The sequence below is a fragment of the Pezoporus occidentalis genome, unplaced genomic scaffold (genome assembly GCF_034315485.1).
Source record: "Pezoporus occidentalis ecotype Australia unplaced genomic scaffold, CSIRO_AGI_Poc_V1 ctg101, whole genome shotgun sequence".
In the NCBI taxonomy this organism is placed as follows: Eukaryota; Metazoa; Chordata; class Aves; order Psittaciformes; family Psittacidae; genus Pezoporus; species Pezoporus occidentalis.
In genome coordinates, this window is record NW_026912791.1 from 2,070,926 (window position 1) to 2,130,007 (window position 59,082).

General features: G+C 38.8%; 1 long non-coding RNA gene across 1 annotated transcript; it reads left to right on the plus strand.

Moving 5' to 3' along the window:
• Positions 1-8,499: 8,499 nt before the first annotated feature.
• LOC134161066 (uncharacterized) lies at positions 8,500-24,201 on the plus strand. Its single transcript, XR_009963816.1, has 2 exons — positions 8,500-8,549; positions 23,809-24,201. It is a non-coding gene; the product is annotated as an uncharacterized LOC134161066 (long non-coding RNA).
• Positions 24,202-59,082: the final 34,881 nt, after the last annotated feature.

The following is a 59,082-nucleotide window of genomic DNA, read 5'->3' on the forward strand; positions in this document are numbered from 1 at the left end:
GGCTTCTTAGCACAAAAGCTCTCTACTGAATAGGTTTGTAGATTTTGTGAACGTTTAGCATTTCAGGATTTTCTTAATTAATCTCGTTCTGTGTACTGATACTGAAATTCTAATGCATCCATCTTTGCTCTATGATATTAGGCTGAAGCCTGACTGAAATGAATTTGTCAGTAACTTCCTCCCCCGCCATGAGGCTGGGCTGAGGGCGTGTGAATATAAAAACATGATTTATGCTTTAATGATTCAAGATTCTCTGCTGAATAGACAACCTCTGCCTTCAGAGATTTACAACAAGGCTGTTGGCTTTCTTTTTTTTGCCCCACTGAGTGGTGCCGGGTTGTTTCTTCTGTCATACTGTGCTAGGCTAGGTCTAATCTAAACCATCAAGGAAGTGTTCCTATTAATCCTTTTATGCTGTTGTGAGCAAACTTCCATCTCATGCTGTTGTTTGTGTCTTCCTTGTGTTCTTGTGTGACAAATAGTTGTAGATTTACAGTGCTGTGGGAAAGGCCACTGCAATTCCTTTGCTCCAGCAGGAGGGGAGCGCTGCAATACATGTAGGTTGAATTTGTTGATGTATTTGTCTGAAAATGTGTGCTACAGCTTTTGTATAGCTGGGTTTGATGTTAATAGTGCATGTAAGGAGAGCTACCTGACCCCTGGTAACAAAGGTATTTCTGTTGTCCAGAAAGACTAAATAAACCTTTGGTTTTAGTAGCAACAGTGGCCTGTAATAGTGCTTTTGGCCTGTTTTTAACATTGAATGGTTCAGGTTTGCTCTCTGGGATAAGAAGGGGCAGTAACCCCCAAAAATTACTTAAACCACTGGGCCAGGCATGCAGCTTCACTCCCCTTCCATCTGATCCTTGGGTAGAGAGGAGGCCAAAGCCTGCAGGCTGCGTCCCTCACTGCATCCATCATGTAAAGCCGCCTGCTCGGAAAACAAAACCAATATTGACTCCTCCTCCTCAGCTGCAAAAAAAATCCTGAGTTATCAAAGGGAATTGCTGGCAACCTTCTTGCACTGGCAGGTGGTGGAACAAGGGGTTGAACTGTTCTTATCTTGGATAAACCTAGTCAGTGCTGCGGGAGGTACACATAATTAGCAGTCTCGCTTGTGATTAAGCCGTAGGCAAACATGAAAACCTGTAACAAAGGCAAAGTCTGCTGTCAAATGTTTTCAGTGTTAAAGGGAAAAAAAGAAGTAATCTGCTGGTAGAAGGCACCATACAGGTCTTCCAGTAGGGGTAATGCAAAGTGAACTGTACCCTGAAGTATTTCACTTAGAAGAGGATGCTAATTGCCTGTGAGCAAGGGGCTTTCAACAACAGTGGTTCAGCCTGCAAGGCTGCAGAAATGTAACTTAGGATAGAAACTGAAATTGCAAAGAAACAGGCCATCTGTGGCTTTGAATCAGAACTTAAAATAGATCAGATAAGAGGTGGTGATGGGGTGTGGACAAGAGGGCAGCTGTGTTGCTGATGGGGATCTGTTACCCACAAAGCTATCCGTGCAAATGGTTAGCAAAGGCTAATGCCAGGTAAAAGCAGCTGGGAGCTGGCTTTTTAAACAAAGCCTTTGCTGGGAAGCATAAAGCTAGATGAGGAATACATTCTACTTTGGATTAATTACCTAGATTCATTTTGCAAGGATTAGACTTTAGTCCTCCTAATTCTTAGTGTTACTTCAGTATGATTTCAGGCTGAAATTGGTGATACATGTACTAGAGCAGGTGCAGTCTCATGCCTTGTCCTAGAAGCTGGGTTTGGGGGTGAGCTATTTGGTGGCAAATACCCCTCCAGTAGTGTGCAAAGTGTCTTTTGGGGTGTCCCCATTCCCTGACTCCAGTTGCGCATTGTATGTTTGAGACTTCGCCCCTTATGTCATCAGATGACATCCTCTCTGACTGGCTTAAGAGGTGTTATGAATTGCATATGAAGGTAGCTGGCTGTACCGTCATATGGAATCATACCAGGGCTAGCTAGCTTTGAGAGAATTATTTTATGTAATTCCCTATTTTAAAAGGGAATTACATCTCTGTAATGGTTTTCAAATAAAATTTTGATTCACATTGTATTTCAAGCTAAGTTAATGTGAAATTGTGGCATAGTTACTGGATTCAATTGATAAAGTAACTATGTTAGACTGTCAAAATACTTATGTGCTGTGTGTAACGCTCAGTGTCGCTTGCATATAAAAAGGTAAGGCCAGTCTTGACTTTAGCGGTCAAACTAGGTTGTGTCTGTGCTAGGTGATGCAGCTAAATACAGAGCTCCTGGGTTTTTTCACAGCCGCTATGGTCCCACAGCTCTGAGTGAATTCATTGACATCTGCACATGTCCATTGCCGCTTCACATCAAGACTGTTATCTGTTCCTGGTCACCCACAGACTGTTTGCAAAGAATCTCGGGGTGCTGTAGCCTTCCTTGATGCAAACTAATGCAATTAGACATATTAGACATTGGTTTCTCTGCAATCAATTTTAAACACCATCGTTGCCATAGATTTAAAGGTCACTGTTGATGGAGCCTCACATTCGCAAACACCAAGCTTAATTTGTTGTCTATTTTAATGTATTGTCCTGAAGTTATTAGGTTTTGAGAACATAGAGTCTATTAAGAAGCTTAATAGAGCAGCTTATTCCAATTATAAGAAATGTATTGGTCGAGAAAATGGAAATGCACGGAAGATCAATGTATTAAGCAGTTGCCTGAATGGAGGAAACAGAGGAAACAAATAGATTAAAATTAATTTTTTTTAGTACAAAAAAGATATTTCCTTCTATACAGTACCAAAAAATACTGGGTTGCTTATATTGTAGGGGTTGATAAAGCAGTTCTATACTGATTGTACAAAATTAGATAAAGAGCTAGCCACAAATTTTTCCTTCGTTCTTTTCTTTTTCCCCAGGATATTGCTGGGTATAGTTAGATTTGTTTTGTCTTTACATTTTTATCCCACTCACTCCATCCCCAGGTAATTTTCCTATTTGGAGGTTCTTAAATTTCTGCTCTGGAAAACTGTTGCACTGAAAACTTACTTGGCCCAAGAAAACCTAGCAGTGAACCTGAGATGGGTCATCTGTGAAGATGTGGTCTGGAGCCACAGGCTGTTTGGCTTTGAATTTCTGTTGATAAATGCCAGGTTCCCCAAGTACAAAATCAGGGTTTCAGACTACAGCCTAAGGACATGGGCATTTGCGTAGTAGTCGCACGTGAATGTTGCCAGTGTCATTTATCAGAGGTGTCTAAGGGAAAAAACAGGGGAGGTACTTTTGACTCGGATCAGTTCCCTGCTCCAGTTTGCCGTGTGGCACAACTCAGTGTGTCATCTGCTTTGGCAGGAACTCACAGGGAAGCAGGAGAGGGCGAATTCATTGAGCCAGATTTTACTTTTACTATCTCATTAAACCATGGCTGCAGCCGCTCATGCTCAGTGCAATCACCATCTAAACACAGATGTTTGAAGAACACTATCATGATTTTTTTTTTTATTATTATTAAGGGCAGGTTTCATGGGAACTATGAAACAAACTTGTGATCAGTAGAAATTAAATATTAAAAGCTGGTTGAATTATTTACATCCATTTACTATTTTCACCTTTTGTGGTATAAACAGGTTGCCATTTAAGCCTCATTTTAAATTATCTGTGGATAATATCTGTGAAGGAGCTCCCAAGATTTTTTAATGTAGGAGAAGATTATAGCCTGAATGTAAGCAAACCAAGGTAAATGCTGGCTAATTCAGAAGATAACTAAGACAAATTGCCTCTTTTCAGTAGTTTTTTACTTTGAATTGTCTGAATGAATGTTTTTCTTGTTTCCTCATGAGAAGAGCTGTTGGTAGGATAGTTCAGCTTGAGACTGAAGTCCCACCACCATGTTGTCAGGAAGAGATAAAAGAGTGATCATGAACCTGTTACTCTATGTTGCTGTGTGAGAGATGAAGCAGATTGGTAAAGTGGACATATCATAGTTAGCACTGAACTGAAGCGTGCACATATTGTCCCTCTGGGATTTGCACCCAACCTGGCATTTCAGTGCATGAGGAAGAACATGGCTTTTGTGCCACAACAGGGTTAAGTAATACAAAATAGGTTAAAATAACATTAGCTATATCTAAAAACCACTTCAGTCTCATCAAGCCTGCTAAGTAAGATTATCTCAGGTCTTGTCTTCTTCTGGTTTGGCTGTAAGGTCCTAAGTTCCTTGTTTTGTTGTTTAATTTTTTTGTTTGGTTTTTTTTTTTTTCTTTTATATTTATATATATATGTATATATCTGATGCCAGACAAAAGTTCAGCTATGCTACAGGAATTCTCCTTTAAGTGCAAGTTTTCTGCATAGGCTTATAGTGTCATATGCTTTTTGGAAAATTATCAAGAGAAGCTGCAAATCTTACAAGGCTGCAGACTGTTAAAGACTCAAAGGTCTTCGGATCATGCAATAGCTTCTAGGGCACATTGTTCATTACAGACAGTAATCAACACAGGGATTATTGAGGATCTTGATAAATGATTCTGTGATCTGACATTGGGCATAGCTTGAAGAGAAAGATTGAGATCTTTATTCCTGAAAATATTAAACCCCTGACTTTGATGGGATTGCTTGTATGATTTAAATTAAAAACACTTTTTTGGAAGAGAATTAATTTCCAGCCTACTGGAATGTGCATATTTTTAATTATTTTAACCAAATTTTCTTGCATGTTCATCTGTTTCCAACATTCATTGTTTAAGTAATTTAAAAAAATCTAATTGTCAATAAGTTGTTTATCCCAGCACTATATAAAGCAATTTAATTCACTTGGATTTACAAAAAGGCTTTTTACAAAGTTCATTACAAAAGGCTCTTCAGGAAACAAACAGATCGTGAGTTCAGTCGTCCTCTCCCCATGACGCTCCATCTGTCTAGACTATATCTATTCTAGACACATAATAACCTTTGCACGCATCCATGAAGGAACAGACTCTCAAAAATTACTCCCAGAGTTCAGCTGCATATGTTTTCGTATGTTTTTGGGTAGTTTTATATTCTATAAGGTGTCCGTTCTGGCAGTAGTGTGGTGAAAACATATGTAGATGTGTCAGGAAGATTCCCATAACAATTTTGCTTTGCAGAATCCATTTACAAATGTTGGACATAGTGCTACTATTGACATTACTTGTATTTTGTAGCTCTTGGTTAATGGGGGGTGGTCCCTGAGGACAGGGGATCACATGTGTTTTGAGAGCAGTAACATCTGCTAGGTCTTTTCTGTCTCTTGAGAGGTGGTTTCTGCAAACTCCACAAAAATCAGAGCTTGGCTTAAAAAACGTCTTTCCAGAGTGGAAAACTGATTTGTACAGCTTCAGCATTAGTGTTTAGGGAGGAACAGCAAACTGCTGAGACTTCCAGGGCTGAGTTTTGCCATGCTCTGACTGGGAGAGAGTAGAAGTGTTTTCCACTGTTCAGCTATTTGGCTGTCCACACAGATGAAAGCCCTCCTCCTGCCTGACCTGCAGAGGTGGTGGTTGGCATGAGCATGTTCTGGTTAAGACCATAAATTACCTGATACCTCCCAAAGCCTCAGCCCTGCTCTGACTCCAGCACTTTGTCTTGTACTTGTGTGGTTATGAGCCAGTTATAACCTGAGGGCTGTAAAGCAGATGCTGTAATAGCCCTGAGTGTGCCATAGGCTTCACCACAGACAACCAGCATTCAGGCCACTGTCTCACAGGGCTATGACTCAAAGATAAAAATATAGGGGATATGCTCATTGTGCTGTATATGAAATTGAGGTGCTTGGGATTTCATTTTAATCTTTCTGTTGGAGAACTGAAGTTTTGCTCTTCCTGTTTATACCAGCAGTATGATTTACTTACGATTCTAGCTGTTCCCAAAATAAGGGAAATAACTCTGTGAAGAGTTCAGCAGTAAATTAATTGCTTCCCCACCTCTAGAAGTCTGCAGGTGCCTGTCTCAGGCCATCATTCCTGAACGTTGTTATTAGTTCTGCCTGTGATAACTCTGCTATAAAATACTATTTTGCAGAGACACTAGTGGGTCCTATAGGGTTTTTATGCTGCAGAAAACTGCTGTACTGCATAAGGGAAAGCCTTGATTTAGGATATGTGCCCCTGGGGGGTAGAGCGAAGTGAGGCAGCCTAAAGGCCAAACCTTGGAGAATCATTGCTGCTTGGGACAGAAAGCCAAAGGGCCCACTTTTCTGCTGAGAGTCAGGCTTTAATTCTGTCATTTGCATCTTTGCTGGTGGTTCAGTTTTCCTTTCCGTACGCCTGATGTTGGTGTACATCTGCGTGCACCAATCTGCATTGTTACAACTCCACCTTGCCTGGCTCACAGTTTCATAATGCAGAGCTGCAGGGCAGGAAGTGCTGTTCAGCTCTGTCACTGCAGGCAGATGGTAACGAGGACAAGGCGCTGATATGCACTGTGGTACTTGCCTGCCTCCACATCTGTTGTGAAGCTTCACGCATCTTCACAAAGTGCTGTAGGAGCTGTGGACAAAAGCCGGTCACTGTTGGAGGGACCATCACTGACCCACAAGTGGCATTGCCAAACTATAGCTGCAGAGGCAGAAAGCATAAATCCTTGGGTAGTGCAGACAAGCCTTCTCCTAAGCTGAAGTAATTCTTAATTCTAAATTCAGATATTTGGAAGGTCCCATGGTGCTCTCTAAGCCCCGTACGGCACTCTCCAAAATCTGGAAGCTCCGTCTTCTCTTGCTTTGAAGCCAAGAACACTTAGAGCTAATTCTCTCTTCTTTGCCCTTGCCATTGACCTCATTTATGGAGATGAAAGAAGTAAAAACAATTAGCTCACCGGGAAATTCTATTATGTAGAAGGGAGGTGGACGTTTGATCAATGCTCATGGGTTATGGTCTCAGCTGGAAGGGCAGATTTTTGTCTCCCAGATGGAGCGATGCCCATTAATCCCAGAGGCTTTGCAAGCGGGAAAGATAGTGATCCAATCTTTCACTTCTGTAAAACTAAAAGATGCCATTTTAATCTTCTCAAGTAGTGAACTGGAATATACATTGGACATAACTCATCCTGTTGTTTAGGATGAGTAAAGGTGCTCATTAGTGAAATGAAAAACTTTGTTTAACTATGCCTAGCCATGTAAAAGGAACCCATCCCAGCCTCTTGCTCCACCAGATCAGAAGTGATTTCTCTTTAACTGTTTCACAGTATCATCTTACTCCATTCAAAACATAACAAGTTGTCTGGGAGTCCCCTGTGCTCCTTCACCTCGCTGGCACGAGTGGGGCTCCTGAACACAACACATCCATGCTATGGGCTGCAGCACATACTGGTCACAAACGCATAGTGTGTCCCACTGAGGGCAGCCTGTGCGACTGGAGCTTCAGCTGTGACTCCAAAGCAGCATCTCTGGTAAATTGGAGCAGGTGAAATAGATCTGGTTGCTCTTGAATGTTAATGTCCTCATTGAAGCAAATGAGCACATATTAGCAGCTTCTGTTGCATGATTTGAATCAGTGTTTTTTCCTAACCACTACAGAAAAAGTATTAGTTAATCACGTTTCAGGCTTGTTATTGTGAACAAGCAGATATGCCAGTATTTTAGGGTTCAAGGTTTAATTTCTAGTGAGAGAAGTATTTATTAGCTTTATAAAAGTATGGCTTTTTTTCTGTAAACTTTAAAGCATAAACTAGCACTGTTTATGGTAGGGTATTCTTGCACCTCAGCTAATGTCCCCTAATATTCACTTACTATTTTCATGGCATTAGTTGCCTTTTGGAATGGATAATTTACCACACGGAGTAAAGCAAAAAGTCTGCTGAGCCTCCTCTTTTACTTCCAGCTATAACTAATGTAAGAGTTAATGTATGTTGTGTATTTACCTCCAATTTAAGAGTCTTGTCAGTTTTTACTCATGTTAGTGTAAGAAGCCTCTAAGCTATTCTGATAGCAGGGAGATCATAAATTACCTCCTTTTGCCAAGGTGGGAAACAGAGCAATGTCATGACAATGTGCCTTAGTGTTCCTGGCACTGGATTTAGAGCATCATAGCTGTGAGACACAAAGCACTAATTCCATATATTTTTAGCCTAACAGTTAAAATGTGTGGGGGTTTTGTTGGTGGTGGTGGTGGTTGGGTTTTTTAAAGTACAGTGATTTAGCTTCATTTGGGCAGGGTTTTTTTCAGATTCATGCACATTTTTTGTTTTCCAGTATACAACCAGCCCTTCCACCAGTCTAGTTACTAGTCCCTTTTTGCCATCATGTACTTGTTTTTCACCAGGAGCTCAGCTGGTGCACCAGACCACACCTCATGCAGGTAAGCACTGTGTGTCTCCGGTAGCCCTTTGGCTCCCCATCCTGCTTTTTTTTTGCTAGCTAGACCCCAGAAGATCTGCTAGGGTTCTGTGGCCGAACAGATGAGAGACAGGTGTTTCTGATTAAGGCGAGTGGGTAACTGATCTGCTGCACCTTTTTCAGCATCAAAGCTCTTCACTGTTGGCTGGTTGAAGGTTGTGCATGGCCATGAAAACTGCTGTGCTTAGAGGATGCTGTTGAATCCAGGTAAGAAGGCTTCTTTGTACTACTGATTCCCTCGTGCTGCTGGAAGTCTCCTTCGGAGCTGCTGGCTAATGTAAGAAAAGTGTTTTCTGCTGAATTTTGCTTCAGTCCTGGTACTTGCTACATGCACCGCCATGGGGTGGTTGGGCTGATTTTGTTGATGGTGCTGCTTGCTGAACAGTGTGTTCTAGTGTGAAGTCCAGCTGGCTGGGTGTCCCTGGGGGGTGCCAGGGGATGGAGCACCAGGTACTGTGTGCTGTGCCCTGTGAGCACTCCTGGCGGTGCTCTGGACAAGGCTTGCAGCTTCTGTTCACTTTTCTTCAGCCTTCCTCCCTGAAGCTTTTAGCTGTCAATTTTTAAGAAGATAAACAGCAATGCAGAGCTGCCTGTGTGCCACAATAGTGATGATTTGCTCCTGCTAAAAGTGAGGCTTCTGTGGGGAAGCTGGGCTGGACCCTTGTATGGTTCCTCTTTGTTCAAGAAGAGGCAATTTACAGCTCATGTATCTTCATTATATGCATATTCATTATAATTCCACTAAATGCTCACCCAGTTCTCGTTACTCATGCACATGGTAATTTGGTCAGATAAGGCCCTGGTGCAGGCACTGTGAATTTTGAGGAGTGGTCTCTGGAGGTTGTGGTGGTCATTTGCAGAGAAATACCCTACTCCTTTTGCCCTTCTGTGGAAATCCCTTAGTTAAGGACACTAGAATGTGTTTAGTCTTGTTTGGGCTCATTTATGACCCTGAGAGGTTCCTCAAGCTGTTTTCTTCAGCAGCTGTTTACCTATTTCTCAGGCCTTATCAACAGGAAGAAGGCCTGCACTGATTTGAGAGAAGACATCTCCTTCTCTTGTTGCATGCGTTCCTTATTTCTGCCTTCTGTACACAGTAAAATTCTAGTTTAAGAATCCTTGTAGCCTATCTAAGTCTCTATATTCAGTGAAATACTAATTTAATTTGGTATCAGTTATACAGTGAAATATTAATTTAATTCAGTGTCACCCTTAACTTGGCAAACAGCAGGGCTTCCTAAGGTGTGTGCTGGGCATGTCTGGGCATGCTTTAGTTCTCAGCCTGGCTCCAGCTGTGACCAGGGAACAGGGACAAGCTGTGTGAACTGGCAAGAAAAGGAGATGGTCTGTAAGGTGGTCTATTGAGCTGTGCAGGCACAGCAGCCACTTTTGCTTCTCTTGTGGACAATTGATGCTTGATACTGTATGCAGTGAAGTTATGGTAGCACTGAAGCAGCAAGGAGAAGCCGATTTGGGCAGGAGCATGCATGCTGTTTTGATATGGGGGTGTTTGATGTGGATTGTCTCCAAGAGGAGTATAGCTGCTCTCAACAAGCAGGATGGGCATGAGAATGAGTTTGTTGTCAGTAGCACTGGTCATTCAGCAAGCTAGAATGGGGTACAGCTCTTGCAGTGCTGAGATGCAAATAAAGGTCTGATCCAGCCATGCAGCCTTTCTACAAGGCTGTTTCTTGGGAGTGTGGGTGACCTTGGGGACAGAAGGGCTGTCCTTCCAAGAGGGCTGCTCAGAAAGCCTTGCAGTATTGCAGAAGAGGCACTTTTGCAATGCACCAGGTGGTGGGGATCCGCACAGGCTGGGATCAGTGCAATCTGGAGTACCAGGTGGCATGCTGAAGCCTGGTGCCAGCACAGACTTGCTATCGTTCTCATCATATAATTCATTGGTGATCTTGCTAATTTGAAATCCAATCTATGTTTTGTATTGGCTTAAATATGTTCTGCCAAATGAGTGGTAGTGTGAAAATCTAGCATTAATTGTTTGTCAAGACACAGTAGAAGCTACAGTCAAAAGTGAGTATGACTCACAGAAGAAGTATTTTTCACCTTTATTTCTCCTTCTCCTCCTTTCCTTGCTCACTCCATCACCCTTATCTCTGTAGAGTGATGCTTTAGGTAAGCACTAGGACTTTGGCCTTGAGAACTGTGCAAAGGTACTGTTTCAGGTGCTAGAGCTGCTGAAATACTCTTGAGTAGCAGATGACAGGTTTGTGTATCACCACTGCATTTCTGGTGCTCTGTATCTTTTCCTGGGTGTATGTAGTGGCATTTTGCAGCAGGGACAGGTTCAGCAACCTTTTGATGGGTCATCAGCATGTGGTTTATTCTCACTTCTTACACAGTTGTGAAGGAAAAGCTGCTGGCACAGTTTGCAGGTAAGACTGCACTGCAGATTAATCTGATGTGATAGGACTGCTGCAGTCTGGACGGATGAATGTATGGCAGTCTCTAAAGCAGGGTGACTTCTCAAGTCTGGCTTGCGATATGGCAAAACAAGGTGAGATATTTTTGAGTATTTAGTTTAAATAGGTGGAGTATTTTGCCTTCTCCTTGCTACAGCATTTTGTATGTATTTTTTTGGAAAATAACTAGCTTTAAAAATGTGGGTGTATCTGTGGCAGAAGTAGTGCTGAATAGAAACAGTGTGAAGCAAACAGTGGTGTTTGCAAGCTGTCGGAGATGCTTGCCTCCTTATTGATCTTCTGGGTTAGCAGAATGTGACAACCTATAGCAACAGAAGTGAACAAGCATCGAAGACTATAAAGGGTCTGATTAAAAATGTATTAAGTTGAACTCTGAAGCCTCAGAAGGATATTTGTGTTGTGATTTTTTTTTTTTTTTTTTTTTCTTCTTAGCAGTGTTTCTAAATAATCTGGGGTGAATTAGGGCCCTACAATTGGAAATTTAATTTGGGGTCATCTTTAAATGAACTCTAAAAGCATTAAACTCTGTTTGGCCATGATTTCTGCTTTGGGCCTCAGCCCAACATGTCATCTCCAAATCAATTCCAGGGTCCCTTTCCAGGCTAAGCTACTATTGATTATTTCTCTTCCTTTTAACAAAAAGTCATCTCTATGGTGATCACATTATATATCTTCTTCAGGAAATCAGTAAAGTCCTTTTGAGACTGAAGGAAGCTGCCGCATGAGGAAGTGCTGCGTCTTGTGTTTGGCATCAGTGCAGCAACCAGCATGTGTGCCCACGTTCACAGGTGTCCTCCCGGCAAGGCCACATCTTGGGTTTACAAGGCTGCAACTGCTTGGAAGTCATGCAAAAGGGAGCATGTATCTTGGGCATGTGCCCTTCCTGGTCTTGAGTTTTGGAGACAGGCTGGATTACTTCTTGATGCACTTTGGAAGCGAGTACAGTCCTGGAGAAAGGGCACTGCAGTTCAAGTGGGTTTTGCTTCTGATGGTGCGTATCAGAGGCACTGGGGTGTGTTGTCACCTGTGTAGTGACAGGCTGTGACATACACACAGGAGGTCTCATTCTTGGCCTAGCTGTGGTTGTTCCTCTGTTCTGTTTTGACAGAAGTCTCGTTTGACTCATTTGCAAGTGGTTTTGTCAGCAGGAGTAAATGTGAGATGACAAAGAGCATTTTAATACTATGCTGAAGGTAGTAGTGCGCATAAAGTATTCCCTTTTGACAACTGCCATTCGTACTAAAAAACGTCCATACAAAGGAACACACAGTCACAGTGTTTTGTTGGTTTTTAATCACATTTAAGCCTGTCTTACTCAAGTCATAGTTTTGTGCTTGGATCATATCTTAAGTTGTTGTTGAATAGAATTAATTTATTTCCACTAAAAACTGGGTCCTACACATGCTGTTTTAACGACATTAAGGTCATTAAACTGGTGCTACCATGCATGCAGGTGATCTCAAAGTTTCTTCTAAAGGACTGAAATTTAGCAAGCACGTTGCATCATGGCATAATGGCATGTGGATTACACTGCCAATAATGCTTTCTCTCCAATAAGCTAAAAGAATATAAGGCAGATGATACTAGTGCGGCAATTTTTCCATCAGTGTCTTGATACAATGTTTCGAGACTATGCTGTGGTGCCTTGATAAGGTTGGAAGTTTAAAGGTGTTTGTGTAGTATGAGTTTTTATAGGATTAATTAAAACTTATAAAGCAACAGCTTCTTTTTTTTTTTTTTTTTTCCCCAGGCAAAAAGTGCTACTTTTTACTGTAAATTCTCATGGAAGTCCAGTGGAAAATAAGGGACTGATATGAATATAGTTTGAGGTGTATGAAATTATAATAAATCCCTTAAAATAAAGGCCAGGTGGCAATACAAGACAGAGCAATGTTGCCCTGTGTGCTACTAACTTAGTTAGTGTAGTTACCAATAATTACCACATCCTTAAATGACCATATTGTATTCAGTAGTGTCAGTAAGGTCAATTCACAGTCATAGGATGAAAGGAGACACTCCAGTAGCTCTTAATGTGCGTCAAAATGAGAAGATTGATATTGACAAGGTGACCTTAGCTCTGAAGGGGCAGTTTGTTTTGAATGCCTGTAGTTTTTCTTGCTTATGATTGATAACCTCAATGGTATGAATATTTTCTTTCTTTCATTCTGTTTTTGTGTGCTTATTGTTTTTTACCCCTCACTCCCTAAAAGAGCACCACATTTCATGCTAGGTATTTCAAGTAACACAGCAGTAGTACAAGTAAGTAAAGACTAGTACGGTTTTCTGTAGAAAGTTGCTGCACCCCAGTGCCCAATGTCCCCCAAGTGCCCTTTGATCGTTCTCTGAATGACCCCAGCTCTGTGTTAATGTCTGGCATGCAGTTCCGCAATTAAAATGTGTAGCCTGACATCAGTTCCGAATTTGTCTTTCCTTCAATTTTTCATGTCCACCCAATTCATTCTTTTGTCCTCTTAACCCTCTCTGTGTGAGATAACTGTCTTGTATTCTTCAGTGGCTACGAGCGAAAAGTTCACATGTAATTTCCTTTTTGTGTCTCGTATTTCTCTTTTTCTACATTCAGTTTTGTGCTGAAAAGCATTTGGGTTAATAATTTGTAAAATTTGGAACCATCCACACTCTTCTACTCCATAACTTTTTTTTTTTTTCCTCCTAAGTGAACTGATTGGAATGATATGTATTGAAAAACTTTGGAGGAGGAACTGTATAGTGGTTGGTTTTGTCTGAAGAATACCTGGGTGCATGCAGATTTGCAAGTTTAGTTAATTAAATGTAGGCCTTGGAGATTGTACTCTGATTATATTGGGTGATTAAGAGTTCAGGCTTGCTAAATACTGTTACTGCAAGCAGAAAGAGAAACCATTTTTAATAAAACCAGTGAATATCTCTAGGATTTGACTGTGTGACAGTATTAGCAATGGAGGGAGGTTATGATATTATGGCTTGAACAATCAGTGCAACTAAGATGTGGAGAGGAGGGAAAGTTATAAAGTATAGCAGATTTGTGAGAAAACACATGGCTTTGTAGAGGACTGTTTAACCTAAGTTTCCTTAGAGGTTAAGAATACTTGTACTGCATTTTTTTACTGCAGAATATGGTGCTGCAACTGCAGAAAATGCTATGCAGTGCATAAAATTAATTGTACAAAAAGAATGGCACCTTCCCCCTCCTCTGCCCATCACTTTCTAAGCCTGTTGGTTTGGAATAATACAGTGTAAGATAAACTGTAAGAGTCAAGAATGAGTATTTCTGTATTTTTTTGTTCCTCCTGAATGTTTGTTTTACAAATATGATGTGGCTCTGAAGCAATTTCTGGTGCAGAAGTTGCTACATTTATTTTAGATGAATGGATGGCAAATGGATGCCTGTTAGGAGGAAGATCTAGAAATATGGTTGCAGGGGCAGTGACTGCTCAGAGATGGGAAAAATGAGGTGTCTTGGCAGACTTGGAGATGGGAGAGCAGGCCGGCAGACCTCGGACCTTCATGTCCTTCTCCTTTCTTCTTTCTCTGGTTAAGGTCCTCTTCCCCAAACCAAGTATGTAGTGATTTCCGAGCAACAGCACAGGGTGGCTGGCGTCTCTAAATATTATAAGTAGTAAATAGCAGGCACATGTAACTCTCTTGTGTTTGTTTTTTTTTTTTTTTTTTGTGTTTGGGTGGTTGGGTTTTGGTTGTTTGGTTGGTGTTTTTTTTTTTTTAATATTCAGGAAATACTTTATTTTACTACAGCTTTTACATTGGGAAGGAGGTACTCTTTCAACTAACTTTTTACTGTCTTCTCTGATTTCCTGTTAGTCAAATCACTAGCATATTTGGCACAAAAAAAAGGAAACAAAACTTAACCAAGAAAAAAACCCTGGTACTTTGACAACTTCTAAAACAAGTTCATAAATCATGCATTTGTAAGAAGTTTACATTGATTATTTTTTTTTTTTTTTTTTAGATATTAAGATTTATACTCCCTAGAGAGTAATAAATCTGAGGTGGAAACAGGCCAGTGTACGCTCATCTGTTGCTGCTGGGGAAACGGTGTTTGCAGAGTGATGGCTGGCCTGGAGACTCTCACCATCAGCCCAAACCTCTCCTTCAAGAGAAGTTTAAGGTTAATTGTAATGGCTACATTTCCTGGCTTTAGACAAGTATACCCATCTGGCATTTTGTTGAAGTTCAGCCCCATTCAGTGAGAGAAGGTGTAGTACTTACAAAGCTGCACATCCTAACTGGCAAGAAGCACGCCTTCTTTCCATGTATGTACATATACATGTCTCACTGTGACCAGGGTCTGCAACCAAACAGCTCCAGAGCGGGTTAAGAAGCATGAGAACAGAGCCACAAATGAAATGAGGTCAGGGACTCTATAAAGTGAGCTGCCCGCTCAATGGAGTGGAAGAGAGATGTGTTTGCCAAATAGCTTGAGAAATAGCTCTGACTTCAGTGATGGGTTTTGGCTGAGTGGGTTGATGTTGCTGAGCCCAGTCATGCTATCCCTGTTTGAAGGAATATCTTTATGTATTCACTTGGGCAATACAGGTTTCTAAAAAAATTCTTTAACATATCTCTGTTAAAAAGCATTGTTATAACCTCAGCATCCTTCACTGCCTCTATTGCTACTTTATAATTTGGACATTGAAGCAGTCTGCTTCCATTTGTCCCAGGCTTTGGTGAACTCCTGTTCTGCCCTCTAGCTTTTGAGAAAAGCTCTGGGAAGGTGCCTGCTGGGCTTGCCTGTGAAGGCTATTTTCTGCATAACAGGCTGAAAGGCTTGATCAGTTTTGCACATTCCTTAAAAACAGCTTGAATGCTGGATTGCAGCTGGTTTATTAAGTTCATTATTTTGCTAGATTTTTATGTGAACTCTTTCAAATAGTCTCCGTCTTTCTAAATTATTTCCATTACAAGTATTCATTACAAATAAATGTCATGCAGCTAAAATTCATTCCTTTTTACAAAACACATTATTAGACATTGTATCTGATAGTCATGCTGGTGATAACACGTAATTTCTGTTAAAGGTGTTTACCCTTAGCAGTATTTAATTAATGAAAACAACTGAAGATGTTTGGTCTCCTGTCCTGTTAGGAAGTCTCCTATTGGAAGCACAGGAAAAGGGCCACAAGAGGCAAAGGCCTTGTATTTTTCAGAGCAGTGGTTAAGCAATTGCTACAGTCCTACTGTAATCCCAGGCTGCTTTCTTAAACTGTCATATGAGGACAGAGGAGTGCTATGAGAAGGCAAGTGTGCTACTTCAGTTAAGTCACTTCCTCCCTTCTGTGTTAAGAAAAGGGGAAATTATGTTGATATATTTCAATTTTTTGACTTTGTCTTGAATTGGTAGCTGAAGTCCCGAATGCCTGCTACCCTGCAAGTGGGAGCAGTAGGCTGGCTGGTTACTGGAGCAGTGTTTTGTTTGTTACTGCACCCAACCTCTAATATACTGTCAACACAGGTTGAATTTTAGAAGTCAATAACAAATGCTGGTTTAAGCTCATACCCAGAAAAATTTAAGCTAATTCCTCTTGTGTTGAACAAGCTGCTCTTTGCCAAGTAACAGTAAAGAGGTGCCTTATTGAAAGGAGAGGACATCAGGAAGAAAATTGGGTTCATACACACTTAAACAGGCTTTTTTCCCCCCAGCTGCTGTTGTTGTGTGACATTCCCCTCTCTGGTGCTTGTGGGTGTCTGGCAGTTGCTGCCCATCCTGCAGCAGGAGCTACTGGCAGCCCACGATGCCTGGAGACTCCTCGAACTCTGCCGCACATGAGGCAGTTCCAAGAGAGCTTACCTTCTGCTCTGCAGTCCACAGCGTGTGTGAGCTCTTTCTGTGAGATGAAAGTGTCCTGTGACCTGCTGGGCACTGAGAAATAGATCTAGAAATGCTCTTTGCAGAGGGTATATATACTAGTAATTTATATTTGGGCTAATACTGGGTTTTCTTAAGCAGATATGAGAACCGAGTGTTTTTATTCTGTGATGTGCAACTTTACACATTGATCTTGTTGATGCTCTTGGTTTTGCTTACTTCTGAAGTGTGAAACCAGAGCATCTACCTGCTGACGTGTGTCCCTGGTCAGCTGAATTGAAGTGCAAAGGTGGCTGACTGAAGTAATCTTTTCATTCTGTGCTTTGGGAAGGAAACTTGTGGTACAGAAGAACATGTGGTAGATGTGAAGAATGGCCAAAGGCAGGAATTGCAGCTGAGCAAGCCCCTCTGGTGCGGGGTTCTCCTGGCTGTGCCTGGCTTCCACCTTGTGACATTTGCTCTTGCTAGCTTCCATCTCTGTACCAGGGTGCTATGTTTTTTACTGATTATGGGGTGTGATTCATATTTATCATGTTACTGGTGAAGTGGCAGAGATTGACTTAATTCTTGCAAATACTACTAAAGTAAAATAGGACTGGAGAATTTACGTTGTCAGAAATACGCTTACATGGCTTACATGTGCTTACACTGAAGATAGTAGAAAGCACACATGGCCCTTAATTTGTTTCTTTCCTTATTGAGACAGGAGATCAATAAAATAACCTTTCCGGTTTGTCAGAAAAGTAGAGACTGATTTCTTTCAACAAAGTTCATGCAAACATAGGCAAGAAGGGCAGGAAAAGTATAAAGCACTAGAAACTTATTCCCACAAAAAAAAAGAAGTATTTCATTCTCTAGAAACTCCATTGTATTTTTATTTCTGCAATCGAGTAGCAAGTGTATCTTCTAAATGCGTTCTTTGTTCTCACTGTTTTTCAGTAGTTTTGCATGGAGCATAGTTGTATGTTGGTGATGAATGTTATAAAAGGGATGGAAGAAAGATGTGTTTTATACTGTCAACTAAATAAAAGGTTCCTACAAATCCATATTTTGAATACATGATAGACATCATTGTTCCTCAATGGTAAGAAAAATAAAAAGGCTTGTTATTTAGTTGAGCAGTCCGGTTTTACCGGGCTGAAGCTGAAAAGCCCTTTACAAAGGTACTCTTCACATGCTGCTGGATTTAAATAAATGTTTTGTCGGTGCTGAAGCTGATGATGTATTTCTAGGGAAAAGGGCTTCAGACCACAAATTTTTTGCCTTTGATCTTAGGGTGCACAGAGCTAATCTATACTGAGTGTGCTTTTTGTCACAGTGCTGAGACACCCTGCTTTGAGTTGTACTTGCCATGTCATCACAGCTTATCACTGTCTCAGGCTACTCCTGTCCACTGAGAATGTGCTATATGCCTCTGTTACACCACAACAGGACATTTCACCTTTTTGTCCATAGCAAAGTTATAGCTGAAGAATGCTGTGTGGGTTTTTTGTTTTGTCTTTTTATTTTCACTATAGTGAACTGGATGGACACTGCAGACATGGTAAGCACAGGCTAATTCATCTATATGTCAGGCACAACACAGGATGCTGGCATCAGGTAGTTTTGATGAAGAATTTATGCTGCAACAGACTTTTTGATTATTGAGTTCTTAACCCCATAAATATACGTAGAAGGAGGAAGAAGATAGCAGAGATATCTAGCCTGCCAACTTGCAAACTCATTGGAAAGAAAAACTTCTAGTCAGTTGAATTCTCCATGACGGAGATTATTGCAGATATCCTACAGTTCTTACTCTGATTCTGGTTCCATGATGCAGCACAGGAAGTACCTGGTCATTGGTTTCTCCTGATTTCCACCCCCAACCCCTCACACCCCTCCCTTTGCAGAAAATGAAGCTAATATAATCTAATGCTTGGGGACAGCTTTCTGAAAAATATTAGATACAATAATTTTTGAACTGTAATTATAGGTAGATACTAAAAGTTTTAGTCATTGTCTAAAGTTCACAGGTGGGATATTTTTCTCCCATTTTCAAAAGACACCTGAGATTTTCTTTTTGAGTTTATGTTTCAAAACCGATAAAACTCAGAGGGCTTTTTCTTGCTGCAGTATTAATTTAATTTATGATGAAAGCTAAGGTATCAAATATTGACCTGACCTAGAGAAAATATTGACATTAGAACTATAAACTTTACTGGTTAATGTGCAGGATGAGAACAGAAATCTCTCACCTAGGGTGCACTGAGAGCTTACAGGCAGCTTGACGCTAATGCAAAGAGACGAGTTGTCTGGGTTAATACCTGGCTGGGGAAAGACTGCAAAACCAGAAGGGAAGAGGATGCAGAATATTTTTCTGAATTTTATTAGGCTTTAGGGATTTAATCTCTCATTTATAATGTATATCAAAGTGATTGATAGTCTGATAGTGAGAGAGTAATCTAGAGGATTAATTAACCTTTCCCCTTGTAAACTTGAAGCAATCCATGTTGCTTTCGGAAGGCAAGATATGACCTGTTGCATGTACAATTTGCTGTACTTCACTAGTTTCTTTACATATGCTTGACGTTGTGTCTAGCAAAGTCCTAGACAATTCTGTCTTATTGGACTTGTGTTAAAATGCTTGATGACTTCTAGGTTCTTTTAAAATTTTAAATTTATTTTTTTAAAAGACACTTTAAGTTTCTTCTGCAGTTCTGACCATTGGATGTTTTGTGTTGCTTTGATCTTAACAGGGTTGCAAAGAGGCATCTCGGGTCTTTTGAAAAGACTGAGTAGAAGATGATGGTAGTTGCTGCTTGTCATTGCTCTTTGTAAAGGATTTAACAAAGCAAGCAACCTCAGGCATCAGCCATGAGGCCAGTGGGACTGCCTCATGGTGAAGAAGTCTTTGGAGCCAAATGAAAGGGGAAATGCCTCAAAATAAGATGATCTGGATGCTATTCCTTGCTTGGTCAGTATGACAGGGCAATTCTGCTTCTTGGATTTCTTTCTCGCTTGTTTGTTTGCTTTCTGCTCGTTGCTATGCACATGTTGCACCCAGTGAACCAGGTCCTGTATGTTGTCTTCTCTTTCTATCTTTCAGAAGGGCTGAGACATGTTCTGTCTTGTTTGCTTGTTTACCAATTTTATGAAAGCAACATAAAATGGGTAACAGTACTATGTGTGTATTGCATTATGAGACCTTTGGCCACCAATTACTTCTAATGCAGTAATTATTAAGTAAAATTGATCTGCCTGAGGTTACGAAATCAGAAATGGAGCACATCTGTCCTGACTCCTGGTCCAGTGACACAGCTGTTAATTCACTCAATTTCTACTTGAGTTCATTAAAAATCTTTTCCTACAGCTCTGCCTTCCTCAGCAGCCAAAAATTCTCCTTTTAATAGAAGAAAGGAGCCTCCTTTGGGACTGTAATTCTCCCCCAGTAAAAGAACTTACCCAGCTGAGACTATGTGCTACCTTTTGAAGTACTGTTAGCTCTTTCTGACCTGAGAAATGAGAGGGGAACTGAACTCTTATATCTAAGCTTGGAAAGCGTGCCTAATACAGTGTGCTAGACATTTTTCATGTCTGAATGCTGCAGATGTGTTTTAAAAGTTCTTGGAGATGAGAACTTGATTTATCATAACAAGGGAGATGCCCAGTCCTCTCCTAAGCCAACCAAACTCTTAAATGGAACTACAGAATGGGAAAATGAGTCAGGTGGGGTTGGGGTGCTGGTGGTGTGTTTTTTGTGGTGGTATTGGTGTTGTATTTTTTCCATTTAATAGATTTTGTAGTCAGCAGAGACCACCGTAGTCTAATCTGTTGCAGCAGTCAGTGATACAGAATTTCATACTGTGATTTCTTCATTGAGCCTATAATGTGTGGTTGAGTGTACTTTTTGGGTACATATCCATTCTTAATCTGTTTAAATTAGACCCATATGAGGGCTAGCCTTTTCACATGCTTAGTTTTAATGGTAATGACTAAGAAGTGGAGATGTACATACCTTCAGAAGAGAGCAGACATGCTTCACTACAACCAGGATGCTCAGAATGTGAGCTAACATGCCATTTGGTAACAAACTGGATTATACGTACTTCTCACTTCAGAACTATTTGAGTTTCATGATGTTAATTTAATTCTATGCTTGCAATGGTTCAAAAGTCATTTTGGGGGAGGGTTGGGGCTACTAAGGAGGTGTTTCAGTGTGCGTTGTTAGTCGCAAAATATTAATCCTATATGTTTCTTGATGAAGCCCTACATGTTTTAAAAAAAGTGGTTTCAGACCTCTTCCTGGTGTAACATATTAGCTATGCAACTCCAGAAAAGACTCTGTTAGTGTTTTTAATTATACAGAACAAAACTTAAAATGGAAATTGGTGTTGAATATATTCACATATTTAGCCTGACTCTGGTTCATCTTAAACCACTTTGGAACCATGGCTTAGGCTTTATATTCTGTAGCCTTCTCCAAAGCTTTAATTTCAGCTCTGAAAAAAGGCCAGTCTTATGTGGATGCTTTCTTTGTTCCTTGGGGTCAAATAGTTTAAATTGGTTGTGGTGTTTGTGGTGTTTTGTTTTGGTGGTGGTGGGTTTTTTTTGTTTTGTTTTTTTTTTTTTTTTTGGCTTGAGGAGGGTTTTGTTTGTTTTTTAAAGTATTTAAATGTTTTGTTTTCTATGAGTTATCAGTGCAATGCTTTGAAAAACTGCTGCAGAAACTTAAGTGTTATGAGCTAAAACTAAAGTAATAACAGGCTTTCTGCTGTCAAGTTTTAATCAGTATTGCAGTAGGGCATATACAAAATGTCACAAGTGCTTGTAGTTGAAAGTGGCCAAGAAGTGGGAGAAAGGAAAGAGGAAAGAAGAGTAAATCCCCTCATTCCTGCAGATGTTTGAGCTATGGAGACAATAGTACTTTAACAGACTGTTCTTCCCCTCTGTTCCAGGAGCAATGCCAATGCTCACAGGAACAGGGAACTTGGCAGTCACAGATGTCTCTCTTCATTAGTGTGCTGTGTCTCTTAAACTTTGTCTCATCTACCTCAGAGAGCAGCAGAATGGAGGCCTTTCTCAGAACTGAGGGACTCTGGGTAAGCTAGAAATTGGATTGTTAGAGCAACGTGTATTTGTGCACTTGCTGCTGCTTCTCTTCCTTAAGGCATTCCCTATTATATGATGTAAAATGCCAATGGTTAATGATGTAAAAGGCCAGCTAAAGGTAATGATCAAAAGCTTAAAGCCTGTCTTATCTGGGTGCCTTTAACTTGGACACTGAGATGCATAGAAAATGGTACACAAGTCGCCAGTGATACTCATGTCTTTTATCTCTCCTTTTCCCCCTTTCCTGCTGTGTGCCCTTGCTAGTTTTGTTTTGTTGTTTGTTTTTTTTTCTAATTATAACTTCATGTCTTGTACCCAATTTTTAAGGGGGTATCAGAGTTCACAGTGTGTGATGGGCTCTGTATAGAACCTGCAGAAATCCAGGCCAAATCAGGATCAAGCAAAACTCTTATTTCTCCTCAGTAGTTACTTAAACTGCCTAGATGAAGGGCACAAACCCCTGTTTAACTTCAAAGCATAGGATTTAAATAAAGTATGTGCTTTGTGCTTATGTTGAACTGGAATCATACAAGAATGATGCTAATTTCTTATGAGCACACGCATGTATAAATGTATACAAAACTGTCAGTTCACTGATTGCAATGTAACATGAAGATCGTATGTTGCCTTCCTGGAACAATGTTAGTCAAAGGAATCGATAAGGGGAGGGATATACATGTAGGATGCTTGTTATATTGTTGCACTGACTATAATTTCTGATGATGGACAGATTTCCTTTTCTTGTGCATCCATTGTACTAATTTGTTTTAAGATGTCAGTGATCAAATTTAGTAATGATAGTACCGAGTGAATGGGAGTCCTGAGATGTCCTGCTCTGGACTTCTAAACATGCATTTTTCTCTACGTATGTGTATATATACTCTGTGTATGAGAATATGGGTATATGTATCAGAACATTTTATATATATGTTTTCATTTCTACATTAACTGTTATTTTTATAGTAACTGCTTCATTATTTTTCCTTTAAAATTTGTCTCATAAAGCAGAGATTTGGCATTTTTATTTTACAAAATAATATTCTTTTTAAAGGTCATCTTCATGTAGGCTGCCAAGATATATACTGCTGCTGTGTTTTGCTTATGTGAGATTTTTTTTTTTTGTATACATCTATATCTACTTAGATACAGATATATATCAAACAATACCTATATAATTAGTTGCAGAGAGACAAATTTATATAGCAGTGTAGCACAGTATTGTTAGTGAAAAGGAGCAAGTGAGATGATCCTGCCTCCAGCCATGGCTCTGATCATCTTATGAAAGAACTGTCAGTCACTCTTTGATTCCTCCTGTCTTGTTGTGTCAGAGTTGGTATCCTATTTAATTTCTGTCAATGAAAAAATGCAAACTATTAGCTTTTCTATAAATACATATGAATTAAAAAAAGAAACAGGTTGACTTACAGGGATTCTTTTTTTTCTTATTCTTCTTCCTTGAAATATTTAGAGGCCCCTATCAATCTGAATTTGGAGTTGTAAAATACTGAATATCAGGAAATACAGAATACTCTAAACTTTGAAATTGCTCAAAAATGACTATATGGACAATGTAATTATTCTCATTTTATAGATAAGAAAGCTGTAGCTGAAGGATTATGAATCTTGGCTGAGTCTGGAACAAAGTGCAGGTTTTGTGTGTCCTGTGCTAATGTCTTAACAATGAATCTATGCTTATTTTAACTCATTATTCACCTACAGATACAATTTATTGTTGCTCAAGTAAGATCTTGTGTGTGCATGGTTTTTAACATTGTTTGGTACATAGGTTGGGAGTGGTGCGTCAGAAAATGTGGGTGAGGAGAGGAGAAGATAGGCATATCCATCTATTGCAATGATACAGCATCTAGGATAATGTGCATTGTTTGGAAGAAGAATCCATTAAGAGCAGCAAGCTTGAGAGCCAGGACAAATGACAGGATATGTGAAGAATTAGTTGGATGGAGCATCTGTTATTAATACTGAACAGTGCTTTTTGAAAACAAATGTGAAGCATTAGCGTGGTAGTGAGAATTAATGCTTTTTTGTGAAAAAGAGTGTAAGAGTCATGGTTTTCTTTATTTAGAAGTAATGTTGTCATTTCTTGCTTTATCTGAAGTCTGAACACAAATTCAGTTCACAGTGGAGAAGCAATGCCTGGAATGCTGGCTCTTTCTGATCCCCTAGAGGAAAGCATGCCTGGTCCGGCATAGCCGATCACCTCTCTTAGCGGGAGTTGAACTGCAAGCTTGATCAAGGCAAGGCAGGCTGGCTAATGCTCATCTACAGAGTGGTAAGCAATGGAAAATTAGCAGAAACTGTGGCACATGTGAGGGCTTTATTGATCTGATTTCCCTGCAGAACTGGTTTCTCCATGAAAGCAATCTACCTGCTCTCAGGACCAAAGGCATATACTCTGAAGTTTCATTGAGTCTGGCAATTGTGATAACTACAGATTGTTCTCAGGAGTCTTTCTCAGGTGGCACCAAAGAATAAATGCACCATAATCTCCTGTGTGTGCTGCCTCTCTCTCTCTCTCTCTCTCTCTCCACTTTTCTCTCCCCCTAAAATTTAATTTTTTTTTTTTTGTTACTACTGCTTTTCTGTAGCAGACTGGGATTTGAAGGATTTAGAATACTTTCTTTCAAAATCTGCAGTAACAATCCATTCTTCTTTTTTGTTAGGACTTACTTGACAGTTGACAGTGACAGCTGTGAATGTTGCTGTTTATAACACTAAAGGTTGAGTACATTTTATACTGAGGTCTGTGTAGTTTTCCCTCTGCTATAAACACAAGTTTATCAGCACAGATCATGCACAGAAAGGTTCAAGCTCAGCTCTTCACTGCAGAGATGTTAGTTGTTACAGCCTGTATGCAGATGGTGCTTTATGCAACTTTATAATGGCAGCTTTCATGGAAGGATCATAGACCACAATGATTAAGCATATTTTATAAGTATACTTGAGTATGGGTGTTATTTATAAACTCTATGTATTGAATACATTGCAGCACCTCTAGCATTTGTATCTGTTTTGGACATGCAGTGAGGGAGAAAGGGTACATCTCAGCGTACGCTACAGACTAGCTTCCGTCTCTTACTGTGTCAAGAAACTTTTGTGCCTCCCTTCCTCAGTTCTGTTTAGACTGTAAACTGGCACTGAGGAGGAAAGCTACCTCTCTGTGTACTAATACAAAGGAAGAAGAGGCAGGGATTTATCTGGCTTACAACATAAGAAGTCTTTGCTAAAAAGACAACTAATGAAGATTGGATTAATTTAATTAATTGTAATTTAATTTAATTTATTTAGATTGGATGTAAGGAAGAAATTTGTTACTGTGAGGGTGGTGAGGCACTGGAATGGGTTGCCCAGGGAGGTTGTGAATGCTCCATCCCTGGCATTGTTCAAGGCCAGGTTGGACAAAGCCTTGAGTGGTATGGTTTAGTGTGGGGTGTTCCTGCCCATGGCAGGGGGGTTGGAACTAGATGATCTTAAGGTCCTTTCCAACCCTAATTATTCTATGATTCTAATGAAAAAGCACCTTCCTGCTTGACTTTATGCCCTGCATTACTGAAATGCATTTGTAGAGCATGCATTCTGCTCAAGTTTCCGGCTGTCCATCTGTGAAGTGAGCAGCAGTTCTAACTTGTTAACTTACAAGTGGAAAAGTAACCTCTCTGTTTCTGATTAGATGTCAGGTAAGTGGGAAAGATGGACTGTTGATGTGTGACAGGGGAGACCAAGCAGAACATCATAGCTGTTTGTAGGCAGGCAGCTGTATATACAGAGCTACTGGCTAGATTGCCTGGGTTTAGGTGTATTGCTTCTGATGCTTGCAACACAGTAAATTCTTAGTTACATTGAAGTCCCCGGCTATATGAACCTAAGTGAATTTGAGACTTTACTGAAAATTCATGCAAATAAATTTAAGCCATAAATAATAACTGCATTCACAGTCTGAAAATTGTTATCTGAATACAAAAATGCTAGCCTAAAGGACTAAATTTAAAAGATTGTCAGCAGCTTCTAAGGTTCTATCTATCCAGTGCTTAATTCCAACTAGTATCTGGCAATTATTCTGTTATTTGGAACTCTAGTGGATCAATTATTTTGTAAAAATCTATCACCATTTACATTTTCATTTCCAAACAGGTAAATGATGGAAGAACTTTGGGCTTTGTCCATTTGAATCTGTTAGTTTGCGTGGCTAGATGTTGCATGGAAACATGCTTACCTGTGCTGTCAAATTTTCTGCTGATAACCTATTTCAGTCTATGTAACATAGCGCTAGGTGGCCAGAGTACAGGGATGCGCAGCATTTCCAAATAAACTGGCGCTGAAATAAATGGCACGAGCTGCAGATTCTTCTCCTCCATTAATTATTTGGCTTTAATACCATCATGTTAGAAAGTACTTTCCCCCCTCCCCCTGAAAGTTTCTGAGCTTCAATTATAAAAAATTATAAAATAATACTGGAATATGTACAATGATTTTTTTTTTTTTTCTCTCTGAAGGGCACAGAATCCTCGTCCATGAGACAATCTGTAGTAATTTCTGACAGGAAATTGTAGAGTTTTGGAGTAATCTCGGGCAGGACCCGCCAGCTGCTGCTGCTGGGCTTTCTGGTGTGGCGTGCGCCAGCAGGGGCCACCATCCTCCTCTGGGAAGCGCTTGGGCGGGGGCCGGGTAGCTGTGGTGGGAAAAGCACCTGACTCCTCGGGTTTCCGAAGTGCATTTCTGAGGTGGACAGTTCCCGGGGGACTGGGCTTTTCTCTCCAGGCTATGGAGGGTAAAGGACTTTGTGGCAGGAATGGATTTCTTACAGATTTTCATAGTCATTGGCTGTCTTGTAGCAGGGTGTGCTGCTCAGGTTACCCTAGTGCTGGAGGTCCAGAGTTAGGCTTTTCATGAGCCTCACTCAGAAGTTCATAAATGGGTTTTTGGGAATTGATTCCAAGAAAACAATCCCCTCTTCTCTTAGTTGGTGTACATGTGTGCTAAACCTCCCCCCAGAACTGTGCATGAGTTTCAGGGGTTTTGATTAGGAGTAGACTTTTATCTTCATACTAAGCCATCTATGCCCAGAAACACCATTTGCTTGTCTGTAGCAATGCTCTTGACTCTGAGGTTGCTCTCCCTTCCAGCAGCTCTTTGTTCCTAAGATCTGGATCGCTTCACAATCCTGGAGTAGTATCTCTGATCTACCCAGTCACAAATTCAGCATCAAGTGGCCATGCAGCCAGGGATCCAGCACATTTAATATGTTGTTTCACATGGCTTTTTAGTCTTCGATTTCTAACATTGCTAGATTAATGGGATGGTGAGGAAGGTTTGTCTGTTAATTGTCCACATTGCTGCTTAGGTGAGTTATTTGGGGATATTACTTGATTGACTTTATATGGAGGTATTTATGAGTGCTCTATTAGTTAAAACCTATTGGCTCAGGTCTAGATATGTGTATTGCACCCATGAATAGATCTTCTTATGCGAAAGCCCAAATGTTTTCTGGTGTTCTGTAGAGCAGAGGAACAAGCAGTAGGAAAAAAAACAGAGGCTGTTTTCTGGAACAATTGTGTTACGCTTGATGGTTTTGAAGGGGAGACTGTATAACTAATCTTTTACAGTGAAAGTCACCACTGCTGTTTCCTAATGTCACATTTTTCCCAGCCACTCCCTCCCTTCCCCCACCCTCCCCTTGGGTTGTTTGGGGATTTTTTTTACCCTGTTTACAGGGATTGTTCCTGTAAATCTTTGTGTTTCCACTGACTTCACTAGGGTATCTGTGTGGGAACTTTGCAGAATTGCACCCTTTGTATCTGTTGAATTATAAATGAAGGAAATTGAAAATAGCATTCTTGCTTTTAAGCATTTCTCACACACTAATTTTCCCTTTGGCTACCTGTGGTTAATCTGCCACCAATTAAAAAATAAATGCGGACAGCTACTATCAGATCACTTATACAAAGAGGCATGTAAAAGCGGATTATTTCAGGATACATATAACAATTCAGCTAGTATGCTCTTGTTGTTTTATATTGCAATGACTAGAACAAAGTTATTATAAAGATATGTGAAGGAAAGACTAATTTCCTGCCTCAAAGACCTCTTTATGTAAGGGTGTGTGTGTGTGTGTGTGTGTGTGTGTGTTACTTTCCTGACTTCTCCCCATTGTTCTGTTGTCCAGTGTTTACAGTCTTAATCTTCAGAAGTGTTTCTTTGTGAATTCAACTTTGCCTCTTTCTGAATATGTTTGAGTAAACTGGGTTTATCTGGCCCTCGTCTTTTGACACATATGCTTTACAGCCCACATAGACCAGGCAAGATATTTTTAGTACTGAGTCAATTGTGATTGAATGTTGAAGGAGTAAGGATTTGTTGCTTGTTAGGTGAATAAGTATTTTGAATCAGCAGGACAGTGTCCATTTTGAATCAATCTAAGCCAGTTTACTGTTCCTTATTATTTTCAAGCAAAAACCTAAAAGCTTCTTTAACACATGGAGAAAGCAGTTAAGTGTGCTTATGCAAGATTTTTGTGAGGCAGACCCACTACTTTCCAGCTGGGATCCGCTTTCAAAATATAAATTTATCAGAGAGACACAAAAAAGCGCTTTTCGTTTGACAGCAGTAGCAAGCAGGGGGTCTCAGACCATTTGCTGGTGAACAAGATTACATATCATAAAGCTGTCATGAGTTGGCACTAATTTGACAGTTTGTTGGCTCAAGAGACTCCAGCACTGTGAATGCAGGAGATAGAAATTTCTCTGTGATGCCATGAGGTTCATGTGGAGGGCATTGATGAATGGCAGACAAATTGGATTCTTGAGTAAAGTTGTCTCGTGCTGGGGATGGGGTGAGCATGTTAAACTTGACAAGTTTTGGTTGTAAAATGTGTAATGGAAGACAATGGGAGGATGAAGAATCCTTGAAAGTTGAAAAATCTGGATTTTTGTTATTCTGTATCTCTTTGGTGGGCCAACTTTAAGTATTTTTAACCTTGAACTAATCATCAGACTCTCTCCTACTCTACAGAATGGTTTACATTGAAATCTTTTATACCAGTCAGAATTTATTAGCTGTAAGATAATAATCCCTGGGCAATATGAAGGCTACTTTTCGTGTCTCAGACAATGGAGAGAGCAAGCGTGTCTGGGAAAGAATGTACATGAATAGAAATTAGGGAGACTATCCTGGAGGGAAAAATGAATGAGCATACAACAAGGGGGGTAAATAGCATGTATGCATGAGAGAGGAACGCTCATGGGTAAACCTTTGGTTGGATCCATGTTTACAAGGAATATCAATGCAACATTTCAAAAGCCATGTTTTCCTGGACATTAGTAAAATTATTGCTAAAACACTGGCTAATGTTTGTTGCACTTTACCTCAAAGTGCCACGATCATGCTGCACTTCAGCTAATTCTTAGCCTTGTTCATTAATCCATATGGAATACTAGGAACATTCAACATGAATTTGTCTTTTTTGTCCATTACTTTTTTTCCCACCCTCCCCAGGTACATACAGAATTGGAATTTATTTGGGAAAAAACAAAATCAAAACACCACCTCACCTCCCCCAAGCCCCAAACTGGCTCAGTAATATTCTATATCTTCTGTGTACCTTAACTGAAGTTGTTCAGATGATATTTTCACAGAGAATATTTTGATCTCCACACACTTCAAATTGGATGTAATACAAGTTAGCATGTCTGGAGACATGTTTATCAAGGAATGGAGATATGTCACAATTTGCTCATTTTTCTTAGCATTTATTGATTATTTTTTTTTTTGTTAACTTAGATGAGCAAGAAATTTAACTATATATTTTTAAAGAGCTGATATTCACGTTTTTATTTCTCACTGTCCTCATGCTGTGCTCTCTTGTATGTAATTTGCCTACAACTACTGGGGAAATAATCAGTCTGCTCTGCTTTGTTGTCTGCTCTATGTTAAATCTTGACCAGATGTGCTTGTTTAACAGTATAAACTTGCTCTGAGAACAAGACAAATTCATTTACACACTAGAAGTCACTTTCACATAGATTAAGGCACCTGTATAAAGTGTGATAATAAGTAGGAACTAATTTTAGGCGCAAGTCTTCAATGTAAACCATAAGTAAAGTTGGCGTGCAGCGTAACTCTTGGCAAAGATGTATGCTTGGGTATCTGAGTTCTTGATGGAATATTTATTTTCATCTCTTGGAGAATTAGATAGAATTGTTGAGATAATTCAAGTTCAATGGTTGTGCTCACTTTCAGGCACAGTCAGTGTGAGCAACTAAATTTCTATAGTAAATCCATATGTTATTTCAGGAGTGGTTATGTAAAGGAAGCAAATGGAAAAATTGCTGGGTGACTGGAGAGGCTGAATGCAGATTCAAGGAACGTTCACCTCTGCTGAAGCTGCTGAATCTTCTCTACTAGCAGCCTGAAATTGCGTGTGAAGTCCAGACTGTGTGTTTTCTGGATTACTGTCTGTCATCCAGGAAAGACAAGGGAACCTTAATAAAATGTGTTTAATCAGGCTTAGTAGTAAATTGCCTAGTTTTATCTACCCATATCTATACATAATAAAGCAGACACTACCTAGGTTAGTCTAAGTAAACCAAGCCTTGGGCATAATTGTTGGGCTTCTTTGTCGTTACTATCTAGTAGGAAAATTGCTTTTCCAAGTGGTGGGGAGTTGCATATCTCTACATAGCTGGAAGTCTCAGCCTGACACTTGGATCAGATGGAACTTTCAGCCCAGGCACATGTGGGGGGGTTGCCTGTGTTCAGCAGTTGTTACTGATTTCTCTATTGTTTTCAGTGCCTGATATGCTGCTGTGAGGAACACAAAAAAGGCTGTTGTTTGTGCATGTCCAGTGCCTAAGAAAATCTGCATTTAAGGTGCATTGAGTTGCTACCAAGATTAAGAAATAATGGAAGTTAAAAATAAATATTTTGCTCAATTTAAATTCCCCAACTTCCTCTGTACCACTGAAGTGAATGGACTGATCCTTCACCAGGAGTGGTTGTTCACTTTAAATTTACCCATCAGTCTTTTTGCTGGGTGCTTGCTTTAGGTAGCCTTAGGTGAAGGGCAGGAGTTACAAGAGGCCTATTTAGTAATGCCATAGGTATCAATTTATGATTTGATGTGTGTAATTAATTATTAGAAAAAGGTTAATATGTAACCTGTATTTTGAGACATTTGAATTTTTTCCAGAGTAAAGGGACAACAGAAAATGAGAATTGACTCTGTTGCCATTCTCACTACTGTCAGATGTAACTGATCTTAAAAACAGTCTTGGTTCAAGTGTCTCTAGGTTTAAACTTGAACAACAGAACTTCAAGCCTGCAACAAAATGGTTCAGGATTATGGGTTCCAAGAGAAGGGACAAAAGAAGTTATATAATGCTTTCCAAGAGTTGTGAAAAAAAAAAAAATTGGAGCTTTATTTATTTTTATTAATTTTTTTAGTCGTGTTACAGAATGTCCTGGGCCAAAATTATTTCAATAATAAAAATCACTTGTTATGGGACGTGAAATAATAGGTGCAAATACTAAAGGCAGGCTGCTGCTTATTTGCTGACATGCTTTATATCTCATTGTTTGTCTATGTTGCAATATAGCTGAGCTCCAAATGGAAAAACATAGTAGTTTCTGGGTTACAACTTAAGTAAAAATGGCCACATTCTGGCAATTGGTCACTTGGTAGTAATAGGATATGAACAATACCCTGTGGAAAAATGCCTTATTAGTCCCTAGTTAAATGTTGTGAGCCGTGAAAAATAAAAGCAGAACAATCTATTGTAGACAGTGCACGGGGAGTGACCTTCCTTTGGAAACAATTAGAGGATAAAAGTCCTCTTTACTCCTGGAAGGTACAGAGCATCGATCAGGGGCATTTACCACCTTTATGAGCCTAACTTTGGGCTCTTCTACTGCTCTTCTGCAGTACTGCAGATCTGCAACCAGATGCTGAAAATCCTTCCAGGTGGAGGCAGTTGTTTTAATGCTGTCTGTTTGGACAAGTGTCTGGATCAGGAGCAGAAGTAGGACTGTCACAGCTGGGTATGACTAACTTGCTCCCAAAGTGTTATGCGACTCTTGCCTGGACAGCCCAGCTGGATACACTTAATTGGGACAAAATGTACAAGAGTCTACTGAAGAAGGAGCAGAATAATAGTACTCTGAGGAAATGTCTAAAAGCCAGTATGCGAGTTCAAATATCCATTTTGAAAAGTTGTCTCTGTCTTGGGTGTGGGTGTACAGGTCACAGCCCCAGTGCCTTTGTGAGTGGAGATACACAAGTTACCTAGACCAAATAAGAGATGGGGATTCAATAGCACATTGCTTTGGCCCTGGCCCTGCTTTTCCTACTTGGAAAACTCATCTGTATTTCCTTCTGTGTAAATTTAGAGAACTTGGTTTCTCATCAAGATGCACAATATCCAGCAGATGGAGACGGGTGCCTACTGAGCTACTCTATGAAGGGAGTTAGTAAACCAGGTAAGCTGCACAAGTGTACACAAAACCCGATTTCCATCCCAGAAGCTGACCAATCCGTTTGGATTCTGTAACTGGGAATTCTTTTGCTGATACTGCTCTGATTATTATTATTATTATTATTATTATTTTAAAACAAAGCAATAAATTATTTAATAGTTTTCTTTTGAGAAACAGGAGTGACTCAAGATGGTCCACAGTAAGTGGGTTACCACTGTTGTCCTCCTTCCTTCTGTTTGGCGATGGCTCAGTCCCCATCCTCACTGGAGCTGTGCGTTGTCTGACTGGAGGCTGGTTTGTGTGAAGTTATTATCCATGTCTCCAGCTGAAGTTATGTCTGTTTCCTAGGGATTCAGATGGGACTCTTGGGATTCAAATAGAGAAAATGGAAAAGGAATGGCGGACTGTAATGTGCAGTAGGAGGAAATCTGTTCTTGTGGTCTGATTCTTGCAAAATCACTTCTAAATATAAAGTATTCAGAACAAGAGGGTGTTTTTCACTTTCCTGGAGGAGTGCTTTCATCACTAGAATATAAAAAAGAATGAATGAAGCATGTCACTGGGTCTGAAGTTGATAGTTAAACCTTACTTTCATTATGGAGTTAAAATTGTTCAGTGTACTGTGGGAATGCCTGCTAGACCAACCTCTCGGCTAAAATGCTGAAGTATTTTGCTTTATGTGTGTAACAAGATACGGATGCAAAGTTCTGAATTTCTCACCCTTCCTCACCTGACGGATTTGGATGTGCAAAATCCAAGCTTTAGGCAGACGGGGAATTTGAAATGTTGAAAACTAACATAAAGGAATTTAGGCAGTAAGTGAACATGGTTTTTGAAGATCATAATTTTGGTTTAGGTTCCTACATTCCAGTAACTCCAAGTTTCAATTCAAATATCCCCCTTGGATCTTGGACTAGGTGTGTTTTGTACTTCATTTTTCTGTGTCCACAAAGGGCATGAATGATTTAGTATGCAGACTTGCTGATAGCCGCAGACTTGCTGATAGCCACAGCCATGCAAGAAGGAAGCTGTGATAAAGTTCTTCAGCCAAAATGTTCATGCTTAAAGGATGGGAGGGAGCAGATTTAAACTGTAATCTGTAACCAAGTCTTTGCAAGGTCTTTGATACAATAGGGAAAGATTGACTGTCTGATATGCCCACCTACCCCAAACCAGAAAATGAAGTGACAGAACAGCAGTAGTAACCACATAAAAAAGAGTTTGGGACAATTCATGACTTGCACCACAACTTTATATTTGTAACCTGGTTCCTCTGAATTAGTTATTGAATTAAGTATTTTCTGGCTCTGAGATGCAGTCAGTGCTTAAAAAGAGCAAGGAATTACACCATTATTACAAAAAGTGAATGGGTGGGGCATCATGAGGAAGCATTTTTGATTAACATACTGATTATATTCTCATCCACTTCTCAGTAAGTAAACATGCAGTGCCTCCTTTTCCTCCAACCCCTTTTTCTAGTTAGTTAGCTCTGCTTATATGTGTGCTTGGTGTTAAGAGTCTGTTATGGATGTTACCTCCTCTTAGGCTACACAGGATCAAACCTTGAAAGTTCAAGGCATTCTATCTTCTATCTATTAATTAGCATTTTTATTCCTTATGATTCTGCTTCCTTCAAAGGAGTGTTCTTATATTGCTTCTCAAGGGCAATTTCCTATAGTAAGATATGTAAGCACAAGGCACATATTGATCTTTTCATGACCTTTTCTAGTAATAACATGTAAGATGTACTGCTACTTTCAAAGAGTGTATCTTCTCAATATCATGAGATATTAAATATTGCAGTGTGTAGTTCATTTAAAGGCATGTAAATATTCTTTATAACACTTAAGAGCTTTAGGCAAAGATCCAGGGAGTGGGAAATAAAAGAAACATTGCAGACTGGGACACACACACACACACACAAAAAACCCCACAGACCCAAACCACGAAAAACTCCAAACTCCAACCAAAAAACCCAACCTCCCTCCCACTCCAAAAATATGAATATTTCAAGGTTGTTTGTAAGACTCACACAAAATGAAAAACCCCAGGAAATAAACTTGTGTGTGTGTTTTATGGGGCATCGTACTACAGGCCATAATTTATAACATAGTTTTAGATAAGTATGTTTGCTAATGAAATCTAACAGTAATGATACTAGTAATTAATAATGCTAATAAATTTAGTAGGGCTACAAATATTGTACTTCTATACAGTGTTCTGCCAAAAAATACACGTGTATTTTTACCTATTTTCCATATCTCTCTCGAAAGAAAACGAGGCACAGTCACAGGAAATGTTTTCCTAGGCAAGCTAATGCCACTCACAAAGTCTGCTGGGCTGCAGTTCAGGATGCTTGTAAAGGTAGCACTAGCCTGCTTCTCTTATCTCTGACAACACCTAGTAATTTCATTTCCTTTACTGATGATTTCCTTGTGCTGCTGCCGATATAAGAGTGTATGGCGAGACAACTCTGGGCTTATTACAGTATTGGAAGCCACCCATGGAAAACTGAGCAGCATGTCTGCACTGTGGCTTTACTGATGTGCTCTGTTGTGTATTGGTGGCACTCCAGAACTAGGTTAAGACTGCTGGGTTGTTGCAGGAGCATTGCATTCTTCCTAGAAAACCTGGTATGAATAGCCAAAGATGTTTCCCAGCACATATTGTCTGAATTTTTCTTCAGCAGCTACGCAGATAGTCTTTCTGCATGAATTTGTTAACTCCAGTCACGCTAACATTATAGACACAGCTAGGCAGAAGTGAAAAGTACATTTAAGTGTTGTAATTCTCCTGTGTATCTGTTCTTGCTTGCTTTTTCTCTTTGCACCTGATTTCCATCTCTTCCCATCCAGCAGCCTAATGGATGTGTTCAAGACTCGGAGCAATGAGCCAGCAGAAAGGGTATGCTTCCTTAGGGCAGGTCTGGACTTCATTTTAGACTTTTCTGTGAAAACTCAAATCTTCATGTGAACAGGACAATGTCTTCAGAAGAAATCTCTAGACACAACTTGTTTTCTGCTGCATTACTTCTAATCACACCCTGCAGTGTGTTAAGCCCTCAGAAAGCCAAGTATCATCTTACCCTGATTTGCATCTGGCTTCTCTTCAGGCTATTGAATAGAAAAATGGTGAAAATCTTCAGATGATGGAATACATACCTCTTGGCATTGGCATTTTGAGCTTCCTCTGGAAATAAACTAGGAAGAGCTGTCTCGGTGAACAGACCCACTGCACAATAGTCACTGCTAAAGATACAGATCTAATTAGGATGTAGTCTTAATTAGAATGCATTGGAGAAATTGACCATATGGTGATAAAGATGGATAAATTGTGGAACCTTCTTCCCTAGTGTAGAGAAGTACACTTTTTTTTTTTTTTTAAACAATCTTCAGGGATTCCTGGCTGCCAAAGACTTTTTTTTTTATTAGAAACCTAAGAAAGTACCACATTTTAAAGCTGAGGACACACAGTACTTGGGAACAGAGTGGCCTATGCCTGACCTGGAATATATGTGCTTTATAACAAAGCAAAGCTGAGGAAATTGTAGAATCTTTTGGTTTTGTTTGTTTCTAAGAGGTGTTGTGACTGGCTGCACATAATAACACTGGATCTGGAACAAGTCCAGGGAGAATCATGATAAAGTTGTGCCCCCCATCTCACTCCTCCCCCCCCACACATATAAGTATTTAAAACAAATCTGTTTCGAAGGAGCCACGATTTTTGAATACTTATTTTCGTTATTGCCACTCCTCTTCATCTTTCAATCTGAATTATCTCCTTTGGAAAGTCACAGTTCATGTGTGAGCGTGTTCATGTTCACAAATGTTGCCATGCTTGTCTTAAAGGAAAAGTACCAGTTCAGTATGAAACCTTGATTAATGTCAAGATTAATGCTCAGGGATTCCTTTAAATGGTTATTGCTTTTACCTGGCTGAGGATGAGCCCTGTTTTTCTTGGGACATAGCTATAATTAGTCCAATAAAAAATAATAACCAGAAATATACAGAGAGGTATTACAGTGTTTCACATCTACCGCTAGAGAGCTAGAAGCAGCTTCAGACAGGCTTACTTTGTTCCAGCAGCTGCCTGCTGGCTGCTAACTGCTACAGCTGTTACAGAAAAAGTGGTAACTGTCCTGAGACTGAGGTCATTTACTGCACTCATTAAGCTGATGTAGAAAATGCACTGTGGAGGCTATTAGAGGGGAAACCCCCGCCCAGAAGGGTTATGTCGGATCTGCCTGGTCATCTTGACTTCAAAGGACAGAAGAGCAATGCAAATGACACCTAGTGTTTATTTTTGTATTGTTCTTGCTATCTTTGTGTTGTATTTTTTCTGGTTCTAAAGGCGGTGCTCCATCAGAACAAGAGTTAGATCGTTGCCTAAGTTAGACTCGGTCTGTGTGTGAAATAATGGTATTTTAATCAGAGTAATTTTACCAATAAGTGAAATGAAGGGCTGAATGTAAGGTGATGTGCCCCACCAGCATGCCCAGGATCCCCACAGAACAGCTGCGATATAAGCAAAATTGATTGCTCAAGAGTTGCAAGCAGGTATCCAGATTCTTAAAGATGTCTGGCATGATTTGCTTGTTTTCCCCCTGTCGTGTCCTCCCTTCCTCCCTACCCCCTTCTTTCAGTATGTTAACTTTCATTAGATATTTGATGCAATTACCAAAAGCAACGATTTCTAATACTTGACATTTGTACACAATGAAGATAAATATACCAGTAAAATTTATAAAATAGAATTTAGCTGTCTTTCTGCATTACTAATAATGCTTTGTTAAAAAAGTGATGGTAATTAACTAATTGTTCTACTTTTAGACTTACTGGACTAGTGATTAAAATTATAATTTTCCTTCACTTAATAGTCTATTTCACTTTGATACTCCTGGACTACTACAATGCTTATTTGTCTTGCTTTTCACTCCCCTAGTAATGCATTTAATGGAAAAGACAATATAGCCTAAGCATTTATATTTTGAAAAATGTTTTTCTCTATTTTCTTCTAAACCAATCATAGACATGACGAAACTACTTGTGTTTCCTTCTGTAATAAAAGAAGAAAAGTAAATACCTGATTAAGACTGACCCACATTCATAAATTTGTAGCTCCCTTGCTTCATTGACATTACTCCAGGGATGATGATGTCCCTAAAAATCTACATGCAAGTTAGGTGTTGAAATTTTAGCTAATATATTCTCTATAAGCCTTCATTAGTTTTGTTTCAAATATCTGTATTAGTAAAATTATAATTATTAAATACAGACTAATATCTTATGTGTCTACTTAACCACTTGATTATTCATCTTAATGCCAGACACGTTTCTAAAAGTCCTTTCTAATGTTATTGCTTAAGCTGTAGCCAAGAACAGACAGTATCAGCCTCTTGAGTCAAGTCTGAGTCCTTCAAAGGTTTCTTGGCTCCTGCCAAAAAATTTGGAAAATATATGATGACAATAATTCAAAAACTTCTGTGATCTGGATAGCTAAGACCCACATTTAATTTGTAATGCAGACAGGCTAGCCAATGCACAGTTAATCTTGTCTGGGGGCATGAGCTGTTGCTTGTGTTTTGGCTTTCTGTAAGTGCTTACATACGTCCTTCCTTCTCCTTACTCTTCTCCAGTCCAGACTATGTTCTTGCCTTCCAGCAATCTTCACTTGCTTTACACTGACTAATCCTTTTTTTATATAGTACATCTGTGAATAAACAGAGAATGCGAGTAGGAAAATGTGAGTTTCTGGAGAAGAGATCTGTACAACGGATGTGTACATACGTACCATGGGTGTAGGTTATCCATAGCATGTGGGTATGGATAATTTCCAGATATGGCTATATCTGATTCATATATATGAGCATAGAACAGTGCAGACTCACCCTCATGTTAAAAGACTGGTTTGAATGCTGAAGTTAGTAGGTACTTGATAGTTCCAGTCTGTGATGTGCATTAGATTTCTTTGGAGGTTTCCTCTTTTCCTGCACATCCTCATTTGAGTTTAAAGGGTTTCTACCAAGAGGTGAATTCAGTTGTATGGCTCACTCTCTTTTTTCATTTGCAAATTTGCAAATTTAAGATATCCCTAACTCAGAAAACAAGCAAGTATATAGTGATGAGTCCTGTTATTGCTGTCTTTGCCAGGCACACAATCCAGTGTTAAACTCTTCTGCCAAGCAAATGATTTTTACAGGAACATAAGTTCTATGTTCTGTAGTTTTACTTGGGTTAATTTAAAACCTGTTGTCAATAACACTGGCTTGACTGAGTCAAGGGCTTCATTTCATCCTTTTCCTTGTACCTCTCCAGTTCTTCTGCAGGGCTCCCCTGTTAGACCAAAAAAAAAACCCTAACCTTTTTGTCCCAAATTCACCTCTTGTACCTTAATGATTATGTAAGAAGGTGTTGCCTTTTTGTTTGTTTGTTTGTTTTCCATACATGCAGCAGATGCTGTTTTTTCTAGGAGGAAATTGAACTTTAAAAGAGCAAGGGACTGCTGCTTCTGGTGATGGAATTGCAATTTGTGGAGAGGAGGTGGTTAATGGAAATTATCTGTCTCAGCTCCATCAACCTTTCCATTATGAAAACTTATTAAATGCTTGTAATGTTGATTGATAGTAAATATTGGGTCTCTGTGTGCTGATTCGATATGAGGCTGCAGCATGGGATTTCTCCTGCAGCATGCAATTAACAAGAAAACTTGAGCTCCTTTTCAATTATTTTAAACTCTCAGCCCCTGATTCACCACACTGAACTTCAAATTACCTTCCCTCTCTGAAATTTTAGTAAAGATAAACAAGCTTCTGTCTGAAAAATTAGAATAAGGCTTCTAAATATTGCACTTGCTTTTGGTACCACTGATTTTTCCTTATATCCCTGAAGACAAAAGCAGGGGATGGTGCAAAGATTTCAACAAGAGAAGTTTCCAGGTCCACTGGAAATTCAAATAAATGCCCTCTGGAAGATGACAGAGCTGATATAGGATGTCAAACATCCCTATATTTTAAGAAAAAGAGAGGGTGCTAAAGAAAACAAGGTTGAAAACACTGTGTTGAGAGGGTCCTCAGAAGATTTTAGCCTTTTCCTTATGAGGTTGAGAAGCCTGAGAAAGGTCTGTGCTTTTGAATCACAAGTGGTACGCTGACTGTGCAGAGCGCACCATGGGCTAAAAGGAGAGGTTTTTCGTGGGTTTTGGAGATGCTAGCATGCTAGTCAACAAATTCTGTAATTTTCATATGTGCATTCAAAGCAAGGGGGATTGGGTGTAATTTTCATTGACATTCTAGTTATTCTATTTACTACTTAACTGTGTGTAGGGGAATAATGACTATCAAGTCTGGTGTGGTTGCAGAGTTGCCAGATCATTGTTAGACACATTTGCTGACTGAAAATGAAAGAATGAAGCCTTTTTTGGTTTTGTTTTTCTTTGAAGTGGGGCTGGAGAGCTTGGAGGGGAGGAAGAATAGGTAGACACAAAACTTCTAACAAGAAAAGGATTGTTTCAAAATTCAGATTTTTCAAAACACTTCTAATACGTGAAATATTTTTCTCATATTCAAGTACTTTTAAATGTGTCTCGTTTTATAAAACTGTATTCATAAAATGTATTCATATATTTGGTGGTTCATATTGAATTATTTCAAAACATAAGTTATTCCTACATATGTTTAGACAGATTGAATCTAAAAGATCCAGAACAGTTTTAATTTCTTTCAGTTCCAATTTCTCAAAACTTAACTGTTCTGAGTTGATCATAGGCATACTCCTCCCCCTTCCAGTTTGCATGAGACAGGAAGAGTAATTTTCAGCCAATCCTATGACCCAATTTTTTAGTTATTTGATAAGATCAGTGTCCAAAGCCATCTTGGATAGCTGGTTCACAAAAAAAAACCCCAACCAACCAAAAAATCGCAAGCATGCATATACCATAAACATGCTCATATGTATGTATACATGTGCAGTAAGTTACTAGTAGACCTCATCATGCAATGAAAGAGATTAATTCCACATAGCTGAATTTATGGAAACTATTCCTACATAGCAAGTTGGAGTACTATGCAATAACCCACAGAGCTGGTTGAAAAATGAAGCACCTCTCAGGAAAAACCTGACAACACCACAGGTATACAGATTAACTCTGTTATTGGTGAATATAAGAATTAGAGCTGAATTAATATGTTGAAGAGTTTGAGGCAACCACTTGTTATCCAAGCGTACTCTTGTTTCGACTATTGCCCTACTGACCTGTTCTGTGGTAGGAAACATGAGTGATCGTTTGTAGTAAAATATGGTGAAAATACCTGCAATCCTCCTGTTCAGTTTCACTTGGCCTTCTTAGTAAGACTGTACTTTCATGTACATTAATTCTGAACTTAATTGAATGCTGTCATCTGTGTGCTATTTCACTGCAGTGACTGAGTCTGAAAAAAGAAGAGCTTTAGTTGATGGATGAAGAGAATATGCTGGCAATTTCTTCTTGAAATGAAGAAGTATGTTGCTTTAACGAGTGTGCCTACCTGCTACCTGATCAGGCTGATTGCAAAAGTTGAAGTAAAAGCAGCTAGAATTATCTTTTATTGTTAATTCAGCTTTGCCATTTTAAATTACCCCAGTATTAACATGTGTTATATCTAAAAAGCATTTGAAAGGCACATTTCTCCGAATTTCCAGGTACTGCTGTATTTCTTATCGTATCCTGATTGCAGGAATGAAGTTGTCATTAACATTATATATAAAACATGAGCAGTGGGGAGCCATTTTCTTTCTTCATCTTGAAAATGTTTAAGGTGAGTGTGTGTATGTGCTTATATATTCATTTGGCGTGCTAAGAAGGCTTCAGGGTAACTTTAGACAATGGTTCCCAGGACAGTAGCTCCTAACAATTTTTATTTGAGAGCTGCTGTGGAGCCTAATTGCAGTAATAGTTGCTGTTGTACCCGGTATGCTCAGTCACCTAGTGGAGCTCTCTGTTCACATGCTGCAATCTGCGAACTCCTGTTTGGAACACAAGAAGCTGTTTATTACCTTAGATTAGCAGGTGCAAATGATATGTAAAATATATGTGAAATGTGGCAGACTGTTGCTTCTGTTCTACTGTAAACTTTAAAGGAGTTGTTTAAATTACATTGAAGTCATGGTGAATCTCCCCTTGTGTAATGCAGGAGTGACAGCTATCACCTTGCCCTCTTGGAAAAATGTCTACATATGCAAGCATGTTACAAGGATCATCATATTGATAAACAAGGCTTTTTTGTTGTTGTCTTATTTAAAAAAATAAAACAGGAACTTTTGGCAATGATCTCAGTCTTGCCAGGACATAGAGATTGTTGTCTGTGTTAAAAGGGCATAGTAATTCCCTTTTGATTACAAAAGTCATTGTTAGATGCATTAGTTAATAAATTGGCAAGTTGTGCCCTCAATATAGATAATCACATTAATGTAAGAATTCATTGTTTGTAATTATTTAAAAAGCCATGCATTTTACAAATCACTACTGCTAGCGTGTCTTTTTAAAGTTACGTTTTTTTGAAGTAAAACTATTTAGTGATTAAGTTTCTGTTTCTCAGTTTATTATCATGTTCTAGGATGGATTTCCTAATTACGATTTAAATTTATTTCTCTCACATGGGGAGCTATAGATTATTTTCACTGAAGTAACTGTTTAATGCACTTATTCTAGTACTTTAGACTGCAGATTCTGAAAAAGTTTTGTTCTGAAAAAGTACAAAATATGCCATCTGATAACATAGATGTGTTTTCACAGGAAGACCTATTTTGATGTATGTATAGTTTTTCAGCAGAGCTTATTGGCTTATTATAACCCCTGTACTTGAAACTATGTTTTGTTCCACATAAACATGATCTCTGATGAAGCCATTTGACACTTGCTTTTTCAGAGTTGTGTTTTTTTTATTAATCAACTCTTCTATTGTGAGCTCTGTTAAACATGTACTTTGTTTCATGATCACCTGAAGTTTAATTAACCAGTGTCGGAATATTTACACATTGGTTAATCTTTTACAACTTCAATCAGCAGATTCTTTAAGGTATACGGGCAAAAGAATGTTTATACACAATTTAATGCATTATTCTCTACAGGTGTTATAATAATAGAGAGCAAGCCTGGTAATACAAACATTCTTTAAATACTTTATTTTACATAGACCTTCTCGTTAGTACAGTAACAATGAAATCTTTTTATATACTCCTAAATGCAATTTACTACCAATATAGTCATTTTTCCAGAATTTATTTAGGCTTGCGCCACCACTATGCAATAGTTAGTATATCCTGCTCTATTTGCTTCTTTCCCTATTGTCCAGTTGTCCCTAATACTAGCTGCAGCGTAGTTTTTCACTTAGAGTCTGAAGCCCAAACTTTTGGCTGTTTTTCTTATACTAATAACCAAGTGCAGCATTTGAGGTCATAATACTTAGTTTTGTTTCTCTCTATATATTCAGTTATTTCTAAGCTTTCCCCCTTTGCTTGAAATGAAATTGCCACTGACATTATTTCTCATCTGCCTTCTGTGAAGATAAACTGTCTCCAAAGAGTTGGGATATGTCACCTTTGTTAAAGTGGAGTCCAGGCTGAAATCAATCTTGGTGACAAAAGCAGAGTTTCTGTTGGTGAGTTTTATTTTCTAGTGAACAAAATTTACAAAGAGTGTCTGAAAATTCATCGTTGTAGAATGGAGTTGGGCTCCAGGAAGAACAGAGTTATTCCTTAGTTTAAATTCCAGCTGGAATTTTCAGCAGAAAAGAAACTGTCCCTCTTATTTACATGAGCAATATTTCTCAGAATAGATCCTGCCAGCCCTTTTTAGGGACTGCAAGTTTTATAGGCTTGGAATAGGTAATTTTTCTTTTCATTTGTACCCAGCAGAGCAGAAAATGCTGCTAAACCATTGAATTAATGGGTTATATAACAGCCTTTGTATGCTTCTTAAACTCTGTTCTCATCTCTGGTTATTGAGCATTGCCCACTTTCTGATTTCTATACACCCATGGGACATACACTTTAATCCAAGAGCTTGTAAAAGAGAATCCTTAGCTGGTAAGATTCATGATATTCTTAAACAAAAGAAAACAAAACAACACCCCCATTTTTATTTTTTTTTTTTTGGGGGGGGGAGGGTAGTATTAAGGATAATTCTGGCTTTGAGGGCATTCTTTCTGAGTCCCAGACTACAAACAAAACACCTGTCGTGTAATGAATAGTGTGTACTGAGTTCATAAAAGGACAAATCGGGTTATGAATAGTAGGAGTGCTCAGGGAGGCAATTTTGGGGTTTATTATAAAGGAAAAATAAAATACTTTCGTGGCAGAAATGTACCAGGAAACTGATGTTAGTAAAATGTTGTAACATGCTTTTGTTTAGCTTGGTAATTTTTTATGTTTTTAGTTCTTTTTACTATTGAGGGAAATTAGTGGCTTTACAAGTTTTGGTACCTGGATCTGAAAGTTGTGTGCTCATCTCCCTTGCTATGGTGAATGAGAAGCAAGTATTTCTTGGTTTCCTTGACTTCTTTTTGATTCCCAGATTCTCATCTTTTCTGATTATGGCTGCTGTAGGAATGCTGTTGTCTTAGATGTGTGATATTTATTTATTGTGCTGAAGTAGGAAAATTCTATTTAACAATAGAATATTTTTTTTCAATGATGTCACTGAAAAATCCTCCTTTGGGATCAAAGCTCTATGATATTAGAAAAAGGTAGGAGCAACCAGTGTTGTCCTGAATAATAGATTATGTAGGCAGGAGGATACAAGTAGCGAGATGAGAATGGGGAATACAAGTATACAGTAAAATGTTACTGGTTAAAACGCAGGCTGCAGTTTCATTTACGCTTCCTTAAGGCAAGACTGACTGGCTGCTCAGTTAACAAATCTAAGAGTATCCATCCATCAGAGCCTGGGGCAATCTGTGTGTCACACAGATTATCTAAAGGACAAATAGATGGATGGGTGACAGGACATATGTAGAAAAACATGCCCTGTGAGGTTATTTTTGGAGCAGTATAAGTCTAAACAATACTTTTCCAATAGGAGAATGGACTTCTGTAATTCACTCAAATTTGGGTGAGAGGATTTTGGAAATGTATGTAGATACAGGGGACTCTCTTCAGATTCCTGTGCTTAAATTTGCTTTAGGGTTAAAAGTCTTATTCATATACAGCATATGCAATTATAAGACTCGGAGATGTGATGCTTTGAAGCTTCTAAGGTATGTTGTCCGTATGCCAGCGCCCTTTTCAAATTTTAAGGAATTAAATGGTGATCGCCTGCCCTTTGTTTTAGGTATTAGATTTTTAGATAGGTTCCTGTTCAATTAGTGGCACAATACAGCAATGGACAATGTTCTCAGTTAAGACCTAGTTATTTTACAAGTACACTCTGATGTGAATTTCACAGTTGTAGTGCACATTTTTATTTTTCAGATGGCATTATATGTAAGCTAAAACTGGCTATATCACTGAAAACCATTGCCACATGCTGATGCCTTCTTCCCCTTCAGCCTTTCCTCTTTCTGAGTGATAGGAATTGGTTCGCTTGTTTAGGTATTTGTTTCTGGAAACACTTAATTTCTATTAGCTCAACTTGCCATATGCCTTCACAGTGCAGAAAAGAGCTATCATATCTGTACTTGATTCTTTACTTGCTTAAACAGAAGGATTAGTCACAGTAAAGAAACATAAATGCAAAAAAATAAATGCTTTTAGAATCTGAATACTTCCTTTCCATGTGTATTTCCTGTAGAAACATGGATGTTGTTTAAGGGCATCAATAATGCTATCTTTATAATGCCATCTAATGACTAATCCTATAGCTGGGATTGTTCTGGGTTGTTTCTGCACAAATGTCACTTAGAGGCATGGAAAGCTTCCTTACAGAAGTATTAGGTCCATTGTTTTCCATGTTAGATTTTCCCTTATCATTTCTCCCTACACAGATGGTTAAACAATCCTAGAAAAGGATTGTTTAGAGACAATTGTGTGTGTGTGGAAGTCAATAAAACATTAAAACAAGCAAACTCCAAACCCTGCTTCTTGCAGAGTCTTTAGTGGGTGGAATTGATAGTAACTGTTGAAATATACTAATTCTATTTTCTGTACTAAAGGGGATCAGATACTGGGGTAAGAACATTGCCAGATTTCATGTAGGTGCTTGTAGATAATACAAAAGAGGGATAATCTAGTGATATAGGGTTACTGACTTTAAAGTATTTTTATTATAGGTCTCTTAATCCATTTTCTGCAACTTTCTAAAGGGACAGTGAAATAAAAAGCATTCAACTATTGTGCTGCCTCTAAACACATCCACTTAAGTCTTCTTAAAGCAAAATGAGATAAAAGAAGATGTAACATATTTAGGAGGAGGGAAAGTCTGCAGAGTCATGGCTGACTGGTCATCAGTGATAAATCAGCTTTTGGGAAACGGGATAAGAAGAGGACTCGGACACTATGTGGATAATTTTATCCTAATGGGCTGAAGGTCAGATGCTGTATATGGCAGTAATTAAAATATTATGTTACAATTCTGAGAATGGCAATCTGTTTCTCTAATCAATAAACAGTGTCAAACAGCTGAAGAGCTGCAAGTTACAATTCCCCAATCACATGTATGTGGCTATTACATTGCAAGTGCATAGTTAATCAATTGACTAACATCTGTGAAATGTCTCTTCTTTTAGATGCCGAGAGATTTTTCTGTTGGATAAATTCCTGAATAACACTGAATGCTGGTAAGCTTCAGCAAGGCTTTGAAGTGTTAATACAGTTTCTGTTTTTACCGATTAGAAATTAGTGTTGAACAAATGGCTGAATTTGTGCTATTTTCTTGAGGCCAGTGTTGTGTGGGAGGGGATCTGTGTTTTTCCAGGAGAGGCATGTGCTGATCTAGGGAAAGAGGAAGGGAAAATTATATTATTCAAATGACTTCATGGCCTTTTTTTTCATAAGGGGTATGGTGAAGAAGAAGCGTCAGCTGCATCACTGGAAACTACTTGGGAATAAAACATTGTGGCTAATCAATCAATGCTTTTAAAATACATTGCCAAAGGGACTCACCTTCAGTGTACTCCCTTAAACAAACTGAAGGAAAATCCTCCGTAGATTCATTAATTAAGATATTTTCATTGTAGTTTCTGAGTTGTTCAGAGAGGCATTTTTATTCTCAGCTTGAATTGTCTGAAGTCAGTCAAGATATTTCATGGTAAAAAGTCAGTTCTTGTGGTATGACTGCTGGCTGGTAGAAAGCCAATTAAAGTCAAAGAGCGTGAAAATTGGATAGAGATATCTATTAAGGATGCTAGTAGCTCTGCTGCTCACAAAAAGCAGAATACACAATGGATATAAAATAGATGCAGGAAAAGATCATGGACAAAGTGTCTGAGGAATTGTCAAGGAATTGCACTAGGAATTAAAAGAAAAAAAGTAGTATTTACTAAAAAATAAATTACTTCTTTCTGCCCATGAATACGATAAGGGCAGATGAACTAAGATAGATGCCTTATGGGGGTGGGTGCTGCCTTGATAAAATAGTCATTTTAGGAGCATGAGGAATGCTAGAAAACCAATGGCATCTTGTGGCAGCTGGATCATAAACTGCCTTGAGTTAAAGGTGCTTTCTACAAGACCATCAGGATGTTTTTTAGATATGGAAAACACCATTCAGTTGATCCTGTGTAGGAGCTAAATCCTAGGCTGTAAGAGAGTAAGTTTATTTGCAGAGTAGTAGTGCCCATTTTCACATTGAGACAAGGTGGTGGAGGAAATTGTGTGGATAGAAAATGATGAATTTCAGGTAGGCAAGAAAATCTAACCAAGTCCTTATATTAGGGCAACTCATGTATGCTTATCCTATGAACCAGCCAAATGAAGCAATCAAGAGAGGTGGAAGCACCAGGGAACTTTATGGCCTTTTGCAGCTATTGCTTCCTCAAGCAAGCAATATTGCAGCCAGAGCAGGACGAGGTTGCTTTTGGGTTGGCTCTCGGCAGGAGTCTGTGCCTCTGCTGCAATATTTAGGTCTAAGCAGCGGTGGTCACAGTGAATTAGGATGGCAATGCTGGTGGAGGGATGACAAGATAGAGAAGGAAGGGCAGTGTTGATCAAGGCCCACTGGTGGGCCACTGGCCTGACCTTGGCATGTCCCCAGGGAGGTGCTCAGGCCTGGGGCTGCCCCATCCCTGGTGAGTGGTGGGACAGGCACTGTCAGCCTGGAGAGCTCTTGCCTAGGTAGCTGCTGGGCACATGGTGCTCCAGGGCATTGTTAACCAGAGTGGCTGGGGAGGCTGACACATGTCAGCACAGTTACGCATAAAGGGGCTGTGGGAGGACAAAGCAGGTGTGGGAGCTCTCTGAGAAGAAACACATCCATCCACTAGAGCAGTAGGAACTGCCATGCTGCCAACACCAGCCTTTTGTGGAGGATTGTATTCAACCTGATGGCTTAATTTGCCACGTAGTATTGGAATTAGCAGGATTCTTAAATGTTTTGGGTACATAGGTGTTCTCTGCTGCTAGAGGCAAAATATGAACTGGGTTCCAGCTTCTTTGCAGCAGTGGGGCTTAACTCCCTGCAGAGTAAACCCTAAGTCTGAGGTCAGAGAAAAAGCATAAAGAGCAGGCTCCTCCACTGTTCCTCACTACCTGTTCTGGCAATGCCGGTAATTGCTTTTAGCTACTATTGGCTTTACACAAAGGAAATACCTCAACAGAAAACATCACCTGACTGAAAGTTAGAAGCTTGGGAAATAGATTTCATTGCTAGATTAGAACAAATTGCTTTTTAGGTCTATTTGCAATTAGCTCAGCAGTGTATTGTCCTTGTACTGTAGTGGTTTTGATTTCATATAGACTCATGAGAACATCTTGTATTCAGTTTTTAATTAGATTAACCAATATAATATATTTATTTTGAAACCAGCTGTACTGCTGCAAGGTATCTGTGAGCTTTTTGGGCAGACACTAAGTATGGTACAGTGTCACTATGACTCCAATGGGGATTGTCTCACAGTTGGCATTAAAAACCCTGCTTTATAATCTGCCTACACTGGGTGTACTGGGTGTACGGTGCATAATCCAGTTCAGATAAACAACTGTGATGTGAATAAAGTTGAGAAGCCAGTCCATAAAGACGTCATAGTATCTGAAGACATATGTGTTTTTAAAAATGGATGCCTTCGAAACTTGTGTCATTTTTTTTGAGCTGCCTTTTATATATCATCTAGACAGTATTTATTTTGCACTGTACACTAGGGCAGTGCAGAGTGAATTTTACAGTTGACAATCCTGTCCTTGTGATTTTTTTTTTTGGAAGCGGTGTGCTCAGCTTCATCATCATCTGACGGCTGTGGCATTTCAAAGGATGAAGACAAAATGAAACAAGAAACCAAAGGGTGATTGTGCGGGCTGGCATGGAAGGTAGAGGTGGGAGTTCATTTTCCCAGACTTTCTTTGGCACTTTGGAAAATCATTTAAGCCTGATTCTCAAAACAACTAAAAGCTTGAGGCCCCGTGATCTTATTCATCAATGATCCTTATGCTCCTAGATACTTTCAGACTTGGACTTTAGGGTCTCCTGTTTCTTCCTCGCCTTATCTTACTGGGTTGTTAAACGCTCAGAGCCCTGAGGCACTGTGACAACTGGGGAAAAGATGCTAATGGTACAGGAAAGCTAACCTCCTTACTCATTATCTGCTGTCCCATCATTAGCTGCACATGGAAGAATGTTCATTTTGTGGAACTCTTCTGTCTATATAGCACAGGTTTTGTACATATGCACTTTTCACAGTTCTTTTACATTTCAGGGCACAGTGTACTCTATACCTTTAAAACAGTTCTTGGAAAAACTTGACTTCCATCAGTCTATGTTTATATTAGGATTCAAATAACTTACAAATGCTTAAAATATGATCTGATATATTTCTGCAAGCATTCACAAAGAAAAAAACCTGATATTGGTCTTTAAAGTTTCAGTCAGATGTGCCTCAAAACGAATGAAATCTTGTCTTTTAGTGTATCTCCAATACTTTTTAGGTGATTACACAAAAGCCTATTAGGGAGACAGCATGACTTGTGGAACTTGCCTTAATATAAGGAAATCTTGTTTTGATTTTTTTTTTAAATGTGAAAAAAATGTATTTTTTTTTTCTTCTGAAAGACTGTGTATTGAGTTAAAGCAATATTGCAAGGTCTTGAAACTCTTTTGGAATATAGTGCATGTACCAGTTAATCAAGGTCAGCTTCAGGAAGCAAAGTTAAGTCTGTCAGAGGTAATATTTTTGAATGTATTTTCACTCTGTAATTGAAATTAATGTTGAGTCATTCTTTCCAGTAACTTCACAAGCAGACAAATTTGAGTTGACAGAAGGATAAAAGGTCTTAATATAGGCTTTCCAAGAGATAGCTCAAAATGTGGCCAGGGTTCTATATCACTTCCTGAAACGATAATGTGAATGCTAATTGATCTAGGGACACTCCTGGAAGTCATGTAGCAAAAGCCTGTCTTTATTTTAGTCAGGAACTACTATTTGCAGAGTGAGACAAAGAGAGCAGGTGGAAAAGTTAAGGGTACTTACCTTGAGGTTAAAATGTACTTCCCATTAAAGCATACAATAACTGCATTGTCTTCATATACAAGGTTAGAGCTATGGTTGCCTATTATCTGCAACAGTTTTTATAATGTGTTATCTACATTTTCTTGTTATGTCAAATTACTAGTTACAGCTTTTATTCATATTTGAGAGATCTATTTGCAGCAGATCTCAGCAAAATATCTGGACAAAATAGACTGTAAAGGATTAGGAAATACTTAGGAAGGTAATAGAAAACATTTTGGCCATAGAAATAAGTGAAAAGAGAAGAATGATTGGATACATTTTAATCTGTTTAAAGTTTCCATCTTCTGTGAACATGCATTCAGAATTTAATTTTGGGCATATTCATCTAAATTAATAATCTGAACACCTTGTGAGAGTCTTCTACTCTAGATGGTGCAGAACTAAGTATAATGAATAAAAAAATAATAGATCTTGCTTAAAACAAGTAAAGCTAAAAATGAGATAACTGTTGGAAACTTGGCGATCCTTGGGGATTTTTGATCCAGTAGGAATTCTAGACAGGTAGATTTATTGAAATTTAGGAAGCTTATATTGTTAAGTAGGGCTAACTTTAAGTGGTTGTAAAACTGATTTCCATTCAGAAATAACAATAATGTGCTAGAAGTACTTATTCCTAATCTCTGAGGTATGGAGTAAACTGAAACTGTGTATTTGTTAAAACACTGGAAGAAGCATACTGGAGAACAGGTACTAGTGAATTAAATGTAACCATTCTGAAAAATCTCGAAGTTCAACTTTATTTTCAATTTCTTTAACTTTTTCTTTCTCTTTTCTGTCATCTGGTATGTTTCATCAGTGGGATCTCTTCTGTTATTTTCAGGGTTATTGAATGTCCTTTTGTTCCTGAACAAATGCTATGAAAAGCATAGACTAGTATTTACAGTTATTCAAACTAAGGCATGCCAGAAACTTGTTGAAGCAACACGAGGACTCAGCATTAGGAGACCACAGGAATAATTTTCCATTCTACAAAGCTTGATACTCCAGTCTTATTTATAATATTACTTACTTTTATCTCTGGAGACAGAAAAAAGGTTTTTGCTGTGCTGTAAGTTTACTGTAATGTTTCTCTTCTGGGTGTTAAATTAATGTAGAAATCAGTAAGGTACCTGGAACTGCAGAAGAGATGGTGTTCTCCTCTTAATTCTGGCAGCTGGGTGTGCATCAATGGTACATTTTGTTGGATATTTTCTTAGAAGCCTTTTGTTAGTTCTTCTGAGCTCCTTGAGGCTTTTTTGATTTAAGTGTTGTGTCTTGTGGTTACTTCTGTGGGTCACGGTCAAATATCACTACTGCTGCTTGGCAGTGATTTAACCATTGATTTCTTCCTTGGTTTTCTGCCACTGGTAACTGTGTACTGCCAGTTATCTTGTAACTACACAATTATCTTTAGAATGTTTTTTGATTAATTATCCTCTAACTCTATCCACTATTTTCTGTATGCCCTAACATTATTGGATTCTTTTATGGGCTGACATGTCTTTTTACTCAGTGACCTTTCCATGCTGCACACAAGTGTCTGTTTCTCTATTTCTTGTGTTTGGGGTTTTTTTGTTTGTGGTGTTTTTTTTTTTTTGTTTTTTTTTTTCCCTGCAGTTTCTTTAAAATCTGGCACTAGGTGGTTATAAAATGCATCTCTGTCAGGAGCTATGAATTGTGGACAGACTGAATCAAGCTATCTTACCATATTGGAGTAGTCTGACTATCACTGTAATTTTTTCCCTATTTTTTTCTCACCATTAAGTTAAATACAATCAAAATATGCAATTTAAAGTATAGTTTTTTGCAGGTTTGTATTTTCCCTATAGAAATCAGGTTCTTCAACTAATACATGGAAAACAATGAGGCAGAATATTATACTGTCATGTCTCTGATAACTATTTATGCATATATTATTTCAAAAGCATATCTCTTCCTGCAAATTCCTTAGAATATTTGGTTCCAGCCAGCAATGTGTAGCTTTTAGGCTTGTAATAACTCACTTTTTATTCATTTTTAAATGTAATACATTGAGGAAAATTTATGAGCATTCTACTCTTCCTATGCCTTGTGTTGTCAAATACCCTGCAAATTAAATGCTGTAAGATGAAATATAAAACATGTTTTTTAAACATTAGTAAGAGTCATGTTAACCAATGGGTAAACCCCTTGTTTATTAACTCTGGAATAAACACTGGACACTCAGACTAATTTCTAAGCAAGCTAGACATTTTATCAGAGCTGCAGATGTATTTCTTTCCATCTGAAAGTATGTTGCTGCCAATTTTTACAGCATGTGTTCTTGGAGTGGCTGAAGTCTGTAGTCTGTATCAAGTATTAGCCAGGCCAATGCTGCCTTATCTCAAGTCATGGGCTTGTTCCCATCTGAATTGAGCAAAAGGAAGCATGAATGACATGAAAACTGCATTACTGTTAAACTTGTTGGGCATGATTAGCTACCTTGGTGGCCATAAAATCTCACATCTCACACAGAGCATAACCAAAAGAGAATTACAGCCTTTCAAAAAATGCTGGCAATAGCCATAAACGTCTACTTTAATCAGAACATAGTCCTATTATTAATCACAATGCGAAATAATAGACTGTTTTTAGCAGAACTGAGGGCTGCAATTTGACTCATCACTAAGCCCATGTTCAGAAGCACTGATTTAGAAATTTCTTTTTGCTGTTACCAAAGAAATAGTCAGCCAAGGCTGTGTGTATGAATTTCTGTAATGCTGGACAGACGTAACCTCAGAAGATAGTTTTCTATTGGTATCTGCTATAACTGTGGCCTTCTGCTGAGCAATAATTTTTCATTACTCATTCCTTCTGTCCCCCTTGTGTCAGATTTAGCGACTGTATGTTAGCTCTCTGACTTGATTTTTGTCACCGAGTGGAGTTCAGGTGAACCACTGTGTTGAAAAACTTTTTGCTGAGGATGATCGTACTCCTGCAATCTCCTTCACCAACTCATGCTGGAGCAATTAAGCCTAACTTCAAGGAGGCATGCTACTGAGAGAATACTGTTCTTTCATGGTTTCTGCTTAGTGGGATAGTATCTGTCAGATCAGTTTTCTGTTGAACAGATTTGCCTTCTGCTACTTTGTCAAATCTGATGCAAGAGAACCAGCAGAAGCAGGTGGTCAGAAAAAGGGGTCCAGCCTCATTCTGCAGTAGTCTGCAGTTTCCCCAGAGTGAGTCTAACAGGAAGCTGTGACCTCAGACACATTAATTTGATTGCTGTGGGATGCTCTAGTTAACTGCTTTGGAATTTCTGTTTTAATTCAATACTGGAATTTCACAATAGACTTTCATGGGATTGTTGCTGTTTCCAGAGCAAGAGCAGATGATGATGACAACTTTGGCTACCACTTTTCTGAACCTTAAAAGTGATCTTTCCCTGATAAGAATGTGCACTTCTCATAAATCTCACTTTATCCAAATTGATCTGCTCCAAAATGAAGTAATGGGAGAGAAGCACACATAATTTTGCAGCAGTCTTTTCAGTTAGATGTTGGTGGCAGATTGAAACCTAGTTGCGTCTGATTTAAGTGTTGTTTTTCCAGGAAAAAGTGGAGGATGCTTAGTCTTAAGTATTTTTTCTCATGTTGCCATATTCTATCCTCTAGACTTTTATAGATTTTGATGATGATTTACACATGAAGGGACTAATGTTTGGTTCCCTGCTTTGTTATAATTATCTATTTTCTGTATACTCATGGATACAAAATCCTATTACCTTGGTTCATAATTTGAAAAATGATGATTTTCTTTCCCTAAGTGTAGAAATTACAATACCGAATGCAGAAAACTCATGAGGATGTTTGTAAAGTGACATGTATGATTTATGATACATAAAACTGGCCTTAGGTTTTTTTGTTATAGTAGAAAATGTTAGGAGAAAGGTTCGCATAATCAGTATTGCCTTTTCACAGGATTATGCTAATTAAAGGCAGATTTAATGATTGCATATAAATTTTAATTGTATAACAAAAATACTTTCTGATATGAAGTAATTTGGATTGACAAGAGCTGTTTCATCCATTTTTATGTCATTGTCTATCCTACTATTTAAATTTCTTGGGTCTTACGTGTTTACTGACTGTATGTGTTTGAACTACTCCATTGCCTTAGGCACCATGCATTTGCATTCACCTACAAAGGGCAAAGTAGGCGTAGAACATTCCTACTTAGATCTCGAGAGCCTATGCTCCACTCAGTACAAACGCAAAGGATTGCACCAGGGCTCAAAACCTGCTGTTGTCCAGTATTCAGTAGTGATATGATGCATTGCATGGAAAAGGGGAAGTTTTTTCTGTAGCATGTCACTATTTCTGTTGATTATCATGGGGATTTGCTTCAGCTTTAACAAGAGAAACAAAAGAAAAGCCCAGTTCAAGGAACTGTGCGCATTCAAGGTCTTCATTTAAAACTGCCACTTCTCATTGAACCAAACGGCATGACAGTCAGTAGTAAATGAGAAGGAAATTCATTGCCATTCTATCGCTATTGACTTTGCCAGAAGTTATTTGTCTCTTAACTCTCTAATAATTCATAAAAGCAATAAAGCTGTGTTAGGGAACTCTGGATGTGCTGTGCTATAGTTCTGTATTGGAGAAGATTTATTCCACTTGTACTGGAGCAGTGTTATGATACATGTACCTGAGTCGCTGCTGCAACATACGTAAGCCTAACATGTAACCTACATTATGTTGTGCAGTATAGTTACAATATGCAACTTCTGGAAGTGTGTGCAGTTATATACTGAAATAAGGTTAAGTCTTCATCCCCAAATTTTACTTAATTCAACTGCTGGCATCACAGGGGCTTGAGATCAGGATCTTGGCAATCCAGTGATGGTATAAGAAGCAATCTTTTGCGCTCTGGTCCTGTACCTTTCGGCCTGCTGCCTACCATGTGCTTTCACTGGGGATTTTAGCTTTGCTGAAAGTTGTCCAGTGACATTGTGTGTGGTTGTGCTTGATACAGTTGATGAACAGACATTGCTTGTTGCCTCAGCTTACTAGCAATAAAACACTGCAGCCGTTCAGCTTTGTCCTCAGCCTGCAGGGACAGGAAATAGTTGCATATGGCTTTCTGGAATAAAAATGAAAATGAGACCCTCAAGTTATACATAACCAAAGTCAAAAGCAACCACAAAATTCTTTCAGAGGAATAGCAGTATTGGGATCAGGTTAACAAAAAAAAAAGGAAAAAAAAATTAAAAATAGTTGAAAATTTATTTGGTGAGATATTCCAAAGTGTGAGGTGGTGTTCTTGTTTGCTGCCTAGCAACAAGGCCAGCTTTAAGAGCAGGAAAGTATGCGGCTGCCTAATCTATCAAGAACAGCTCTCTACACAATTACAATCCTTAGTAATAAATTATTAACAGATATTAATTATTATAATAAATTGCTTCCTGCTAAAATTTTTAAATTGACAAATGATGAAACCTATATAGGGAAAATTGCAAAAAAGCTGACCTTATTTTCTAGCAAAGGCAAGAAAAGTTGCCTGGAAGCATGCAGTTCCCCTACTATGTAGGATTAATATGCTGCCATAACACACATGAGCTAGAAGTGATTCCACCCCTGAATGTGGAAAGCACTTTCTTTAGAATTTGTTTAGATCATAGGTTATGAGAATAAATGGAAATGCATTATCTTCTCTAGTACTTTTTCTGCAAAGGTGTAGGGTTATTGTTGCAGTTGAAAAACTTTAGATGTCTTTGGGTATTCAGGTTAGAAGACCTAAAACTAAAATATGGCTTGGTCTTACAGATGTATTTACTGTTTATCATTCTATATTTGCTTTTCATGTCATTAGAGGTAGGAGAAGGTTTCTACTTAATGTATTAGTAATTCCATGTGTACAGTTCCATATTTAAGTTCCTGGAATTTCTTTTCTCGTGACAGAAATGATTCAATTTCCGAGTTTTCAAGTTGCAGCTACATATATCAGATGGAGTCAAATACTGGCATTTGTTTTAAATCCTGAGGTATCTTCTAAAATTTTGCTTGTGAGTCAGTTCCGTGCAAGTTTCATAGCAGGCTCGTGATTTAGGCAGCTAGACACGGACATGGGTGGCTAACTGTATGTTACTATGTTGGCGATGATAAACAATACTGTTTGCTTTAAGCATGAGTATTTTCTAGGATGTGCTGTACAGAAGAAAGCTGCCATTTATTCCAATGCAAATGCTTCCATTTTTTAAATTATATAAATACAGTAACAAGGAAACTTATGAACTGCACTTCTTATTTCCATGCATTTTTTTCAGTGGTAAATTTAACAGTGAAGAATTGCTGCAAGTAGACAGAAGGCTTTTCCTGATAACAGATGGGGAGGATCTTGACCTATCCTTTGTCAAATATCATATGAGTCAGGCTACCTGATTGCCATCAGGCTGCATGCCTGGGTGGGCGCCAATGTGGCCAGGTAGGGTATAACAATAGCCATTCATCACGCCCAGCCTGTTTCTCCCCTCCATCAGTAAGATAAAATGGTCTAACATAATCAGCTCTATAAGGAGACACAAGGCTTGCTGGTACTTTGTTCTTGGGGGAGAACCCTGTAAAAACAAACACATCTTCAAACAGGCCAGGAAACCTCCCACTACATTTCTAATGCAGTAACTGTGATAGCAGGCTTATTCATTGATTAATTTGCTCTGGGACTCTTCTGTAGGTTTTGCCTCCCTCTTGTCAGCACAAAGGGATTTTTTTGTTTGCTTATTGCTGTATTTCTGCTGCAACAGATAATGGCGTGGCAATGAGAACGGTGCCACATGGCTTCTGCTATTTATGGTGGTGGAAACACGCAGACACAGGGCACGTAACAGGGAAACTATGTAAGATAATAAGGGCCTAGACTAATCCTAGGAAAGATTATTGCTTGGATTAAATAGGCTTTGGATATTTTTCTCTGCAGTGTTTCTGGCAAATTTTTCATTAGGTGTTAGCTGCCTGTTATGTTTATTTTGCACATGCTTGCTTTTGGATTCCTGAAGTTTTTTGTCAAAGAACTGTGTTCAGCTCATGGGGACTCGTAGCACCCATGTTTGGTACATATATACCAAGTCCCATGTCCGGTCAGTCTAACAGGAATCTGCATTTGTTATCCGAAATGATAAAGATGAATGTGACCACACCTTGTCTGAGTAGTCATAGATTGCTGCCCAGAAACCCTGAATGGTCCTGCAAGCCTTATCCCACTCTAAGAACTGATATTTTTCATAGAGAGACACTAAGAGAAAAGCTGCCATGAACGATTTATAATCTATGCAGACAGTCAAAGGAAAAGAATTCTCTTCCATGTTTTACATACTGTGAACACAGGACTGTCAAGTTTAGTGAATTCAGCAGCAGTGGTTTGAGATGTTACCCTCCACAGCTGTCTGCCACATGGCTGAATACCACACAGTAGTCTGGATGGCAAAATGGGATTTTCTTTGAGTAGTGGAACACACAAATATCTCGTCTGAGGACTCCTTATTTAGCTGTGTATGGAAATGAGAGCATAAAAGAGCTTTCTCTGTCCCAGAATTTTATTAGTAGGACATGTTTAAACTCCACTCTAAAGCCTTTTTTTTATATATATATTAAATTTGGTTTGGTTTTGGTTCTTAATACCACGTTTCATCTTCATACTGACAAAATAAAACAGGGCTAAGTTTGATTCATTTAAGATTGCTCACAGAACACAGTACCTTGTACTGCAGCTTTTTATTAAAAATGAAAATTCCAGCCCCCCTTCCATTTTGAAAAGGAGTAGAAAACACATGTTAGGGACTCAAACAACTGAATGTTTGCTGTGTCTAAATTTAATTTCCAAGTCTTTGACTGCAATTCTTTTCTTAATGTTTTAATAAATTCAAGGATTTTAAGGCCACTGGGTACCACTGTGATAATCTGTTATAATTTTCCATGTAACAGCTGCCAGATAATTTTATCTATATTAAGTCCATAATTTATAATTTTGTTCATCTTGAGGCTTGTTACTGTTGAAATTAGAGGAAGAAAAGAATTGCCTTTAAGAACATCATCTGGATGAGAGTTGATAGACCTGGGCCTTTCTTCCATTCTGTAAAGCAATGGAGGTACTGAGTACATCTGGGAGTGCTTTATGGTCCCTCTGTTTCTGTTAGTTTTGCTATACTTTAATACCCAGATTGTATTTGTATCAGCACCTAAAATTAAGGTGTTAGCAACATTGTTGGTGGTGTGTTTACGAGAAGTACCCAGATCATATTTGTAACAACACTTAATATTGAGGTGTTTTATATGTTTCTGGTGGTGTTTGTGAGAAATTGTCTGAGTTTGCAGGAAGCTGAAAGTGTTGGTTGAAGGAAGTGTGGGGGACAGAGAAAAGAATCAGTTTTGGTCAAGTGTACTACAAATAACACCTCCTTATATGTAGAAAATCATCATTTGGGGATTTCCCTCCTTGCCAGGAAAACATTTTTTATTTTAGCATGTAAGGATGTAAAATCCAAGGTGTAATGAAAACTAACATTTATTTCAAATATTTAATCAAAACATGAATATTTTATACTATTTTACTTTAAAAGTGTTTAAACTGAAGCTAACTGGGCCTTGAAACAATGCTTCAGATTTTAATATTGAAAAAGTTGCAGCAAAACTTTTGACATCTTCCCCTTTTTTTCTTCCCCTTTTGAATCAAAATAGCTTGCCAAAGTGAATGCAAATTTGAAAAATGTTAGTCAAAAGTTGATTTATTTTTTCCAAGAAAAATCCATCTGCATTTGTTTTTAGGATCTGAACTGCTTAAAAAGAAAACTTCTAATACTATTACTTTACAGCCTGTAATCAACATTACAATGTGTATTTCAGGTACCTACTATTTAAAGTGATTTAAGACAGACATAATTCTAAATATACTTATTTTTAACAGAGAATTTCAATCAAGGGTTATGTTTTAAACTGTTATTTTTCAATTTTATGACTTTCAGGATTTTAAGGCTTTAGTTCAGGTATGATTCTATGCTGCTCTTTGAACAGGAGGTACAGTCCATTTATATACTTTTCTCTCTAGAGGTGTGATAGATTTCTTCTCTAGGGTGTCGATAAGTGCTCGTTAGCACTTTCCTGTGGAGCTGGGCTTGATTGACTTAGAGAGCATGAAGGCAAAGGCATTGATTTGTTTACATTTTCTCAGGTGCAGAAGGAAAAATCCTGCTCTCCTGCTGGATAGGGTTAGAGGGGGACAGGTGAGGTTAGGCTGACACGGAAGCTCTGCTTCCACTCACCCTATCGAAGCCATTGGAGCTGCCTG